The sequence below is a fragment of the Hibiscus syriacus genome, unplaced genomic scaffold (genome assembly GCF_006381635.1).
Source record: "Hibiscus syriacus cultivar Baekdansim isolate YM2019G1 unplaced genomic scaffold, ASM638163v2 tig00110319_pilon, whole genome shotgun sequence".
Classification (NCBI taxonomy): domain Eukaryota; kingdom Viridiplantae; phylum Streptophyta; class Magnoliopsida; order Malvales; family Malvaceae; genus Hibiscus; species Hibiscus syriacus.
In genome coordinates this window covers 297,001-368,610 of record NW_024062678.1, presented here as the reverse complement: position 1 = coordinate 368,610, position 71,610 = coordinate 297,001, and the positions used below count along the sequence as shown (strand labels likewise).

Here is a 71,610-nt window from a genome sequence, read left to right as displayed (position 1 = left end):
TCTTCATGTGCCCTTGCAGCTTCTGACAGAGGGTACTTGTGATTCACCCGAACCCGTACAAGCCCGATGCGACGTAATCAAACCTCCCCAGCCGTTTCGAGCAGCTCATCCTGAGTCGATGTGTAATGCATCATGGAAGGCCTAATCAAGAACAAAGATTTTGCTGCAAGTGCAGACAGCTGAATCAGATCCGGTGTACCAGAAGACTGTCCAAAGCTCACCATATATCCACGAGGCTTTAAACATGCCAAGGAGCCCTACCAAAACTACAACTTTTAGTAGCGGAAGCACACGAAAACCTCAATCAGGAGTACACGATAGTGCTTCATCCCGAAGGAGCAATCGAAAACTCAATATTCAATTACGAGTAGCATAAGGAATGAAAACCGTGATTACCTGAAAGGTATATTTCTTTTCCTACACAATCATAGACAACTTCCACTCCCTTGCCTGATGTTATCTAATCGACACGGGCGACGAAATCCTCCTCTTTGAAAATTATGACATGGTGACATCCATCTTCCTTTGCTTGAGCCACCTTCTCTTCAGTTGAGATGGTTCCGATGACAGTGGCACCAAGTGCGTTCGCCCACTGGCGTAATAAAGATCCAACCCCACGAGCAGCTGCATTAACAAGAACCGTGTGTCCGGACTCAACATGTATTGCATTAAAACAATCAAGCATCAAACCTATGCTATGGTTATAATTATGAACAACTCGTATCCATGCACCCTACCTTGAAGCAACGACGTACTAGAAACTGGGCGGTGATAGCCTTCCGCATGATTGATGTGGGGATAATAGGGTCGACCGAACGAGGCACCAGCACAACTTTGTCCGACGGTAAGTCCATAGGATCACCAGCATAAGCTACAATATCTCCAACTTTCCTGCATGTAAGTCCAGGTCCCACAGCAATCACCTCTCCAACAGCTTCCATACCTGTAATAAAAGAACAAAAGCAAATGATTTCCGTAATAAAGGCATCCTTTTCCGATCCAAGAGGCCGGCGGCTATCTGATCAAATGGAAAAAGAATCCCAATTTAAATTCAGAGGTAAACCAGAGCATCCTGCAGATGCAGAAAACTTTCATGCTAGACATCTTATATCATATCAGCATGGAAAGTTCTGCATTTCTCATAACATAAACCTTCACACAATTCGAACAGACCTGGAGTGAAGGGCATGGTAGCAGCCTTATAAACTCCTTTCCGGTAGTAGATCTTGATGAAATTAATTCCGACTGCTTTGTTTTGAATACGTATCTCACCCTCTTTCGGTTCCTCGAGTTCAACATACTCTCATTTAAGGACCTGTCATCGACGCTGATTGAGTATATGCACAAGAAGACAGTGGTAGGCAAGCCATGCAATCAATTCAAGCAATTCATAGCTGTAAACACTCCAACCTAAACAACTCAGATTCAATTTCTCAGGATATAAATAACATTCACAATAAAATCATTCTCAGTTTTCATCATACACATAATTTCCCAGAAATCCATAGTCAATCAATCAAAATTAAACAAAAAGAAGGGCAAAAGCTGCAACCCTGCAACTGCAAGTGACTAAGCATGAGAACAAGAAAAGCATAGATTTTCAATTTCCCAAAGATCAAACAGTTAACTTTCTAAAAACCAATGATAAATTCAATCAAAATTAAACAAAAAGAAGGGCAAAAACTGCAAGTGACTAAGCATGAGAACAACTAGGACTCAGTACCCGGTACCTTTGCTCCTGGGAGTGTAAGATAAAAAGCATAGTGCTGGGTGTTTTAAAATAATTTAAAATTTGTATTAAATTTAGATCATTTTGATTTCGAATTATTTCAAGATCGAATTATCTGGTGATTTTTTTTATCCAACCGACTGATCACATAACGCCTGACATCAAACTTCCATCAAAATTTTCAATAATTAAACTTGAATTATCTGCCAATAACTAGGAAAAATAATGTACTACAAAAGCGGCTAAAAGTGAATGGTAGCATGAAAGTCCACATTGTGCCGATAATTTAAACCACAAGTTGAACTTTCAAAGCTCCAATTCAAGTCAAACAAAGCTACTACTTGAGTTCAACTATTCAAAGATCAAACAAAGACTTCTCTCATCGTGCATAAAGTCTTTTCCATTATCAGAAGATCTTCAAAACAATCAAAGCTTGGTGGAGTAAAGCTATGGCAGTTGGCTTAGCCATAACAAGTGAAGGTGGCCAATACAATGGCAGGGTAACTTTGCCCCTGCTTCTTTCATGCATGATGGCAGCCATAGGAGGAATCATCTTTGGTTATGATCTTGGGATTTCAGGTTATATATCATCTACTCTATCTTTTCCAATCAGCATGCTTTAGCTTTTTTTGTAGTAAGTTCATGCCTAAATCCATGATGAATTGATACTCGTGCTTAGGGCATAAATAAACAGAGTGTTCGATGAACTGTTCGTATAATATTTGTTTATGTTTGTTTATTAAGCTAAATAAACGAGTATTAACAAAAATTTTATGTTCATTTAATAAACGAACAAATTTATGTTAACGGACAAGCTTGTTTATTGACTCGTTTGTAAACTCGTCTATTAGGTTCTCCGTTTTCTTTAACTTGTTTACATGTTAAATATTGGTGAATGTAAAGATTAAATTGTACATAAGGTGAATTTTGGATTTCAAATTGTGAAGCCTAAGAAACTTAAGGATTAGGTTCTCCTTTTCCTTTAACTTGTTTACATTTTAAATATCGATGTAGATAGAGATTAAATTGAATATAAGGTGAATTTTAAAATTCAAATTGTGAAGTCTAAGAAAATTAAGGATTAGTGGAGTAATTTCACTATTTTTCTTTAACTTTCGAATAAAAGATAAAAAGAGATTTTTGGTTGCGAAATATTAAACTAACTTATTCTTGAACATTAGACGAACGGGTATGGATACAACTTCATTCGTTCATGCTCGATTTATTTATCCCTGTTTGAGAGCTAAAGAAAAGTCAGATTTTATCTACTTATCATGTGCTGACGCTGTGATCAAAGGTGGAGTGACGTCTATGGAGCCATTTCTGAGGAAGTTTTTTCCAAAAGTTTACACAAAGATGAAAGAAGACACCAACATCAGCAAATTACTGCAAATTCGACAGCCAGCTGTTGACTTCGTTTACGTCTTCACTGTACATAGCTGGCCTTATTTCGTCTTTCTTCGCATCGCCGGTGACTCGAACCTTTGGTCGCAAGCCGTCGATCCTTATAGGAGGAGTGGCATTCCTTGCTGGTTCAGCCCTTGGTGCTGCAGCTTTGAACGTCTACATGTTAATATTCGGTCGTGTATTGCTAGGTGTTGGGGTTGGATTAACGAACCAGGTATGCACACAAGTGCGTAGAGCCGGTTGCTTATTTTTGGGACCTAATTTAGTTTTTTGCTCTGTTGCATTTGGTTTAACAGTCAGTCCCATTGTACATCTCTGAAATGGCACTTCCCAGACACAGAGGAGCAATGAACATTGGCTTCCAATGCGGTGTCCCTCTCGGTGTTCTTTCGGCTAACATTATAAACTACGGTACCGAAAAGATCGAAGGCAACTGGGGCTGGCGTATCTCCCTGGCACTGGCAGCATTACCGGCCTCAATCCTAACAATAGGAACACTTCTCCTACCTGAAACGCCCAACAGCTTAATTCAAAACAGCAATGATCCCCAAAAGGCCAAAACTGTGCTGCAATGTATACGCGGCACCGCTGATGTCCAAGCCGAACTGGATGATCTCATTGAAGCAAGCTCGATTTCAAAAATGTGATCACATTTTATGCTCCAATACTATTCAGGACAATTGGCCAAGGTGAAAGTGCTGCGCTCATGTCTGCAGTCTTGACCGGGTCTTGTTGGTACTACTGCAACATTCATATCAATGCTTACAGTCGATAAACTCGGGTGAAAGGCCTTGTTTATGATCGGCGGAATCCAAATGTTGGTGACACAGATAACCGTCAGAGTAATTTTGGCTGCTTTGTTAGGGGATTATGGTGGAGTAAGCAAAGGGTATGCATACTTAGTTTTAGGTTTGATTTGTGTGTATGCAGCTGGTTTTGCATGGTCATGGGGTCCATTGGGATGGTTAGTTCCTAGTGAGATTTTCCTATTGGAGATTAGATCAGCGGGGCAAAGCATTACAGTGGCAGTGAGATTTCTCTTCACATTCATCATTGCACAATCTTTTCTAGCTATGCTCTGCCGATTCGAGTCCGGGATTTTCTTCTTTTTTGGAGCTTGGGTGACGTTGATGACTGCCTTCGTGTACCTTTTCTTGCCGGAGACCAAGAATGTGCCGGTTGAACAAATGGGAAAAGTGTGGAGGGAGCATTGGTTCTGGAAAACAATTGTTGGAGAGGTGGATGATGATGAGAAGAAGGCTTGCACACAAGTGCCATGACACAATGCTAAATTAGATTTTCCAAAGTCTCAAAACATTATAATGTGATAAATATATTCGAATTGATAATACCGATAATAATTGTCAGTAAGGTGATTCTATGATTGTTATTCTTTAAAATATAATAAAAAAGCATAGGATTGACGGATAAATTTATTATTGGTTAAATATGATTAATTCGATTTTTATGCTGAATAGTAGTAAAAAAATTCATGCAGCCCCTTTGATTGAAGTATTTAATTGGTGTTATTGTCAATTTAGACCTATTAATAATATTATAAAAGTAGATTGATGAAATTATGTTAAACTGAAATAGAGGGATTAAATGTTGAATTCCAATATTGTTGAGGGATTAAAACCGAAATTAGTCATTTCTTTTCCAACTAATGTGTAGACAGTCAATGGTCCATAATTTATTAAATTTTCTCAGTATCGAAGCTATAAATGAACAAGAAAAAAGAAGGGCAAAAGATGGACTTTTCCACTTATCCAATTATTCTCATAATTTTATTTTGATCACCCAATTATTTTGTTTTAAAATATACTTAAATTTATAATTTTGTTCCGTTTTGATCATCCACTATTAAAATACGGTGATACTGATGCGTCACTATAAGATAATATAATGTCATTTTCAAAAAGTAAAATAAAATTGCCACATCAACAGTTTTTTTAACGGCGGATGATCAAAACGGAACAAAAACTTAAATTTAAATATGATTTTAAAAAATAATTGGATGACTAAAACATAAACATAAGAATAATTAAATGACAAAAATAAGTAGTTTACCCAAAAATTTATAAGTATGTTTGTTTGGTGAACAAATAAACTAGAATTGGTGGTGGATGGAAATTGAAACCTCAATTTACAATATTATTCGATTATGATTATTGTATCCGTACAATAATATAAATTTATTTGAAATTTTAAGGTTCATTTTTTTATCACCGAACTCGTTTAATTCGTGCATTATTATTTATTTACTAAGATAAAATTTATGGGTTGGACTATATTATTTTATAAAAATTTGAGATTCAAGTCCATATCAATTACCTAAATTATAACTAGGGATGTAAATGAGACGAGACAGATCGCGAGCTACTCGAGATCGACTCGAGCAAGGCTCGATAAATACTCGGATCGAATGGACTCGACTCGAGTTTTTAACAAGCCGAAACGAGCTACTCGATATTCGACTCGAAAAGCTCGTGAACAGCTCGATAAAAATATTATATTATAATTTTAGATTTTTAAAAATTACATTATTAAAAATATATTAAAAATACATTATTGATAATTATAAAATTTTAAAATATATTAAAAATTATATAATACAACTACCCTCAAATTTTAATTTTAACATATTAAAATTATTTATCTAATGACAAATATTTGATATATTTCTAATGATAATATTTTTAATAACTGGTTTTTTAAATTGTTGTTATATTTTGATATTTCAGATTCAAATATCATAAATATCAAGGGTTTGGGCATTTAATATCAATATACTATATTGTACTTACCTCATAACTAATTTTTTATTTGGCAATAAATATAATATAATATAATATAATAAAAATATTATTCAATTTAAATATTAATAATTTAAAAATATATATCAAAAGCGAGTGTAACCGATTTTATAAAGAATTAAGAAAGAAAAAACTCATTTAAACTTACATTAATATCTTAATTAACAAAATTAATGGCATCAAAACATATTTGAGAGAAAATGATCATCCCTACTACTAACTTGTACCATATAAAGTAAAACAATACAAATATATATGCATCACTAGATTCTACTCTGAAAAAAAAGAAAGTAATAATTGCAGAGTTGAAAAATCAAAGCAGTAAATAAAGAGAATACTGAGAAGAGAAGAGGAGCAGAAATAAAAAAGACTCAAGCTTCTTATTAGATTTTTGTTCTTCAGAAAACAAAAGAAAAACAAGCTACTCTATCTCCTTTCACTAAGCCATCTCATTCCTTCTAATTATGTGATAGGATTTAGGGTTTAAGTTATGTACATGAAGGTAACATACAAATTATGCAAAATGATGTTATGTGACTCCTAAATAAATCATTCGCATACTTATACATAAACATATCAACATGCAAAATAAATATACACAACTAATTAAAGAAAACAATCCTAAATAGGGACTGAATTAAGAGAAACCTAAATGTGAGGACTAATTTAAGCTAAATATACTAACTTTAGAATGATGATTAAATTCACGTAAATGTAAAATTAAACTTACAAAATTGGAATTAAACCAATGACTTAAATACAAAATGCGCATAATGTAACATCCCAAATCAGGGTCAGTGACTAAATTGCAAACTTTGAAAGTTTTGTGTTCAATTTAGAAATGAAATTAAAAGTCTCGGGATTTAAGTAAATAATATTGGATTAAATAGAAAAGATGGATGAACTAAAGGGGCAAAATGGTCTTTTCATGGGAAAGATTTTTATCTTCCCTTTTTTAGTATTATATAAACGTGGGAAATATGAGAGAGTTCCAGACTTCTCTTCTTCATTCTCTTCTTTTCCACCGTGAAGCCATAAGCAAAGGTAAGATCTCTTGTTAGTTGATATTTAGCTGAATTTAGGATTTGGTTATGATTATTGGATGATAATTAAGCTTAAGGAAAGCTAAAATCATCTTAAAAACAAAGGAAGGTGGAATTAGGAGAGATTAAAGATTTTGAGTTTTTGAATGAAATCTTGAAATAAAGTTGATAAGTTGAATTTGACTTGTCAATAGTTGAATTAAGAGATTTGGAGTAATAGAAAGGAATTTAGAACATGTTGATATTGAGTATAATTATTGAATTTCATTAAGAGGAGAGGATTTTGAGAATTAAGATGGGTTAAATGAGTACAAATGGGCTTAAGTATGTGTGTTTGAGTTTAGTATATGAAAGAGGTTGAAATATGAAGTGTTTAAGATGAAATGAAGTAAATTTTGTGTTGAAAATATGATTTATAGGCTAGGGGAATCGGTACCCATTCAAGGGGAATCGATACCCCCTCAAACGAACCATAAATTCTAGAATCTCATAGGGGAACCGATTCCCCCACAGGAGGGAACCGATTCCCCCTAAAGGAAAATTGTGAATATGGGTTTAATAAGTTCGTTTAAGTTGTTAGTATCCAATTACAAGGTGTAGGTATCTAATGATTGCCTCAAAATGTACATTTATGTAGATTCTGCGCGTAAAGCAATTCCGGAACATTTGGCAAGTAATATCGATCAAGGGAAAGATAAGAGATTGGAATTGACTAGTGAGGCCAAGGTGAGTGCATACTAGTGACATGTAGTGTTTAATGGAAATAAGACTTACGATGAGTCTATTTCCTAGAGTAATATGCATGAAGTCATAGACATGATTATGTGTTGGTTATAACTATTTGTGATTATATGTATTACATTGATTGTATTTATGCATGACTAAAGATAATGATATGCTTTGTATATGCTATATGATTTATGTAAAACTTTATTATGTAATAATGGAAGAACATGAAATAAGTTATATGATAGAGTCATAAGAAATGAAATGAACGTGAAAGAATAACATAATCAAGTATAAGTCATATGATATGGTATAAGTGATTATACGAGAAATGTTAGGAGACTCTAAGAGAATAGTATGAATTCGATGGCATAAATAAGGATACATAAGTTATATAGAGAAGATTGATAAATTAAAGGAAACTATGGTTTATGTATTAAAGTGAAGAGCTACAAAGTTTTATTAAAGAGTATTGTGGAAGTCATGAGAAATTGAACTAAATAAATAGATGGTTTATGTGAGTGAAAAGGAAAATGATATAAAATACGTGGAAATTATTTATAGGATAGAATGATACTAATTGAACCTGCAATATAAACTTTATAAAGGAGTACTTGAGCAAAATCATTATATGATACAATTATAGAATATTACTATACAAATTATATTAAAATAATATATATGAGAATATGAGTAAGTTTATAGGTTATTGATAGGATATATAAGAGTATATAAATGTATGATAATATGAAAAAGTGAACTAAGTTTAATGATGTTGAACCCTATGAGTAGAAGTTATGTGATTATAAGTAACATGATTATATGATCACAAGATATGATACATGATATGAGATATATGAAAGAGAAAATATATGTTATATGAAATATTATATGACTATGCAATTATATGAAAATGTTCTACGCGTAAGTGAACCATGTGTTTATATGTATATGGGATATGTGATTTATATGACGATGAGCTATGTGAAAGAACTACATGACTATGTGTATATGTGAATGTATGTTAACATAAATATTAATGCCCATGTTATGTGTCATGAGAGCTAGGGGTATAGTTGGCATGCCAAGAGTCGAGGGTCTATGTGGTCCTTCGGGACATATATGTATTCTTTGGAACATGTGTGAAGTCTGGTGAGACACATACTTGATCCTTGGCATATGTATATGATTCTTAAGGAATAATATGTGGTCTTTCGGGACATATATGTATTCTTTGGAACATGTGTGAAGTCTGGTGAGACACATACTTGATCTCTAGTATATGTATATGATTCTTAAGGAATGATATGTGGTCCTTATGGACATTATTATATGGTACTACGGTGCAATTCTACGTGGCACTCCGGTGCAATTCTACGCGGCACTCTAGTGCTATTCTACGTGGCACTTCGGTGCAATTATACGAGCTGTGGTGACAGCATAGTGCACAACCTCTATAGACTCACATATATATAGTTCTCACATGTGTACATGGGCTTTGAAAAGAGAACATAATTTGATATAATGATATGTGTATTTCTCGTGACATGGTAGAAGTGCATATATGTCATGGTGATATGAGATGCTATGCGTTTATGTATTATATGATTATAGAAATTAGTAATGTATTGTGGCATATTAAAATATATATAATATGTTTATATTCATTATATGCTCATATGACAGAATTGAAATAATGACAAGGGAATTAGTAAGGATAAACAGGTTGGTGATATGAGAACAATGTATGTGATATATGTATATGATGTGTGATATGAATTGCATGATATGATATATGTGTGATAGGGGTTTTAGTATATGTTACATAATATACATGAATATATGTTGATGTATATGTAAATGAGTTGTATAATTTGATAGCATAAAATAGTCATGCATGATTAGTGGGTATGAATTCCATTAGATATGTTTTCTTTATGCCTCACTAAGTCTTCGACTTAGCGTGTGAGTGTTTCACCCGCAGGTTACCGAAAGTGAATATAGAAGTTGTGAGGAGCAATACAGGTCAACATCTCCCTTACAAGATTTCAGATCAGAAAATAGATGAGTTAAATGATTTTTGTTATTTTGAATATAGTTGGCATGTAATAATTGATTGAGTTAAATATGCTCTGATCGATTTTGGTTATTGTGGTCAAATTATGTAACTAAACTGCTTTTACTTTAATGAGAGTTTTAAATTTTCTTTGAATTTTGTCAAGAGTCAAAGTTTGAAAAGTAAATGTGACACCTCGGACTCGTATCCGGGTCGGGTACGGGTTGGGGGTGTTACATTTAATGGTATCAGAGCTAAGGTTTAGCCGATTCTCGGCATAAACCGAAGTCCAAAGTGTCATAAAATGTGTACATGCCAACATAGAGTGAAAATTTTCTGATCTGATAGTGTAAGGAGTATGTTGTCTTGCTAATAGAATAAGAATAGTTTAATACAGTAGAAATCCGATCGTGATAATTTCGAAGTAAGTGAAAGGTGATATTCATGACTGTGATAGCTATTCACCTGCCCTGGCCAGGCAGGATGAAGAGCGGACACCTCAGGAAATGCCTAGTAAGATCAAAAGTTGATTTCAGAAAGCTGAAATCATATCTGAATAATGATATAAAGTTTTCATTGTTTTGAATCGGAAACACGATATTGAGTAGTTTTGTTATTATGTGGATAAGATAGAATATGGTGAACAAGTGTCACTATAAGATTGTTAAAAAGATCAAATGATGTGGTGAGTATTTGTATAAGAATTCAAGAATAGATGCATCAGTGACAAGTGTATAAGAGATATGGAGATAGAGTTTATGAATTTAAGACAAAGGGATAATATTGTGTATAAGCAAGAGTGTGGCTATAATAAGGGTTTGCATTCTAGATGAAAAGAGTTAGCGTTGACTAACCAGATTATGTGATGGAAAATGTATGTGAATTATAAGATTTTGAGATATTGTCAGAACAGAAAAACCAAAGATGAGGTGGATCTGGATACAGTTGTATATTTGGATCATAATAAATGTGGATTTGATAAGTTAAGTAAACTATTGCTGAGATAATTCCGACTGGAATGAATGTATATGAATGGTTCGATGAAGGTTTATGCTTTAGATTGGAATAATTGGTGGTGACTAACATAATTATGTGATGGTAAGTGTATCAAAGGTAAAGGATTAGAAGATGATGTCAGGGTAAATTAATTAAGTAGGGTGTGAATTGAGACACGATTATGTATTTTGATCACGGAAATATAAGGTAATAGAGGAAACAAGAGAATAATATTGTATACGGATAAGAGTGTGGGTTGGATAAGTGAGTAAATTGCACTGATTGGATTTCAACTGAGAAGATGAATATGATTAGTCTGATTAGGGCTTATGCCCTAAATTGGAAAAGTTGTGACTGATTAACTGTAATAGTATGGATAATAAAGTTCTAAGATTTGAAGAAAATATAAAGTTAAGTTAATCAAGTATGATGTGGATTTGGATATGGTTTTGATCATATAAATATGATGTGGGCAAGGAAATAAGTATTGGTATGTTTAAAAAGGAGCTTTGAGGAAGAAAATACAAGTACAAGAGATGGTAAAGAACAAGGTTATGTATAAGTAAAGCGGATTATCAAAGTTATGAAGATGCGATGAAGATCAATAATCAGGGATAAGTATAAATGATATGAAAAGAGTATGAGAGCCTGAAGAAAAGATGTGATCTATGTTATAAGGAAATTTTGATTTTTGAAGGAATGAAAGAATAAAGGGATAGGAAAAGACAAAGATGGAGGTTAAACAATCAAGAAAGACAAGAGGTATATTGAGATATAAGTTATAAGTTGATATTGAAATAATACAATTTTCAATTATTAGAAGAACGAGAATGGGTGATTATTCTTTGAACAAATACGTAAGGGTTATATGAAAAGATTGGGTGTATAATAATACTTACAAGGATTAAGAAATGAGCAAAAGCTTGATTTATGTGCAAAGCACATAGAGAATGATGAAAAAGATCAATTGATCTATAATAGTGAGGATTAAGGATTTGAGGTTGCTATCTATATAATGAATAATATTATATGGACTTATAAAGATGTGGACGTATATAAAGAATTGAGTATGGGAAAATGGTAGGTTGTAGCGGTGGCAGGAAATATTAAGGGAATCAATATGAAAATATTAGAAGATGTGATATTATAAAGGCATGCAGTGAAAATTCGAGGACGAATTTTCTTTAAAGGAGGGAAGATTTGTAACATCCCAAATCAGGGTTAGTGACTAAATTGCAAACTTTGAAAGTTTTGTGTTCAATTTAGAAATGAAATTAAAAGTCTCGGGATTTAAGTAAAGAATTTTAATATTGGATTAAATAGCAAAGATAGATGAACTAAAGGGGCAAAATGGTCTTTTCATGAGAAAAATTTTTATCTTCCCTTTTTTAGTATTATATAAACGTGGGAAATATGAGAGAGTTTCAGACTTCTCTTCTTCATTCTCTTCTTTTCCACCGTGAAGCCATAAGCAAAGGTAAGATCTCTTGTTAGTTGATATTTAGCTGAATTTAGGATTTGGTTATGATTATTGGATGATAATTAAGCTTAAGGAAAGCTTAAATCATCTTAAAAACAAAGGATGGTGGAATTAGAAGAGATTAAAGATTTTGAGTTTTTGAATGAAATCTTGAAATAAAGTTGATAAGTTGAATTTTAAGTTGAATTTGGCTTGTCAATAGTTGAATTAAGAGATTTGGAGTGATACAAAGGAATTTAGAACATGTTGAAATTTGAGTATAATTATTGAATTTCATTAAGAGGAGAGGATTTTGAGAATTAAGATGGGTTAAATGAGTACAAATGTGCTTAAGTATGTGTGTTTGAGTTTAGTATATGAAAGAGGTTGAAATATGAAGTGTTTAAGATGAAATGAAGTAAATTTCGTGTTGAAAATATGATTTCTGGGCTAGGGGAATCGGTACCCATTCAAGGGGAATCGATACCCCCTCAAACGAACCAGAAATTCCAGAATCTCATAGGGGAACCGATTCCCCCACAGGAGGGAACCGATTCCCCCTAAAGGAAAATTGTGAATATGAGTTTAATAAGTTCGTTTAAGTTGTTAGTATCCAATTATAAGGTGTAGGTATCTAATGATTGCCTCAAAATGTACATTTATGTAGATTCTGCGCGTAAAGCAATTCCAGAACATTTGGCAAGTAAGATCGATCAAGGAAAAGATAAAGATTGGAATTGACTAGTGAGGCCAAGGTGGGTGCATACTAGTGACATGTAGTGTTTAATGGAGATAAGACTTGCGATGAGTCTATTTCCTAGAGTAATATGCATGAAGTCATAGACATGATTATGTGTTGGTTATAACTATATGTGATTATATGTATTACATTGATTGTATGTATGCATGACTAAAGATAATGATATGCTTTGTATATGCTATATGATTTATGTAAAACTTTATTATGTAATAATGGAAGAACATGTAATAAGTTATATGATAGAGTCATAAGAAATGAAATGAACATGAAAGAATAAGATAATCAAGTATAAGTCATATGATATGGTATAAGTGATTATACGAGAAATGTTAGGAGACTCTAAGAGAATAGTATGAATTCGAGGGCATAAATAAGGATACATAAGTTATATAGAGAAGATTGATAAATTAAAGGAAACTATGATTTATGTATTAAAGTGAAGAGCTACAAAGTTTTATTAAAGAGTATTGTGGAAGTCATGAGAAATTGAACTAAATAAATAGATGGTTTATGTGAGTGAAAAGGGAAAATGATATAAAATAAGTGGAAATTATTTATAGGATAGAATGATACTAATTGATCCTGTAATATAAACTTTATAAAGGAGTACTTGGGTAAAATCATTATATGATACAATTATAGAATATTACTATACAAATTATATTAAAATAATATATATGAGAATATGAGTAAGTTTATAGGTTATTGATAGGATATATAAGAGTATATAAATGTATGATAATATGAAAAAGTGAACTAAGTTTAATGATGTTGAACCCTATGAGTAGAAGTTATGTGATTATAAGTAACATGATTATATGATCACAAGATATGATACATGATATGAGATATATGAAAGAGAAAATATATGTTATATGAAATATTATATGACTATGCAATTATATGAAAATGTTCTACGCGTAAGTTAACCATGCGTTTATATGTATATGGGATATGTGATTTATATGACGATGAGCTATGTGAAAGAACTACATGACTATGTGTATATGTGAATGTATGTTAACATAAATATTAATGCCCATGTTATGTGTCATGAGAGCTAGGGGTATAGTTGGCATGCCAAGAGTCGAGGGTCTATGTGGTCCTTCGGGACATATATGTATTCTTTGAAACATGTGTGAAGTCTGGTGAGACACATACTTGATCCTTGACATATGTATATGATTCTTAAGGAATGATATGTGGTCCTTCGGGACATATATGTATTCTTTGGAACATGTGTGAAGTCTGGTGAGACACATACTTGATCCCTAGTATATGTATATGATTCTTAAGGAATGATATGTGGTCCTTATGGACATTATTATATGGCACTACGGTGCAATTCTACGCGGCACTCCGGTGCAATTCTACGCGGCACTCCGATGCAATTCTACGTGGCACTTCGGTGCAGTTATACGAGCTGTGGGGACAGCATAGTGTACAACCTCTATAGACTCACATATCTAGAGTTCTCGCATGTGTATATGGGCTTTGAAAAGAGAACATAATTTGATATAATGATATGTGTATTTCTCGTGACATGGTAGAAGTGCATATATGTCATGGTGATATGAGATGCTATGCGTTTATATATTATATGATTATAGAAATTAGTAATGTATTATGGCATATTAAAATATATATAATATGTTTATATTAATTATATGCTCATATGACGGAATTGAAGTAATGACAAGGGAATTAGTAAGGATAAATAGGTTGGTGATATGAGAACAATGTATGTGATATATGTATATGATGTGTGATATGAATTGCATGATATGATATATGTGTGATAGGGGTTTTAATATTTGTTACATAATATACATGAATATATGTTGATGTATATGTAAATGAGTTGTATAATTTGATAGCATAAAACAGTCATGCATGATTACTGGGAATGAATTCCATTAGATATGTTTTCTTTATGCCTCACTAAGTCATCGACTTAGCGTGTGAGTGTTTCACCCGCAGGTTACCGAAAGTGAATATAGAAGCTGTGAGGAGCAATACAGGTCAGCATCTCCCATACAAGATTTCAGATCAGAAAATAGATGAGTTAAATGATTTTTGTTATTTTGAATATAGTTGGCATGTACTAATTGATTGAGTTAAATATGCTCTGATCGATTTAGGTTATTGTGGTCAAATTATGTAACTAAACTGCTTGTACTTTAATGAAAGTTTTAAATTTTCTTTGAATTTTGTCAAGAGTCAAAGTTTGAAAAGTAAATGTGACACCTCGGATTCGTATCCGGGTCGGGTACGGGTTGGAGGTGTTACACATAAACTATAAGATCTTATATGCAATTGATCCTATTCGATTTAAGCTAAAAGAATATGAAAAATAACATAAATGACACCTGAACACTTATCTTAACAAAGGCACACTAATGAACAAGCCAAAGCTCAACAAAATATATCTGAAACTGGAAATAACTTTCATTGTGCTAAATAAGCCTGCATGTAAAATTAAACTAAGCAACTCCATCATCGTCTAAACTTGAATAAGATCTTGCAGTCCCTATTATTTAGGTCGTGTGGCTAAGTTACGCATTATTGCCGTCAGTAATCATACTGCCTCTCAGAATTTAAGAGGCGCGCTTCTTGAAAGCCACTATAAGACAGCCAAAAATAAATGATATTCAAGGAATGAATATTGCAACAAAACACAAACAAAATTAAGCATACCACCAATCCGAAGTTTCATGGAGCGAAGGAACTCCAAGCAATCATTTATCTTGCTAGTTTCGAACTTTGCCAAATGAAGCGTTCCTTCAAGAACAGGTCGACTATTACCCCTTTTGGAAAAAAAGGCTATCATTTTGGGACCTTAGCTCATCATCATCATCATCTCTACAACTATCACTATATCTACAGAAATACACCAATTTGATCAAAGAACCTGTCAACCAACATATATTATTGTAGTAAGTTGTTCCTCTGAAATTTAAATTGTTGAATACCCCGAATGGAATGTGCAGTAAAGGCATCAGTGTACATGTTTCACTCCTTTCTTTTCAGTACATATGAAAAAAAAAAATATTCAAACTAGACCCAAAAGCTAAAACTCTCTTGATAACCGTTAAGCTAACTTTCAGACAATTAACTAAAATCCTATCAAAGAATTAGAAAACAAGGAAAGAAAGAAAACTGGAAGCAAAGTAGGTTTGAAGGCATAAAAAGTAATACAATTCAGCAAGCAAACCAACGAAATTCAACTCTGTAAATGGGAAGATTTAAAATCGAGTGACAAATTGGCCCAAAAGAGGGTAAAGAAAGGGAAATTCGAGAAAATTCAAGTATCAAAGGACGGAAAACAAACCTCCAATGTCGAGAGCCAAATGGGATATTTGAGTTTGGGGTTGAGAATTTTGGTTAGACGCATCGGCGAGATGATCCATTTTTATCCTTTACAATTTCGAGCTTAAGAAACCCAGAAAACAGAAAAGAAAAAAAGGGGGGGGGGGGAGCTTTTGGTCTCTGGAACTCTCTGCATCTAACCCAGCTGACTTTAAAGGGCACGATGAAAGGATGGAAAATAGAGAGTATATTTAGCAGAAGATGGGAGTATGCTGGGGAAGAGTCACAGAAACAGAAATGACAGGAATCTCACATAGAAGCATGCACTCCACAAGTGAACCTATAAATTAAAGTACAAACTCAATTGTTTAATATATGGAGCCGCACGGTGAGCATTCGAGTTTGAAATTTATAACTACGAAGTATGAGATCACCATACGTTTGGGTTACGTGTCAAAATGTCAATGTAGCATTATGGTCAAATTGCACTTTTAATTATTGTATTACACGTAAATTAGCAAAAATGCTAGGATAATGGTTTGAAAAAAATAAAATGGTTTATATGGGGGTATTGAAAGATATTTTTTTTAATATTGAGATTAATTTAAGTGGTAAGTAGTTTAATATCATTTAAGTAGATTTTGAATTTGAGATATTGTATGTAGAAAATCTTCGTTAAGAAATTTTACCCACCAAATTTAGATATCCGACTAATCGATTTAGACTAATTAAAGAAAATAAAAATAGTTTTTTTAATGCTTTACATGAACCACTTTCTTTTTCAAACCGTCATCCCCATAATTTTGTCCACGTAAATTATATATTTTATTTTTTTAATTTAATTTAATTACTTTTAATCATGTGTTTTTTTTAAATTTTAAAATCTCGATCTTAATGTGATGATAATAGTTATTTTTATCAAGCCAAACTTTATTATTAATTTTTTTACTATGTATAAATTGTAAATTTAACGTTTGATATTCACTTTGATAATTTTTAAAATTAAAAAAATAAATAGATTATAACTGATCGAATTAAAATATAAAATATATATTTATATTTTTTAAAAATTATTTATTTAATACAGATAATAAAAAAAGTACAGTAGCATGCCATAGTTGTGGCAATTCTCTTGCCACCTAATTCCAAATATATCTTTACAGTCGATGAAAATGAAATTTAATAAAAAAAATTGCATATTTCCCCCTCAAATAAATAATTGCAGTGCACGAAAGTTATTCCACCTTCCAGTAAGTTTAAAATAATATAGATTTAATGGTTTAAAATTTTTAATAATATTATATTTCTTTAAATTTATTAAAATATAGGGTAAATTATATGTTTAGTATCACAATTATCACTTTTATTTCATTTTGATCACTCAACTATTTTTTTATGATCATACCTAAGTCTATAACTTTACGTTTTGGTTTCATTTTAACTAACTACAGTTAAAAAATTAATTAATGTGATAATTTTTTTAATGATGACAGGATATTATCTTATGATGATAAGTAAATATCATTATTAATTTTTTTATTACGAGTGATTAAAATAAAACAAAAACTAAACATTAGATATAATTTAAAAAAATAATTGGATCATGGGACCAAAGCTGTTTGAACCCTTCTTCTAAAAAATTAAAGATTTTAGATATAGATAAATGCAATCAAAACAAACAGAGATTCACGTAAACTTACATCATTGACCCATTTGGGAAATAACTTTGAAATGGAGAGAGCTCCAAGAAAAATCCCATTTTTTTCTCTATCATTTGTTTCCAAATTTTTAGAATAGACCCTAGTTGAATTTACCTACAACTCAAACTCTTTCAAGCCTTACCAGATATGATCATTGATCAATCTTTACTATAATATCCGCTAAAATTGGAGTCTTTTGAGGGTTTTCCAGTAAGGAACACACCAACATTTCCAATTTATTCAAGCCTGAATCAACCCAGCAATTCTCGTCTACTTAACAAGCACAAAAAACCCAGAGCTAGTTGCAGTAAAAAAAATGAGGAAATTGTCGTTATCAACCAATGGTAAACGCTTCACCGCTTAGTTGTCTCTTAAATATCTGAATATATATATTATATTAGTGATAGTATAGCCAAAAAGAAGAAGAAGAAAAGTTGGTTGGTGGGACTGGGAACTCTCTGTTTTGCGTCATCTTCGTTTGTATATGGTTAAACTACACCAAATTCACATTATATTTCAACGTGATTTGGCTTGGTTTCTTTGGTTAAGTAATATGGTAGATTAAGGCCCCCTTTTGGTTTGACATTTATATTCCTTTTATGGGGTTTTATCAGTTGTTGAGTTGTCTGAATTAAGGGGATCGGTTTCCAGGTATGTCTGGGTTTTTTTTTATAGATTTAAAGTTGTCTTCTTTTAAGCCCCCTTGGCTTCGAAGTTAATGCTTCAGGTTTAGCATGAACCAAACAATCTCAATAGTTAAGGGATAGTTGTTATCCCCGGAGGTCCTGGATTCGAGCAATATGTCTGCAAAGGTGTTTGAGTGTTCGTTGTCAAATGTTCAAGTATCTCTCGAATAGATATTACCTTCTAGTAACAAAAAATGAAAAAGAATGTTTCAGGTTTAGAAATTCAATGCCCTAGAATCCTGGAATCTTTGATTGTTGTATGTTTAATCTCTTTACTGCTGGCAAACCATGTATTGTATGTTCTAGGCAAGAATTTGCTGGTTCTTTCCATAAATTCCAGGCTAAACACAATTGTTAATGAACAATGAATGATTCTAACATGGTATTTCTTGCAAAGATGCAGAGATTTTGATCTTATAAAGAAACTGACAGAATAATGGAGAAGAAAGTAATGGGAGAAGCAGAAGTTGAAGTGGTGCTCCCACCTTCTCCAACTTTAACTATTGGAATAGCTATCAATGGGAGCAGAGAAAGCAAGTATGTGATTAAATGGGCCTTGGAGAAATTCATTCCCGAAGGAAACATCATGTTCAAATTGTTACATGTTCGTGCGAGGATTACTGTTGTTCCTACACCGAGTAAGTCATGGTGTTACTAAAGATTGGCATATCTGCTTATGGATGCTATGTTTGATGTTAAATAGACTGAAATCATCTTAATCCTAGTGGGGAACTTGCTTCCGATTTCTCAAGTACGAGACGATGTTGCCGCGGCATATAAGAAGGAACTGGAATGGCAGGCGAATGAAATGCTTCTTCCTTATAAGAAAATATGTACTCAAAGAAAGGTATCCTTGTTTTTCTTACTGAATCTCATTGTGCATGTTTTCTGGATAAGTGAACTATGTTTGCTCAAATTCTGAATTTAGGTGGAAGCTGATGTTATAATCATTGAATCGGATGAAGTGGCGAATGCAATAGCAGAGGAGGTTTCAAAGAACACTATCACCAGACTTGTTATCGGAGCTTCGTCTCGTGGGATGTTTACAAGGTATTTTAATGCCAACATAGTTAAAAAAAAGGAAATTCCAAGACCTTGTGGGACATATATCAAGTTGTCTAGAATCTACTGATGCATTGATTTTTGTATTTTTGGAAATGGTTTGTTTCTGATTTTTCGTTTCTTCATTGTCAAGCAAGCATACCACAAATTTTCAGGTTTATCCTACGAAAAGGAGCTGAACATCAAAGAGCTGGTCTTTGCATATTTGTTTGCTTAGGTGCTCTATATTTGCAGTTTCCAACTAGCTCCACCAATAATCTTGTAAATATGATGATATCTGTAGGAAGCTTAAGAAAAATAGTTTGTCCTCGAGAATCTCAGCCCGCACTCCGAGCTTTTGTACAGTCTATGCTGTTTCAAAAGGAAAGTTGTCGTCCATCCGGCCAGCTGATTCGGAGATGAATGGAAGCATCAAAGATGATAGCAGTGAAACGAGTTTTTCCTCCAATAATTCATCAGGCTACACTTTCAGTTCACAGACAGGTGCTTATTCTCTACTAAACGATTGATACAAATTGCTCATTTGAAAATGAGGAACGATAGACATGGTAATATTTTCTTGTCCAGTTGTTGTAGAAGATGCACATTGATGACCAAGAATGCAAACAACATTCATTTCTCTTTTCTGTAATTGTAGAATTTGGCTCAGTGGCATCGTATGCTACTTTCCGTTCTGCATCCCTGTCAATGCAGAGACATCAAGCACTTTCGACTATAAATCATACAATTTTACATTCAAGAAATAGTTCTCTTGCAAGTAACCAGTTCAAATCGACTGAGTCCATCCAGTCTAGATCTGCTGGTAACAGTAACATCCATTCTAGATGCCATTCTATGGACACTGCGGCAGGGAATGGAGATATGAGCTCTCGTCCTAGCTGTGCAGAATCTAGAGAAGCAATCTGTCGAAATTCTAGTCGCAGAAGCTTGCCAACCAATCAACTATCATCGTTACCGGATCAAATTTGTACCTCAGATGTGCAGACAGATTGTTATCCGTCTGAATGTCAGGTGGGTTTGTCCTTTATTGTTCAAAAATAGGATGAGTGTTATGCATCATGTTAACCTTAAGACAAATGCGATTTTTCCAGAACATGCATAGTGCTTTATGGTTTAATATCGGAACTGAATATGACACTTGCACATATATGCAGGTAAATATCAACTTTGAGCTCGAGAACCTGAGAACCGAACTCAGACACATTCGAGAAATGTATGCCGTAGCTCAAAGTGAGACCTTTGATGCATCTCGGAAGGTTAGTTGCATAATATCAACTTTTCCTTCTTGAAACTATTTATGTAGTAACTTAATCTACTTTTTCTTTTTCCCTTGATCGTTGAAGTTTTTACATATTTGTTGCCATTTAGCGTCAATGGTCATCGTGCTTCATCATCTTCTCAGCTTTACGAACTGATTTAATTCTTTCTGTCAATACCATTTCCTCAGTTGAATTCTCTATGTGAACGTCGGCTAGAGGAAGCAATGAAGCTTAAGGAGGTAAGTTCTAAGGAGGAGAAAGCTAAAGATTTAGCTAGACAAGAGAAGGAGAAGTCTGAAGCTGCAAGAAGAGAGGCTGAGCATGTGAAGGAGTGCACCAACCGAGAGGCTTCACTGAGGCGAGAGGCAGAGATGAAAGCCTATAACGAGGCTAAAGAGAAAGAAAAGCTTGAGAATTTTCTCACAGGTCCCATCCAGCAATACCAGACGTTCGAATGGGAAGAGATTGTGTCAGCTACATCATCGTTCTCGGAAGATCTTCGAGTGGGGATGGGAGCATATGGAACTGTCTATAAATGCATATTCCACCATACAGCTGCTGCAGTGAAAGTTCTCCACTCAAAAGAAAGCAGTAGAACTAAGCAATTCCAGCAGGAGGTACAAAATTTCTTGGATTAAACCAAATCTGATGATGTGTTGCTATTGTTTCAGGAAAATATGTTGATTAAGAAGTGTTCTGACCCCATAAATTTCAACTAATTACTTGTCTTTTTTTCTCTCTTTCAGCTCGAAATCTTGAGCAAAATTCGACATCCGCATTTGCTTCTCCTTCTCGGTGCTTGTCCCGAACATGGTTGCCTAGTTTATGAGTACATGGAGAACGGTAGCTTGGAGGACAGATTGCTCCGGAAGAACAATACCCCACCAATCCCTTGGTTTGAGAGATACCAAATTGCTTGGGAAGTAGGCTCGGCTCTTGTTTTTCTCCACAACTCAAAGCCCGAACCAATTATTCATCGTGACCTGAAGCCTGCAAACATTTTACTCAATCATAACTTTGTGAGCAAGATCGGTGATGTCGGACTTTCCATGATGATAACCGCAGATTCTTGCTCTACATACACCATGTACAAGGACACGGCACCTGTTGGAACATTCTGCTATATTGATCCCGAGTATCAAAGAACCGGGTTGATATCTACGAAATCCGACATTTATGCTTTTGGGATGATAATATTGCAGTTGCTAACTGCAAAACCGGCAATGGCACTAACTCATGTGGTGGAAACAGCAATCGATAATGACAACTTAACTGGAATTCTAGACTCAGAAGCTGGGAAATGGCCTGTTGAAGAAACAAAGGAATTAGCTAGATTGGGACTGAGCTGTGCCGAGCTTCGGCGTAAAGACAGACCCGGTTTGAAAGATCAAGTACTTCCTGTTCTAGAGAGAATGAAGAAGGTTGCAGATGAGGCTCGAAAATCAATCTCCAATGTATTGGCTAAACCTCCTAACCACTTCATTTGCCCCATATTGAAGGTATGCAGATAAAATCTCTAAAATGTGACAAATAAAACACCAAGATTGTCGTCCATTGCACGTCGACATCCACTCGAAGAACATATCAACAGGAGACTTAAAGATAAATGCCATTTCACACAGTCGTAAATCCTGCAATTCCATTGTCTGATTGAAATTTGGTGTTTTTTTTCTTTCTTTGTAAACAGGATGTAATGGATGAACCATGTGTTGCAGCAGATGGATACACTTACGACCGCAAATCAATAGAGAAGTGGATCGAAACAAATGATAAATCACCAATGACAAATTTGGCTTTGCCAAATAAGAATCTGCTTCCAAATTACTCTCTTCTGTCTGCAATTGTGGAGTGGAAGTCCAGAAAACAATGATCTCCTTGCATTCTTTTCCCTACTACCAATATATATATATGCTTTCTTTCTGCAACTTGAGTTCCTCTTAAGATTTTGATGGTATTTTAGACTCTACTTGAGGGGTTTTAGGTTTATTTTAGATGGAAAAGATAGATAGGTGGGCTTGTCTGGAATAAGAAGTGCAATTGTATATCACCCATATCTGCATGTGTGTATATATCGAGAGTGGATGGATTTACTTTAGGTTTTGTTTCACTGATTTTAGAAAATGAATGAAAAACAGTTTTCGAAAATTGTTTTTTCGGTGTTCTGATGATGTTGGTCTGTTTATCTTTAGTCGATTTTATTTCAATCGAGCTTATTGGTGCTTCAATTCTGTTGGTTTTGTCTGTGTATTGTCATCTTGCATTGTATGCCATTCACTGATCATATGATGCTTTCGGAAATTTTTAAACCATCATAAATATACCAACCAAGACTGAAAAAAGAGATTAAAACTCTCAATATCTCTGTAACTTCTTCTCCATGATCAAAAGTTTTTAATATAAGAACACCGGTCATCGCTGTGGTTCATGACTTAAATCAGAAGGATAAACCGCCAGCTATTCATAAGATAAAGTTATTTTTATCAACCATATAATATAACCCAAATTCTTTAATTTTTTTTAAAAAAACACTCAATATTTTGCTCGTGCTCATCACTCATTATGTGAACACTCATATCAGTCAATGATGACCGATAGTGATGATTAACACTGATGAACAATAATCTGTATAATTAGGATTTAGTCGGATTTTGGACTTGGTAAAATAAAAAGAGAGAAAAAGAGGAAGAAAAGACAACAAGGAAGAAAGTGAGTAAAAAATTAAAAATATACATATAATTTTTAAAATTATTCGTTTTATTTATTAATATAATTTTATTAAAATGACATCATTTTAATCGTATCATCATAATAATAAATAATTTTATTTACATAATCACATCTAAATTTAAACAACACAATGTAGACAAAATAAAAACTCAATATTATAACTATATCGAGAAAAACATTTAATAAATAATTACTTAAAAAGTTTTGGGTAAAATATAGAAATGATCCCTCGATTATAGGATCTTATTTTATTGAGTCACTCGATTATTAAAGGTTACAAAATAGTCTTTTGACTATAGGACATTACTTTATTGAGTCCTAAACTATTAAAAGTTACAACATAATCACTTGACTATTTATATGTTCCAAACTCCTCTTTTTCTATTAAAATATTGACGGTAATCTGAGCGGACGTTAACATACTGACTGAGATATGTTAAAATCTGATCTTATAATCTTAAACTACTATCATATCTCAGTCAGCATATTAACGTCCAACTCAGACGACTTTTATTTTTTCTCAAAAAATGATGAGTTTGAAATATATGAATAACCAAATAATAATTTTGTAACTTTTAATAATTGATGAACTTACCAAAACGTCATATAATTAAATGATTATTTTTTAAATTCTAATAATCAAAAGACTAAAAAAAACATATTATAATCGGATACCATTTCTCAACCTTACCCAAAGTTTTCAACCCCACTCCTTATATATTTTTTAAATACACACGTTAAACTATACGGTCCATTTTATAATTAATAAAAAAATTATTCTTTAAGCACTGCACATCACAGGGTCCAATCAAAATACACCACGTCATCATCGGAGTCCACCGACCAAATGGACCCTACGTGCCTTCCCACTAAATGTACCAAAAAGTAAAACCGACGCTTCCCATTTCGTCACTATAAAGTAAACCTAATATCGCATTGGCACATTACCTTTGACATTTCATTCGAACAGCACGTTACTGTCTTCTTCTTCGAAGGTTACTGTTCTCTCTCCCAACTCCAAAGAAACGAACTTTTCCTTCTTCAATTCAACGGGTCACCATATTTTCTTTTCTCTTCGATTCTCTGTATTTCATCATGCTCTTCTTAAAACTTCTCCTCTTCTTTTCATTCTTCTCCTTCATTTTCTCTCACGACGCCATCTTCAACCCCCATCTTTTCCCCAGGCCGTTAATCATACAACACCCAGAAGATATCGAGACCCAGTTCCGAGAATTAGAAGAAGATATCAAGTTACAGTGTACTAGCTGGAGATTTTCTGTGGAAGCCAACAATTTGAGTCCTTGGAAGACCATTCCCCAGGAATGTCTGGGATATGTCAAAGACTACATGACTGGTCGTGGCTATAAAGTGGATCTCGAAAGGGTTTCCAATGAGGCTGGTGTTTACGCCAAGACCCTGCAGCTGAGTGGAGATGGCAAAGATGTTTGGATTTTTGATATTGATGAGACTTTGTTGTCCAACCTTCCTTACTACATTGAGCATGGTTATGGGTAAGCTTTGTTGTCCAATCTTCCCCAGTTTTCTTGTACTTGTTTGGTTGCTAGGAAATTGGTAACCTGTTGCATAAAGTAGGGGGGGAACGAATTTTGGTGCTTGTTTTTCTAAATCCGTGGTTTAATGCTTAATTTCTAATGTCGGGTTTCGTTGAAAAATTGCAGCTTGGAGATTTTTGATCCAATAGAATTTGATAAGTGGGTTCAAAGGGGAATGGCACCGGCAATAGAACCCAGCCTCAAACTTTATGACAAGATTTTAGATTTGGGATTCAAAATTTTCTTACTAACTGGTCGAAGTGAACAGCACAGATCGATTACGATCGAAAATTTGACGAAAGCAGGGTTTCGAACCTGGGACAAGCTTATATTAAGGTGAACATCTTACTTCTTTCAGTTGATTACTTATAGATTCTTTTAGGTGACTTGTTGGACTGCAATGACGTATCTTCATTCTGGTTTTCATGGAGTTCTTCTAATTGTTGGTACTTTGATACTAGTTTCTATCCCATGTTATGATTTGAATTTGTAGACATTTGGCTTTATGTTTATCGATCACAGGCTTCACTGCCAAAGCATGAATTCATGTTTCTTTTTAAGTTTCAGCAATGGAATCTAAGAAAAGGTTTTAATGTTGCTAAACTTGTTGGACTGCAATGGTGTTATTCATATGGAGTTGTAATTGTTGGTACTTCGATACTAGTTTCTATGCTATGTTGTGCTTTAGAATAAGTTCATGCCTTAATGCACAGAGTGAAATCATGAGAGAAATTCGGGTTTAGTTTTAGCTATCATAGGCTTCACTGTCAAGCTATGAATGCATTCTTTTTTGAGTTTCAGCGATGGAATTCAAAGTAGTTTTTATGTTTGAATGATGGTTGAAATTTCATTCTTAGCTTTGTTTTCATTTCATGAAGCAGCGTCTTCTATATTTTTGCTTCTAGGAGTGCTTTATTTATACTGCAGGCGCTGTAGTTACTGATGTTTATTGCGAACTGATATCGATCGTTATATGCAGAGACACCGAACACCATGGCAAGCTAGCAACTGTTTTTAAGTCGGAGAAAAGGAGTGAGATGGTAGAAGCAGGATATAGGATTCTAGGAAACTCTGGGGATCAATGGAGCGATCTATTGGGTGGCGCCCCCTCGATACGTTCATTCAAGTTACCGAATCCTATGTACTACATTCCCTAGCAAACCCTTTGTTAATTGTATTCAGTAACCATGCCTGAATGATTCTGGCCTACACAGAAGGAATCATAGTGTTGTAGCATGTAGGTTGTAAATACATTCAAGCCTGCAACTGTTACCATATCCAACAACTCTGTACCATAAGAGACTAGTTTGAGATTTGATTAACAAATGGAAAATGTGAATGATTGTATGTTATTATACTTTTTATGGTTTGTTTGATCTTGAAAGTCGAAAGATGACACTGTCAATTCTCCCATTGTTGTTTCCAAAACGAGTTTTGACTGAAATCATGAAACAATCGTATATGATAAAACATGACTGCTCACAATTTCCATCCGTTCAAGTTTTATAGTTAAAAAAAGAAAAATCGAATTTCATGGTGCGATGTATCAGTTTTTCTACTGGTATAATTTTTTGGGTTCGGTCAAGTTTAGGTAAAATCTTCTTCATCAGTCTGGGCATATTTGCTGTTTGGTTCCTCCGCCACCCTTCCTGATGGCAGTGTCCCGACCGGCCAATTTCGGGTCATGGCCACCATCGCCAAATCTGTTAAAACTTAAAACTAGTATTTTTTTATCAACCATAGTGTTGAGATTTTCGATGAAGTTCAATCGATCAACCGGATAATTTGCTAAGAGAGAGTGAATTATCTTTTTGAGAATAGGGAGTAAGGAGTAAAAATGCTAGGAAAAATTGCACAAGAATTTATAGTAGTTCGATTTCTCAATCAAGTCTACATCCACTATCTAAGCTCCTCAATTAGGATTTTCTAACAAATTCACTAATTTGTTCTTTCTTTTTACAGGATCAAGAGATAACATTTATAACTCCATAACTTTTCAAAGGCTAGGCTAGAACCAATCCCCTTTTACAATGTTAAAAGAAGTAAACAAGAAAACCTCTTTAAGGTGGGGTGTTTACAAGAATTAAGCTCACAAGAAACAAAACCTAAGGATATACAATTAAGCTCAAAACACAAATATTTATAAGAGAGAAAAATAAAGATTAAAAAACTTCTCTTGTGTATGAATGATTGGATAGGTGTTGATAACCTTCTTTAAGTATCCTCAACTTGATTTTATAAGTTGGAATGATTTTGTGGCTGTTTCTAGCTGTTGGGATGTTTTGGAGCCGTTAAAGATTAATTTTCTGCAAAATAAAATTGCCTAGGACAGGGAGTATTGATACTCTTTTGATGAGTACCGATACTACTTTTGTAATATTTAAATAAACTAGCCGTTGAAGACCGTTGGGCTTGACCAATATCGATATTATGCTTCATGGTATCAATAGTACATTGTAAAGTAGTATTGGTACCCCTTGAAATATCGGTACCTATTTTGCATTCTAAAATTTGAGCTATTTGAAAAATATCTGGTAGTATTGATACTACCTTGAGAGTATCGATACTTCTCTTACCTTTGGTATCGGTACCACGTGAACATTATCGGTATTATTCATGCAATATCGATACTATAAGAACAATATCAGTACTTCGTACTCAGAAAACATTTTTAAGCTTAAATTGTAGTTTAATGAACTTTGAATTATTTTTCAAAACTTTGAACAAATTCAATTAAGTCCAAAAACATTTTGTCTCAATTTGTTATATCAAAATATTATAAAACATGGTTCAGCATTCTTTCCTTTTTTTATATAACAAAACATTTGAAAAATTGTTTTTGACAAAACTTCCCATTAATAAAATATTTTATGAAAAAATAATATTTAGAAAATATTAATGGTCCCCCTTTTCATTCTTGAAATTGAATTTTTCAAACTCATATTTTTCTCCCTTTTTGTTATATAAAAAATAATTCAACTTTAAAGTTAAAAAATAACAATGGAGAGTAAGTGGTAAATTTTAGCATAAAAACCATTTGAAAAATCAAAGCTCTCCATCAATAAAAGCATTCCAAACAAAAATTTGACTTTAAAAGATAACATGTAAAAGACATTGAATTTCAACAAAGACGTACAAACATGTTACTAGTAGATGAAATTCAATATATCTAAGTCTAATAAACTTTATGTAATACCAATTGTTGAATTTAAGTGCATGTGCATAAAACTATCCAAAAGTGTTATGCATTTGAAAAATTAATATAAATTGTTAGAGAGATATCATTTGCAATAAATAACATGCATAAACATTTAAATTAATGTCAAAAATTAAAATTTGTAAAAAAACAAAGCATTTAAAACCAAAGTTGACCAAAATTCATTATGATAAACAAACATTTATGAAAAAATATTAAAATTTTAGAAAATATTCTTCACAACACTTTTTAACATACATGAGATAAAAAACGTAAATTATTTAAAATCAAAACTCATGCATGCTTAAACTAAATAAACAACCAATTATGCAAGATAATCAAAATAAGTTTAGAGGTTACCCATTCCATATCAAATGTGGCTAGAACATTTGAGTATCTTCACTTTCATCATCATTGCTCCCACACACCTACAATAAACATTTAATTGGATTTTGGTATCCAAATTGCTTTTGATCCTTGGACCTTAGTTTCAATACCCCTTGTTCCTTTAGGAATCCATACTTGTTTAATTTTAAAACATTTTCATTTATTTAAAGGACAAGTATGTTCATTGTGACCATAATAATGACAATGTGAGCATTTTGTCATTATGAAATTAGATGAATTATTTAAAATGGTTTCCTTTTCTTTTGTTAAGCATTCAAGCTTAACTTTTAAATCAAACATTATTTTTCAAAACTTTTAATTTTTTACTTTTGAAAGCTCTAAATCATTTTCCAAAATTTCATTTTGATTTTCAAAACTCATTTTTGCTTTCAAAAGAAAATCATTTTCAACTTAAAATTTTGAAATTATTTTCTTATATTTGGAGTTCATGGTCTCAAACTCCAAAAATAATTCATTGTATGCATCTTGTTGGTTATTCAAGAGCTATTAAGCACACCACCTTTGTTGGTTCTTCTTTTTTATTTCCATGTATCTCTTTGAGCTTATTCCAAAGCTCCTTGGAATTTAAACAATAAGAAACTCCTTAATAAACATCGGAACCAAATGCACAAAACAACATGTTCATGGCCTTGGCTTTTTGTTGAGATTTATTCCGTTCTTGGACATCCACTCCTTTGTCTTCTTTTTTGGAGAAGATTAGTCGTTTTCGATCATCTCTCATGCATCAAGATCATTGGATTGCATGAATAGCTTCATTAATTTCTTCCAATGACGGTAGTTGACTCAATTGAAGTATGGAGGCTTGTCGATCTGTTGGGATTCTTCCATGTGGAACGAATCGAAGGTGGAAGTCATCTTCTCAGTTGTGTCGAAAATGGTTATAGTTTCTTCAAGGATCATCCCAAGGTTGTTGTACATTCTAATTATTCAAGTTCTGATACAAATTGTTGGTATTTTCGATGAAGTTCAATCGATCAACTAGATAATTTGTCAAGAGGGGTGAATTGGTTTTTTGAGAATAGGGAGTAAGGAGTAAAAAGGATAAGAAAAATTGCACAAGGATTTATAGTGGTTCGACTTCTCAACCAAGTATACATCCACTATCTAAGCCCCTCACTTAGGATTTTCTAACAAATTCACTAATTTGTTCTTTCTTTTTACAGGATCAAGAGATAACATTTACAACTTCCTAGTTTGTCAAAGGCTAAGCTAGAAACAATCCCCTTTTACAATGTTAAAAGAAGTAAACAAGAAAACCTCTCTAAGGAATGATGTTTACAAGATTTAAGCTCACGAGAAACTAAATATAAGGATATACAATTAAGCTCAAAACACAAATATTTAAAAGAGAAAGAAAAATAAAGATTAAAAAAACTTTTCTCTTGTGTATGGATGCTTGGATAGGTGTTGGTAACCTTCTTCAAGTGTCATCAACTTGTTTTATAAGTTGCAATGAATTTGTAGCCATTTTTAGTCGTTGGAGATTAATTTTCTGCAAAATAAAACTACCAAGGACAGGGAGTATCAGTACTCCTTTGACGAGTATCAGTACTATCTTTGTAATATTTAAATAAACTAGCCGTTGAATATCATTGGGTTGACCAATATCGATACTATGCTTCATGGCATCGATACTACAGTGTAAAGTAGTATTAATACCCCTTGAAGTATCGGTACCTATTTTGCATTCTGAAATTTGAGCTATTTGAAAAATACATGGTACTATCAATACTACCTTGAGAGTATCTATACTTCTCTTACCTTTGATATCGGTATCACATTAATAGTATCAGTATTGTTCATGCAGTATCGATACTGTAAGAATACTTCGTACCCAAAAATAATTTTAAGCTCAAATTGTAGTTTAATGTACTTTGAATTATTTTTTAGAACTTTTGAAAACTTTGTACAAATTCGATCAAGTCCAAAATCATTTTGCCTCAATTTATTATATCAAAATATTATAAAACATGGTTCAACACATAGGATGTAAATTAATACTAACCATAACTCTAATGATATTTACTAGGTATAAATATTTACATGTTCGTGCATTTTATATTATGAAATCATTGGTTCAATATATATATATATTCTTAGGAAAATGGGACAGTTGAGCCAAATTTACATGAAAAAAGCCAAGGAAATGGGTAGAACAAGATAGTTGAAGCTTCACATGGCAAAATTTCCAGAAAACACAAAGTTCAAATCTTCCCTGCCCCTGGAAACGCAGCAAGCTGCGAACTTTGTTTGTGGAAACAATAGAAGAATCCAAGTTTTGTGGAAATGAAAAATATCCACATGTTAAAGCTGCTTCTAGCATTATCTTCAACAGCTCTCTTCCTCATTCTCGCGCTTGTCATCTTCCTTTGGCGCCAGAGGACATTAAGAAATGCCCAGCTTGGCGGTGACACAGAAAGAGAAGAGCAGAAGCTAGAAGATGAATCGGCAATGGAGGAGTTGGTCACATTTAGCGGTGGAGAAGATCTCACCGTCTTCGGTGTACTTTTGGATCAAGTTTACCATCCATATCTCGCAGAATCATAGCTTGACCAAGACATGCTTGAAGTTTCAGCAGCTGAGGGCTACAAAAAGCTCCTGAGCTCATCAAAATGAGGCATGCTTTTCCTTCCCCTTCTCAAGGTGTATTGGGATGAAAGCTAAGTGATCATCGGCTACAATAGGTGATGTATCGTCGGCCTCCATGATCTTCAGGTCAGTTTCCGACCATCCGAAGAACTACATAATGGGCCATATGAAGCATATATAATGCATTAAGTTCAGATTGCTGTTCTAATCTGATATAATCATGCACTGATGGCGTTGTTATTTAGTTGCAAAAAATAAACATAGGGCTTTACTTCCATAAATGATCCTTCATTTATGACCTATTGGTGACCAAATAGGTAGTTTACCCTTTATTTTATGAACTATTGGTTTTTCAGTATAGCGAATATTTGTTTTAAAAAAAACAATGTTCCAAATTATTTTGATAAATCTAATTTCTGCAAAACAAACAGAACATTAGATATTAAAGGTATTACAATCAAACTTTGTTGCATAATTTGCAATTAATGCTACAAGAATACATCAATTTCCGGTTCCATAACTCCTAGTCTCCTATTGCTGTATGAAATAAATAAATCCCGGCCAACAGTTACTTTGACTGTGATATGAAGCCCTTTACAAGCATATCAGTTTAGCATTAGCCACCATTCTTTCTTCCTTTCTTTCAAGTATTTCCCAGGAAAATTGAATTCTCACATCAGCTTCATCCATCTTTCTACCTTTTTGTTGGATCCGGTGACCTACCTTCCAATGGGGTGAACATGAAGTTCCCAGAAAACATGGCTGATTTATCTGTGCATATTAGATGCCAAACTTCAGGTTAAGCTTAAAGACATCAAATTTGACAGCCTCTAAAGGATTCAACATCCGAAACTCCATCTGTTGGACTGACAAAACATAACCTACCCGTTAATGAGAGGCAACTGACTTCACGACGAACATACCTTTCCATTGCCTGCAGAGAAAACCGTAAAGAATCAGTCATACTGTGACCATTCAACTCAACACAAACTTATGGTGTTCATAGTTTACTTCAGGTTATGAGCACAGTCAATCTTCTCCAACAGGATGAAAGATGGATACATCGGCATTTCAAAATGGAACTAAAGAAAATACCTCAGAAACAAAATGAACCAATACCACATCCTACATGATGGTTAATTATAATGGCATAACAAAAGATAAGAACATGCCTGGACTGTACGTAATGCAGCACCAATTGGCTTGGATGTACCATCATCAGAAAAGATATTCCTGAAAATTTTCAAACCAATGCTAAACATGAGCAAGTTCAGTAGTGCCCAAGATGTCTATCAAATGATGATGCACATAACATCGGGTTTAATTAGCCTCAGATGACGGCTACAACTTTATAGAACCAGCCAAACTTACCCACGAGGCCAAGTTTATTTCTTGCATCACAATTCCATGGCCATCATACAGAGTTTAGGCAACAGACAAATCTCCGAGTTTCAGTATAACAAATTACATCCAATTAAAATAGATCCAAATGGAGGCGTACCAATTATTAAACAAAACTGATCTTCCTTGCAAGGGCATAGAATAGATAGAGAAGTTGCAATGACGACAACCACGAATGCCTGGAACAAGTTCTGAAGAAGTACTTACCTCCATATAACCTCTGTTAGCTCCTCCTTTGTAGCCTCTGGCAGCAATGCAGCGTCATAAGCAACAATATTTCCATAGAAAATCTTCTCCAATTCTTTCATCCATTTCGTCAATAGTAAGTTCACCTTCCATTTCAGTGATAATAGACTAGCTTCAAAGAACTATTCGAGCTTTCGCATTCTCATTTGCAAAATAGTAACAGTTACTATGGTATCATCCTAATTTATCCATAGGAGCATATCTACTTACCCCAGCTTTAGATACTCTGAGCTCAACATCATGATTGTAAATCTCGTAGACGTATTGTCCTAGTTCAACACCCTCTTTTCCTTCAGTTTTCAACCGGCGTAAACAGAGCCACATGTGAAGTACAAGCAGAGAAAACGTCGTCTGGAAGGTCTTCTCCAAGTTAAATACTGCAACAAAGACACCAATCATGAAGACAACGGTATTGCCAACAAAGGAAAATCTGAAATATAACGAATAGAGAGACCTTCAAATATGGCAGGTTTATCAACTTGGGAAAGGACACGCCTATATATCACATTTGCCCCTCGAATCGACTTGCTTTGTTTACTATAGAAAAGCATCATCTTGAGAACAATACGCTTAAGGCCTTCATACTTTGGGTCTTCCACTCTAAGGGGAGAGTCTGGGGGTAAAGCCAATGAACAAGGCTTAGACCTAAACATTTTATCCAAATTTACCTACTCAAAATAAAAAGAACCCAGATCATCAGCAACCCCAAAACAAGATCTTGCAAAGATATATTCGTATAAATTCTTTTTTTTTTTTGAAGGAAAAGAAATTACCGACGGTTTGGTAGGAAAAGATTTGTCGATGGAATCAACAGCTGAATAGCTTCGGCGACGAATCGTACTAAAATCATTGCCTGACTCAAAGGAGCTGAATGATCGTAGCTTTGAGAGATGGGTTAAAGCTCTGCTCCATCGAGACAGCATCGTTTTTGACAAACGAAATCAGATTCTTTTTACAATCAAATGGAGAAGTGATGGAATTGCTTCAGCTTTCAAAGCCCTAAACCCTGCTTCAACCAACTCTCCAGGTCCAAAAACGATACAAGGGAAAGTCAGTAAATCGTGCGGTGCATATTAACTGATCAAACAATCTCGATACCAACTAGGGATGGCAAAAAAAATTTGAATCCGACGGGGAAAATCGAAAATCGAATTAAATAGAGATGGGAAAAATCGTTTATGCTAAACGGGGACGAGATGGGGAAAAACCGTTTATGTTAAACAGGGACGCAACGGGGACGGGTTTAGTAATTCCCGCCCCAATTACTCGATTACCCGGCCCGATAAATATTACAAATAATTATTATATATATATATATATAATATTAATAAATTTAATTTAAATTGAAATATATATATAATATTTATATATTTAATTTAAATATATATACCCGGCACGATACCCGACCCGATACCTGTTTAAATAACCGTTTATGCTAAACGGAGATACCCATTTCCCCACGGTTTTTCCTGATTACCCGATGGAGATCCCCGTTTAAACCCCGTGATTTTTTAAGCGGAAATGGGTACGGATTTTTTAAACGGAGACGGGAGACCAATACCCGGCCTGAACCCGGCCCGTTCCCTAATACCAACATCAGATTTATCTACGTCACCTTCAAAAATTATACAACTATTTTAGAAAAATTAACTTTATTTTCTTATACTTTTAAATTTTATTATTAATAAAATTATATTTAAAAATAATTATACAAATAATTTCTTAATATATATTTTATAAAAAAATAATTATAACCAAAATTTAAAAATTAACTATAAAAAGGAATTAAAATCATAAACACTTTACTATGTCGGAGGGAATTGTAATAAATCGGGTTCATAAATAAAATGTTAAAAATGAAAATCGATAATTTAAACTAAAAAAATATTCAAATGATAAATGAAATTGTATTTAAATTTATTAATCAGATGTTTAAAATAAGGTTTTCTAAAGTATTGGAATAAAATTTATTAACTTCGATTGATTTTGGGGTAAAATATACAAATAGTCCCTCAACTATAAAGTATTATTTTTTTAGTTTCTAAACTATTGAAAGTTATAAAATGGTTAACCGATTATTCATATGTTCCAAATTCATATTTTTCGCTAAAAAATTGAAGGTAATCTGAACTGAACACTAATATGTTGATTAGGATATGATAAAATCTAATCCCAAAATCGTTTGAGTTGTATTTTATCGATTGACTCTTCGTTTACATTATATTGTAGAGTCAGTGTTCAAAATATTATATCGTCGATCCATTGTTTGAAAGCAACAGTGGTACCAGTAGGCATCATTAAAATATAATATTATCATATCTTAATCAACAAGTTATTGTCCAACTCAGACGACTATCAAGTTTATTATTAGTGTAAGAATTAAAACGAATATAGGACATAATTGCCAAAAAGGAAATACATTAGAATAAGACTGTTGTCAATTTTTTTTTATCTAAACAAAACTCAAAACAATATTATTAGTTGAAATTACAATAAACCGCATTGACCAAACAAATTTAGTTTCGCATTAAATTCTTTCACCTTGAAATGATTTAATAAAAATATGAGACTTCTGTAATGAATTCAGGAAAAAATTATAGACCCGTTTAAAGTGCTGTGTGCATTGGAATATATCCAGATTTATGGTCGCAAGCAGATATGGATCCAGATGCATTAAAAATTTTAAATTCCTTTTTATATTTTAAATATTTTTCTTATATTTTATATAAACTACGCTGAAATTTTACACCCTTAAATTTTTAATATAATTCCTTTAAGTTTAGCTTGATATAAATTCCTAGTCGGTCCCTGTAAGCAAACATTTCCTTTCCACGAACAAAATTATACTTGTTACAAAAATAAAAAACCATAATTATTCATACCCGGTACGAGCAAAAGGGCAGCTAAATCATTAAAACAAGTTAGTTAAGAGTGGGTATTTATCCTACAAAAATTTAGCCTTAAGCCTCTGGATGTCTTCAGAGGTATTCACCAAGGCTTTCGCCACTCATGCTCTCCATCTCCTTCACAATGTCTTGAGCCAACGATTTCACAGGCAGCTCCATATCCTCCAGCAATTCACCCAGGAACGGGATGGTCTCCGGCAGCAGCACCAAGTATTCTTCTTTTAAATTATCCAGAAATTGTTTCACTATTCTCAACCCCAACACTCGAGCACGTATCTTCTCGCTCCGCGTTTGCATCAACACCTGCAGTATTTTTATACCATACACAAGAAGAAACAAATGCATTATGAAAACTTGGCAGCTAATCTAAAGATGGTATATGCAAGTTTGGCAAATTAGGGTCAGAGCTTGATGCAATCATCAAAAAGACGACAATTTCATGCTCAAAAAGGGAAAAAGAAACCCACCTCGTGGTTCAGAGGCTTCCATAGTAGGTCAGTTCCAGCAGTGACGGCCATCTGACCTATACAAATAACTAACAAGTCATCTACTTCCTTCACAGACGGTGCATCTGGATGCTCTTCGATAGAAGTCGGTGGCTCTATGATAAGCTGAGAAACAACGGGTTTCAATAAAACCTGCATATGAATCCAGGAACGTTTCATCAGTTTAAAGCAATCAGAAACAGGATAAGTTATACATGATCCAAATGAATTATGGTAGTATTCATTCAACAGCCATTTCTTGCTCATAGTTTCTAAATAAGATGCGACACAACAGAACCTTTAATAACAAGTAGAGAGCCCCTTCATGGTTTCTGGTTAACATGATGGACTGATCCACAAATAGACAAAGGGCAACATATACAAGACAAAGGAATTGTAGGCATCTGAACAGTAAAATTATTGGGATTATCACAAAACCACTTCACTCACTGAGCTATACTCCGAATGAAGCCATGGTATGCAATAAAGGCAACATCGTTATTTGGTGTACTCAAAGACACACCTAGATGTGAGATCAAAAAACATATACATACACATGTATCTTCCAATTTAATAAATATAATGTAAATTTAATTAGAAAAGACTCCATGCACTATTAAAACTGCAATTAGAAAATAAGATTCACTGACCTGAAAATTTGATGAGTCCAGAAATTTCTGCCTTCCAGTGTCATGGAGAAAACATTTATGTAGTGATGATAAGATCAGCGCCCTAAGATGCCAGCTTTTATGTGACAAGATGCTGTTTCCGAGATTCCCATCCCCCTGGACCTTGGCTTTCTTTTTCTTCCGAACTAAACTAGAAGATGTAAAATCTGCAGAATCACTAAGCAACTGTACACAACCCTTGACCAAGTACTTGAAGTAGGGGACAAACAGAGACCTGCATTTGGAAGGACAGCATAAGATTCTACACCAGTTGATAAATGAATAATAACCAAATTCTTAAAACAAACGAATTGTTCTAAACAACAGAGAACTACTATTGCAGCATTTTTATGATAAAAGTTCTATGTATGATACCATAGAACAGCACCTCAATCAAATTTGTATAACTGATAAATTTGTGCATCACTTGTCACAGTGAAAATGTTGGATTAATCTAGGACCAGAAACCTTCAGTATACAAAGTATAGATAAACAAGCTATATGACAAAAAGGAATTCAAAGGGAAATTTTAGTATCTGAATGACGGAGATGAAGCCGAACCACACACCACTAAGAAGAGAAAATACCAGGCTGACCATCACTCTGAAACAATACATATATGTATATATAATAAACTTTTGAAAGAATTACTGACCTATGATTCTCCAAAAGTTTATTAACCAGGCTATAGAATGATATAGCCCTATCAATATTACCGGTTCCACTACCAGCAACATCTTGAAACTCTGCCTCAGCCCACTCAACACTCTTGGCAAAAAGAGGTTTAAACATATTCTCGGTAAGTTTCATTGTAAGTGATACTATTGCATCGATGACACTTTTTTCAACAACATTGATAGTTTGAATTGTAACAGGCTGCCGCCTACGAAGATCAAGACCAATCATGCACTGGTCAAAAATCTTTGCATAGGAACCACTAACAGTTGGCCTGTCCATTTTACTAACTAGGTCTGCTAACATTTGGAAAGCAATCACCAAGCTTGAGTCTCCAGATTTAACAGCACCCGAGTATATCTTTAGCAAAGGCTGAAGAGTAAGTCGAACCTGGCAACAAAATCAGAAGATATATAACAAGGATTAGCTGACAGTATAATTGAAAATTTACAGATGGGGAGAGGGAAAACAAAAGAGTATAAAATAATAACAATGGAAGACTTACAGGGATTTTATCAGTCAGGAGCTTTCGCACTAAATCAGCTCTTGTTTTCAGCTTTAGATCTGATGCCGACACATACGCAGGATGAAGTACCATGAGTTCTATGAGATCTCCAAGATATGGGTTTAAAAATCCACCAAGCTTCTCAACAACCGCCTCCAAAGTGACAAGAATAGAGAGCAAAATGGAAGTACATTCAGCAATTCCGCTTTTTAAATTAGAACCCTCAGAAATTTCACGGGACTTCTTTATAACATTTTCCATCATACAAGGAAGCTCAGCCAGTGCCTTTAGCCCAAGAACATTAACCAATGTACCAGTTGTTTTAAGGCAGCTGGAAGAGACAGCCATATTTTCTGAACTAATTCCTTTTGTAACTGATGCAAGGCACATGCCAAAGACTGAATGATTAGAAGAAAACCTCTGTGCCAGAATATCCAGTGTTGAAAGTGCAGCCAGTTTCAATGAATCATTTGATTCATCTATAGAACCATCAACTATCAGAACAATTTCTGCACACATCTTCTGAAAAGATTTGAGTGAAATATCATCCAAATGGAGCTCATTGCTCTTTGAATTTGGATCCAGTTCTCTTTTCTCCTTGCGTTTTGACTTAACAGAGACATGCTCCTTCGCTGTTTCACATAATATCTCAAGGGCCTGTTTGCAAGTACAATTTTATTGGTTATACAATAAGGTCGTCATTAAGGATCTAGAACAGTATAAAGATGACCAGCAACAACCAGCATTTTGCTATAGACCAACACAGTGACATTCAAATTTTGCATTTTTTCCCTTATAAAATAAAAAACTTCAACCTCATGATGGAAGAAATCTCAGTCCCAAAAATCTCAATCCCCAAATATAATGGAAACGGAAAAATACCAAGACTAAGTAGCCATATCTACCTTTTTTCGGACAGTGATATCTGCATTGCCAAGTAATTTGGTGATGTATTCAAAGCAAGTGTTAGGCATCATACTCATTGTAATTGTCTTCAAAATGGCTTGCACACATGCCTTAAATTCTTTCCAACTTGTAACTGAAATGCCTATTTTCTTTCTTCTATTGTCAACAACTTGTAAGAGAAAGACAACCTGCTCTACAAGTTCTCCAAGTTTTCTCTGCAATAAGCAAAACAACATTCATATCCCTATAATGCTTCTGACAACATTAAGAATAAAATGAGAATCAGAAAAACAGATAGAACCTTAGTCAGGCAAACAAGTTGCAGAAAAGCTTAAAATGATGATAGTTTTTAGATTGAGAATAACAATAATAATCATAGATCAGAAATGGTTACACTCAAATTGAAAGTTGAAAGAAGCAAAGATAGGGAGACTAAAGGAAGCCTAAATGCTAGTTAGGAAAAAACTGAGAGAAGCTCCTCCTCTCTAAAAATCAGGTGTTTTAGATAAGTTTTTCTGTTTTATTCCTTTTCATTTCTCTTGATGGCGAGTAAGGCGAGAGTTCCTGTTAGGAAAAATTGTGACAGTAATCATTTTCAACATTTCTGAGAGTTTTCATTACCAAGGTCTTTGGTTATTTTTTGATAAATATGGCGAGGTGGTTGATTCTTTCATCCCTAATAAAAGAAGCAAGGGAGGAAGTAGGTTTGGTTTTGTTCGTTTCACCAGACTGGAGGACGCGAGGAAGGCTATCAACTGTGTTGATAGTTCTTGGATTCAAGGTAACAAAGTTAGAGTTTTCATGGCGAGATATCATCCTCGTGATGTTTTCTGGAGGAAGAAGTTTTCTGGTCCATATCCAGTCGAGGGCAAGAGTGTGGTGAAGGATGTTAGTCATACGGAGGCTCCCTTTGTTGGTTCTGTTGACGAGAGTAAGCTTTCAACTCTCAAAAACAGCTTGGTAGAATGGTGCAGAATTTTTATTAAGTGGGTAGAGTCGTCTTCGTTGGAAGAGGCAGTCGCATCCCCGTTATCCAAGGTGGGGGAGCTCGTTGGTGTCTCTCCAGTTAAGTTTCCCGAGCTGGAGGTGGGTGCTGAAGAAGCAGGAAGATCCGTGCACTCTTCGGAGGTGCAATCGGCCGAGAGGTGTTCTGAGAAAGAAGAAAAAAAATTCTGCTGTTTGGGGACTACTGCTAGAGGCAGCTTCTTGTCGGGTGAGGGAATGGAGGACAGGAACATAGGCGAGGAATTGATGATGGGTCCAAGGAGTGCCGTTGTGGGTCAAGGGATGGTTCTTTCGCAACTTGAGGAAGTGAGGGAACACGAGACATTGCTGGTGCACGCAGAGAGAGAAGCAATGGATGTCTTTAAGGACAGTTGCTTGCTTGCACATGGTTTTGAGGGGTGTAAGGATTATTTAATTAATTTTCCAATCCTAGATGGTCACTTAGTGTCAAGGGAATTGGAAGATGTGAGCCTAAAGGATAAAGAGGATTTGTTGGTTCACGTGGAAAGGGAGAAAGAAGATGCCTATAGGAAAAGTAGTGAGCCTGCATGTGCTTTTGTGGGCTCGAAAGATTATTATAATGATTTCCCCATGTTGGATGGTCGGGTTGAGTCAAGGGTGGTGGAGGATGGGATTCAAGATGGCCTTTCTTACAACTGCGCATACATAAATCCAAAGGGTAACGCAAGGCAGTTCATGAGACCTAAGGAGGGTTTTGGCAACAAATATATATCTGATCAATTTTTTCAAGAGAATTTTACAGCTCCCAAAAGAAAGTATAGGGGTTACCGAAGCAAGAGACATCAGAGTAAGGTGCAGTGGGAGGAAGAGGTGTCTGTTTTTTATGGCAGATTCAAATATAATTCTGACTTTCCAGCATTGGGGCAGTCTCAACAGAAGGATGCGATCGATTCCTTGCATTTTGGGAAAGAATTGGGTTGTGAGTCTAATGGCTCAGTAGTGTATCTGATTTCGGAAGACTATGGCGGGGGGAAGGAGTAGAAGTTTCAGGTGATCTGCATCGTGCTTATTGTTTGGAGCTGGAAGTTCGGATGGTTTTAGCTGACAAGACGAGTTAATGTGGTGGAAAGGCGGCCATGTGCGTGTTTTTTTGTATTCTTATCATGAGAAAGCTAAGTGGCTTTTGAGTTAGAAGTTGGCTTCTATGGTTTTAGTCAACTGTTACCCTTGGCTTTTATTATGGTTGTTTTGTTTTGTTTGGGCGTCTATCGGGCCACGTTTAGGCTTTGAGATTGACCAGTCTGTTTTTTAGGCTGTTGTTGTTGCTTTGTTGGATTAGGCTGGTTTTGGTAGGATTGTTTGAGGTTGTTTTTGGTGTTTTGTTTATATTGGGGGTGGCTCCGTGGTTGTATCGTGTATTTTCTATGGTTAATGAAATCTTAAGGCACTCTTTTCCTCCTCCCGCTGATTAAGGAGCTTTTCTATAAACTCCTTTAATCATGAAGGGGTTTTTTAATGAGGCCTTCAATTCCTATAAAAAAAAAAAAAGAAATGGTTACACTCACATTAATAAAACAAAGCATCCTAGGTCAAGTCATCTACAAACATAAGCAAAACCTAACCAACTAATTGTGTAAAAGGATTATTGCTGACGAGACTTTTTCTGTCACTGAATAATTGAAAAGTGGGTTTTTAAAAAAATGATCCTCACTCATGATACAAGTACAAACCAACCAACCTACTTGAGTTAATTGACCTCAACTGGGTTAATACTTGGCTTAACTCGATCGCAATTGAGCCAAGCTTGAGGTCAAGTGGCTCAATTAACAAGTATTTAATACTCGACTGGAAGTTGAATGTTAGTGAGATTATGTATCTTCTTCGTTGTGTTGAGCCTGAGCCTAGCATTGTACCAGTTCAAATCAATATTCCCCTATTGCAGTCTATCCACAACTTTTACGCAATTAGATACATAGAATTTTTGAATTAGGTAATATATCGTTACAAATGCACGTGTACAAAATACCTGGTTGAAACTCTGGGCTTGATAACTGCAATATATTGGCCAACTATAAAGCATGAGAAGTTCTAAAATGAATTCCTACCTGGATGCTATCTGAATTCTCCCTTGATTCAAGCTTCAACGCAAATTCTGGGTCTTGCAATTTGTGTAAAACAAAATCCATGGTGAACACCAATTGCATAAACAGTTCTTGAGAGAGATCATCCGATCTCATTAATTGTAGAACCTTTAATAGAGACGGAAGCCAAATCAGGCATGAGTACTGCCCACATATTTGTATGGAAAAGGAATACTCCCAGTCTCGGTGTGCAGAATACAACAAACTCTCTGAAGTGTATGTTTGTGTGAGGCAAGATAGTCCTTTTCTTGAAACTAATGAACGGAAAAGGAGGACAAGCAATGAAGCCAAATTATCACTCTCCCCAAGAATCCTGCACAAGACAAAGTTAATCCAAGCAAACACTGAAAAGCCCAACTAGAATAATCAAGTTCCAATTCTAGAAGATACCTCAATAGGAACAAAACAATTGACAGCCTCCTATGCTCAGTAATTTCAGGCAATATATTTATGAAAATCTGAACAAGCCAAGTGGGAGTATTTAGTAACAGCCACATCCAGATATAAATTAGGAATGAAAATATTCAAGATAAACTTATAAAGTTACCTGAAGCAATTCTTCTGTATTGTTGGTCTTAGACAGCCAACATGGAACAACAGTAGATATAAGATCTTCAAATACATGTTGAGAATGGCTATCAATCTGTAGGTAGATGTTAAGAACAGAGTCATTAATAAATAAACTATCACTGCAGAATGCAAATAAGATTTTGAAAATTTTGCAATATTTCATATTCAAAAGAAGATGAGGTTTAAATTGATATAGGGAGAAAAAACAATGTTTTGCGTTTAAGGATTGTCCAGGATTTGTTCTAAAAGTTGATAAAAATATACCACATTTTCAATGAGATTTTTTTTTTATATAGAAGTTGGAGGTCTCATTAAAAACTCCATTCGTATTCGTTCAATGAGAAATTTGAATAACTGGATAAAGTCTAGTAAATAAAAAGCCAGCAGATAGTTTGACAAACCTGTGAGACTGCTGATTCTCCAATAGCCGTAAGTATATCCAATATGTGCTCCAATATTCTATTAGGAACTAACTTAGCCACTGTGGATAACAGTGTAAAAACATGATTACGGGTTGCTCCATCCTTTGTCAAGCTAGCACAATCAACCAGCAGTTTGATATCAATTTCATCTACTATGCCATCCTGCAATGACATAATTGTTATCTTTTTTTTTTTTGATAGGAATTGAAGGCCTCGTTAAAAACCCCCTTCTTGATTAAAGGAGCTTGTAGAGAAGCTCCTTAATCAGCGGAAGAAGGAAAAGAGTGCCTAAAGATTTCATTAACCAAAAGAAATTACATAAGATACAACCAGATAAACACCCCCAACATAACCAAAAAACCAAAAAAGAACAGATGACATAATTGTTATCTAAAAATCAATAAAGGGAAAAGGAACAAATAAAGGGGAACCAGAAGTAGTGGCATGTTGTACACCATTTTCAACTGCAAAACAGGAGGCATACCTTAAGGGGACTATTTTCATTCATGGATGAATTGAAAATATCATCCAGAACTAACAATAATGTTTGCTGTATGTAGAAAATTGCAGTAGACTTCAACTGAGGAACACCAGAAGTTTGTAACCATCTTTCATCTTGAGTGGGAACATCACGTATCCATTCATCAGAGAAAGCTTTCCCAAGAAGCTTAAATAAGGGGCCAACAATAAACTGCCTAAAACATCAAATAAATACAATTATTTTGAGGGAGAATATCTAGACTTGATTGGAAATGGCAAAGCTTCAATGGTTAAACAAATATCAAAGAAATCCAGAACCAGAAACACATTGATCAGATATAAAGGTATCAGTTATACATCCATACCTGTTTGATATATCTTTCTTCAGAAGCAACACATCAAGAAGGGAGCACAGAAAATAGACAGTTTGTTCTCCAGTAGAAACTAAATCATAACCAGACTTTGGATTCGCAGCTGATTTCTTTTTCTTCTTTCCATGAGCAGAGACAATTACGAGTGTATCCTCCTTCAACACAAGATCAAGCATCTCACCTACTGTAGATGAAGCAATCTATGACATCCAGAAGAAAGCAGTTGATTATTACAGTTGCCTTCGTACGACAAAAAGGATCTCCAAGAGGGACTTATTGTTTAACATAGAAGCTATACATGAAGGAAATATAATAAATTTATCACAATTCACAAATTGACCTGGTGTCATGAAAAGTTCCAAGTTACATGATATTTTAACCAGACCAACTTCAAACAACTAAAAAACACATTCAGGTGCATTTGGTCCTTTATCATTGTACTAATGATGCAAAGTGCAAACCATTGGATGCCATTCAAAACCATTGGATTGCTCGTCTGCAATGGAATGGATTCAGTCCCCGACTCTGGCACCTATTTTTTTCTCGCCTATTGTTTATCAGATTTCGAGTCTTATCTGTGGAAAGGTTCATTCAGTAAGGTTGATTCCAAGGGAGTGTAACGGAGAGGCAGATAGCTTAGCAAAGAAAGGGATAGGTTGATTGTAAGGGTCTATTTGTGGTTTTCTTGACCAAGTGTGTAGGTTTTTATGTTTGGGAGGAGGAGTGTTCAAGTCTTATGTCAAGAAATTTAGTGCTATTTTTAACTTTTATGTAATGTTCAATATTAATAAAAGTTCCAAGGCACTCTTTTCCTCCTTCCTATGATTAACGACCTTTCTTCAAGGTCTTTAATTTAAGAAGGGGGGTTTTAACGAGGCCTTTCATTCCTATAAAAAATAAATAAATTCATCAGATGCAAAATTTAATACTATTTAGTCCTACTTTTCTTCAACAACTTCAAGATCAACCAAATGTGAACTTATTATCTTGGCAGAGTAAATATACTGGTTGTAACTATATGAAGATTCAAGAAGTATTTTTATGATTCATCAAGAGAGAAAGGAAAGTGAAACGCAAAGAGAAGAGAGAAGAACAAACAGTTAAACGCAGCAATGCATCTCTGGCTGCACTCTGAATATCACCATTATTGTTGCGAAACAAAAGTACTAGTTGTCGGAACATATGACCCTGACAGAACAAATGAAAGAAAATTAATTAAAAACCATTCACTCAAGATGAACTTTACATTTTAGGTTTATTTTGAGATGATCAACAACAACCAGCAATCATCACACAAACAGATTGATAATAAACATCCATCCTATGTACAGATGACACCCATCAACTCTATAAATAAATAAATCATCAACCACAACCATCCACCCTAGGTAGACACAATGAACTCAGAACATAAGATAGGTGCCTACTATTTTCACCTCAGAGAAAAAACAGTCTTGCCATACAGGATCAGTTATTAATTAATTGCACAAAGAGATTGTCAATGGTTTTTATATGAGAAACTTTTTCAAGAAGGATCCGGCGAGCCCCAGGTTCAGTTTATCAATCTAACATCTGCCAAAACAATTCCACTTACATAATACAATCTGATGCTCGTCAGCTTATGGCACAAGAACATATATATTTGTCTTCTTCCATTTAAAGTATCATTTTTCAATATATCAAGTAGGTAAAACATTGAAATTTAAAGTAACCCGTCCCATAAAATGTGCTAGAAGTTGATAATAATAACCTTTGCCTCATTTGTCAAGCCACTGTAGAATTGACTGTTGAGCTTCCGTAAAATAGTAACACAGGGTTCTACAATGGCAGGGTCTTCTGGAGACTTAGAATCCAACTGAAACAAGAAAAATAAAAGCTTAGAATTATGTCCCAATATCCAAGTACATAGACACAAGTTCGAGGAGGTTCATACTTGCAATGCCTTGAATACATGTTCAGAAAACTGTCCACTGGGAGATGCTGAGGGCATAAAACACATCTAGGACAAGCAGAGGACAAAATCATCATCAAACATCCATGATAATAATACTTAAATTCAATGATGAAAGAACGGAGAAGAATGCTTATCTAAGAGTCATATAAAAAGAACAACTAAAACCCTTACCTCCAAAAGCAAGCACAGGATTCTAATTTCAGTTTCTGAAAATTTGTGTGATGAGTTTTCTTGGTTAAAATAGCATTGGCTTCGCTTTCTAAGAAGCAGAGACAATAATGACTCAACCTCTTTAACATGAAGAATCACATTGCCTAATCCTTGGAGCAATGATAAAACCTTCAGCTGCCAACAAGATCAAGCCAGTCAAAAAATTTCAAGTCATTATCACTCTTTACATATGAAAATAACAATAATTCATGGGAGAATAGATCTTCCTCTTAAACAGGAAGGGAACAAAGGAAACAGCTGAAAAGGCAAACCTTTCCAGATTCGGGATGATTTAGAGCAGTGCTCAATATGAAAGCAAGAATCTTCTCCTTGGTAGATTGATTAAATCTGAAATTGAATGTGGAAACATGTTAATATCAACGTTAAAAACAACACATCATGGATGGCACAGAACAATTTAGCTAAAGAAGACAGAAACTCAATTTCATATATCATAATATTATTCTACCAGATTTATTAAATATACAAGATGCAACTTCATATGGAAATTGAATATTGCACTTATAATGTAAACCGTTAACTCCATTGCCAAGAAAAGGCTAAAGGTATATCATTTTTAGCAATAAGTGAAGCTGTCTAAGCGGTTAAAAAGAATCAGAACTAATTATGGTTCATGCCCGGTAATAAATTATTACAGAAGAAATAAAGCACGCCAATACCTCTGCTCAATGCTCTCAGAAGACGAGGTAAGCAAACATGTTAAAAAAGAAGGGAGAAAATTTTTGTCTGACAGTATGAGCCTCTTTTGTTGGACCATCAAGCCCAAAAGTTCATCAAGAAAATGGCTCCAAATTGCAGTGTTCCCTGTTAATAATCCAATTATGTTATAGTAAGGGAAAAGAAACGAATAAACTTGACCATATGAAAGAAAAATACCGTCCATCATACCATTTTTCTTACTGGAGAAGTCCACTCGACACCACAATTTATAAAGCTTTTCAACACAGTCCATGGCAGCAATCCTAGTAGCCTGAAAACAGAATCTCACAAATTTATACACAACAAAGAGCTAAAAACATATTTGCATAGTGGTAGAGTAAAAATCAGTCCCGTTTGAGTTATAGGTTGAGAATGCAGAAAGTTAGAGAGAGAGAGAATGAGTTTTCGAAAAGCAAGTTTTCTGTTAACAAGTTTAGAGAGGTCCATGGAGGAGTTTTATGGTCAGCTTTTGTTGACAATCTTAGTAAGCAAGTGCGTCGTAGTGAGTTATGGAACCGTTTTAGTGTTTATGGGAAAGTTATTAAGGTGTTCATTCCTCTTTTTAATAACAAACCGAAGTATAAGGTTAGTACGTTTGCTTTTGTCCACTTCGCTTGTAAGGAGGATCTGTGTAATGCAGTGGAAAATATGAACAATGTCATGTTTGATGGAAGGAGAATCTCAGTGTCTGTAGCTAAGTATCAGAAAGCCTCTCCGTTGAGGAGGCAGGTAGATGAGAGGGTAGATGGTTCATCTAGTGGGGCATCAATGAGGGAAAATGTGGGAAGTGTTTTGTCTAATACTGAAAGGGCTAGGAAGATGGAGTTGATGGGTAGGTTTTATGATGGTAGGACTTTTAAGGATACGGTTGTTGGGGTGAACAAGGTTCCAGAGGTTGTCAAGGACATTTTTTTACCTATGGAGGAGAGGAGAAAACCTATGGATGTTTTTATTCCGATGGACGATAGGGTCTGGTTGAGATCGTCTCTTACCGGGATTTGCAAAGCAATATTTGAAGTAGATTTTGTGCAGAAAGCGTTAAGAAATGAGGGTTTCGATGTTAAGGTCGTTAGATGGGGCTTTGCAAAAAATGCTTGCATGGTTGTTTTCCAGTCGGCAGAGGAAAAAAGGAGGGTGACAGAAGGAAACTGGGAAGCTCTATCTTTCTGGTTTTAGTATTTGGAACCTGTTTTGGATGAGGGTGGCATCCCCCAACCTTTTTGTATGGTTTCCATTATTGGAGTTCCATTAAATTGCTGGTCCGTTCCTTTCTTTACTAGTTTGGCATCTAGGTGGGGGGAGTTAGTGAAGATCAAAGACGAAACTGCCCAAAGAGTGGACTGCAGGGTGGCGCATCTGCTGCTTAGGGTCGTCAGTCCTTTTGACATCCCTGAGCATATGAGCGTGAATACTTATGGGAGGAAATTCCTGATCAAAATTAAGGTGGAATGTGGTGATGATTTTTTTCCTGAGTTGTCAGGATTGGTGGAAGAGGATGTTCCAGAGGTTCCTGGGGCGGGGAGTTCCGCTAAGTGCAGTCAAGAGGATGTTCAGGTGCAGAATGATTGGCACGTGGGTTGTCAGGACAAGTCAGGAGCTCATTCTAGGCTGTTGGAATGGGCCCAAGGCTCCCACCATGACAATGTCTTGGGAAATGGGAAAGGTTTCAATGGGTGTTCAAATTCAATATTTAATTATTCGGTGGACAAGTGTAGAGTGGAAGATGCAGAGGCTGTCTCCACCCAGCATGGAAAATCGGAAGGCTTTATTGGAGGAATAGAAGGTGGAATGTGTATGGGGGGTGAGTCTCTTGAGCATGATAAAGTTGACTGGGAGAATGGGCTTCGGATAGGTACATCAAGTCCAGTGTTGAGTGGTCTGGACCTAGTTATTGGCCAAAAATTCTGTTCTGCTACAGATAAGATTAACGATCCAGCTGGGATTGAAGATGGTATGGGGTATGTTAAAGTGGTTAAGGTGGTAAGCTCATCAGGTGGTTCACAGCCTCGGTCTGCAAGTTCTGTGAAGTCCGGCCCGGTTCGCAGGAAGTTAGTTAGGAGTTTCAAGAGGTTTTACTGCAGGTCTAAGAGAAGAAAGTTGTGGATTAAAGACGTGCAGGCTGGTAAGAAGGGTTCTCGAAGGGAGTCCAGTAAGGAGTTAAGTAGGGCTGCAAGTTCTGAGGGTGGGAATTCTGAAATTCCAGTAGCTGCTGGGTCTTCAGAAAGAGACAATGGTGGTCCAAGGATGAGGAGTCTTAATAGGAGATTTAGAAGATCACTCTTTAGGGAAGCTGTGGAACATGCCAGTGTGTCCACATTATCCTCATCAGCTTTTCCTGTGTTGTTGGAAGAAGCTGTTGCTACATGGGAAATCAGTAAGATTCTGGGTGTTTCTTTCAAGGAAGGGAAGGATGCTTTTTTACAAAAGATTATGGACTTGGAAAAAGGCTCGAGTGCGGTCAGCTGAGGTCGGGGAATTCATAGGTTTTTTTCTAGTTTTGTCATATAAGTTTAGAATGCAAAGGCTTATTATTTTGTCTTGGAACGTTAGGGGGTTGGGTAAAAAAGAAAAGCAGAGAGCTGTTCAGAAATTAATCTCAGAGAAAAAACCATCTTTTCTTTTTCTTCAAGAAACAAAACTTGAGAATTTACCTTTCGCTTTTTTAAGAAGGAGTGGATTGAATAAGTTGCAAGGTTTTGTTGTGTCTCCAGCAGAAGGCTCTTCAGGAGGTATTTTTAGTTGTTGGGATGAGTCTGTTTTTACGTTAGAAGAGCATCATATTCATAAGAGGTTTTTAGCAGTGTTCGAGGAATTTAAGTCCAGCCAACTTAAATGTGGGTTTATAAACGTCTATGGTCCTTCTGTGGAAGAAGAGAAGGCAGGGTTTTTTGAAGAACTGGGACTGTTCATTAATGGTTCCAATGTCCCTTTGTGCGTGGGAGGAGATTTCAATGCCTACTTAACAGAGGATGAGAAGGATGGTATGGCTCAAAATAGGAACTCGATGGAAATCTTTAGGCTTTTTATTCAGCAAACGGGTCTTATTGATTTGCCTTTAATAGGGGGGAAATTTACATGGAGAAGCAATCGGGATGTCCCAACTGTTGTTAAACTAGATAGGTTCCTGGTTAATGTCAGTTTCTCAGAAAAATTTCACTGTATCAACCTATTTTTACTGCCAAAGTCTATCTCGGATCATAATGCTATTGTTCTTGAGAGTGGGGAAGATAATTGGGGGAAGAGGCCTTTTAGATTGTTCAATTATTTAATGTCTGAGGATGGTTTTGAAGAGAAGGTGGTTGAGTCCATTAAGGAGTTCAAGGAGGAGAAGAAAAAAGCTGGAATTTTGAGCATTCTAAGGAACACAAAGTCAGCCATTAAGAGCTGGTCTGGGGTAAGGAAACAGTTTCCACGGCTGGATATTGCTGCTCTGGAAGATAAAATTCATCAGTTGGAATTAAGTTTGCAGCAAAATCAGAGTGCCAATGCAGATGTCAATGCGGCAGAGTTGAGGAAATGGAGAAATGAATTGTGGAGACTTTACAGAGTTGAGGAGCAAATTTTGTTTCAAAATTCAAGAGAAAAGTGGGTGAAAGATGGAGACCGGAATTCTAAGTTTTTTCACACAAGTGCTTCCATTAGGAGGAGGATGAATTCTATGAATGCAATTCATGTTGATGGTAAAATTATCAAAGATCCGGTTATTATAAAGTCTACTGTCAGAAAACATTTTTTTAAAGCTTTTAATCATCGTTCTACCTTGGAAGTGGAGGATATTAATTTGAACTTCTCAAGAATTTCTCTCGAGCAGAGTCTGTTGTTAGAGAAGGAGTTTACAGAAGAAGAGATTTGGGATACCATAAACTCGTGTGATAGTAACAAAGCTCCTGGGCCAGATGGGTTGAATATGGGTTTCTTCAAAAAATTCTGGCCTCACTTGAAGAGGGATATTCTGAAGTTTTTCCATAATTTCTTTTTGGGAAAGGAGTGGGAGAATGGCATTAATCATTCTTTCATTACCTTAATCCCGAAGGGTTCTAATATTGGGGGTTTGGATGATTTAAGACCTATTTCTCTCGTAGGAGGGATGTACAAGATTCTGTCCAAGTGTCTGTCGAGAAGGTTGAGAGGTTGCATCAAGGATATTATCAGTGACTCACAATTTGCTTTTATTCCGGGTCGACAAATTTTGGATTGTTCTTTTATTGCTAATGAAGGTATCGACTTATGGAGGAAGAAAGGTCTGAAGGCTTGTGTCTTTAAGGTGGACTTTAAGAAGGCTTATGATACGGTAGATTGGGACATTCTCTTTAAAGTTTTGGATAAAATGGGTTTCGGATCAAAATGGTGTAGCTGGATTCGGACTTGTGTCACTACAGCTTCGATGTCAGTGCTGGTTAATGGTGTTCCTACGGATGAATTTTCGTTGTCTAGAGGTCTTAGACAGGGTTGTTCCCTCTCCCCTTTGCTGTTTAATCTTGTTGGTGAATTGCTTAATCTTCTGATTATCCAAGCAGTCCAGTCAGGCCTGTTTTGTGGCCTGACAGTTGGCAAAGACGAGAATGTTGTTAATTTGTCTCATCTGCAATTTGCAGATGATCTCATCATCTTCTGCAATGCATCGAAGACTCAGATTCTTAATGTTAAGAGGGTTCTTCGAGTTTTTGAAGTTATGTCAGGCCTTAAATTGAATCTCACTAAGAGTAAATTATTTGGGATTAATATTTCTGAGGAAGAGGTTACTCAGTGGGCTAATGCTATAGGTTGTTTGGTAGGTCATTTCCCGTCCGAATATTTGGGGCTTCCTCTTGGTGCTAAGCGAAATTCCCAGCAGATGTGGGATCCGGTAGTGCAGAAGTTTTACAACAGATTAACAGGCTGGAAGGCTAAGACAATATCTATGGCAGGCAGATTGGTTTTATTAAAGGCAGTTTTGTGTGCTTTACCAACCTACTATATGTCCTTGTTCAAGATTCCTGTTTCGGTATATGATAAACTCAATGCTATCATGGCTAGATTCTTATGGGGAGGAGGGGTTGAGGCCAAAAAAATTCATTGGGTTAATTGGTCGACAGTTTGCTCTGATAAACGGGTGGGTGGTCTTGGTGTTGTGGATCTTAATTTTATGAATAGAGCTCTACTTGGGAAATGGAGTTGGAGGTTTGCTAATGACTGCGATTCAGTGTGGAAAAAGGTAATCTGCGGTAAATATAATTTGGACTCTAGTTTTTTGTCGTTCAATGAAAAACTACCTACTAATGCTTCTTGGATCAGGAAATCGATGGTTAAGAACCATTTCAATGAGGATCAATTTGGAACTAAGTTTCAAAGTTTGTTTAATGTTAGGATGGGGAATGGTGGGAGTATCAGATTTTGGTTTGATAGTTGGGCGCTTGATGTCCCTCTTAAAGTGGTTTTCCAAAGATTGTTTGCTCTGTCGATAAACAAAAATGGGAAGCTTAATGAGTTTGGGGAGTTTCGGTCATCAGTTTGGGTTTGGCATATTCAATTGAGAAGGAATTTAAGTGATTGGGAATTGGATCAGTTTGTTGAGTTAATGGATGTTATCCATAATTTCACACTAAATAATGAGATGTCAGATGGTATGGTTTGGAGAGGGAATGGGGAAGGAATTTTTTCTGTTAAGTCGTGTTTGAAGTCTTGCTGTCCTGTTTTGACAGCAGATTCTTTTTGGACGAAGCATATTTGGAGGGGTTTGGTGCCTCCTAGAGTGGAGATCTTCATGTGGCAGGTCGTGTATCAAAGGTTGCCAGTTAAACTTGAATTACAGAAGAGAGGAGTTTCAGCAATTGTTGATGTTGTTTGTCCATTATGTAAGGTGGATGAATCTTCTTCTCATTTATTTTTTACTTGCTCGGTCGCGTGGTCTGTTTGGAATAATTTTTTGAGATTTTGGGGAGTTTGTTCAGTCTTACAAGCTGATGCTAAAAGTTTTTTGTTAGCTTGGGGAGATTTGGTGCCTAGTTCTATAATTTGGTCTTTCATTCCGAGAGTGGTGTTTTGGACAATCTGGAAATGTAGGAATGCGATTGTGTTTGATAAGGGGAGTTTAGATCAGACTGATCTTTTCTTTATGGCAAGATATCGACTGGCTGCATGGTTCTTAGCTGTCTATAAGGAGACGTCTATTCTAATGGACTGTCTTATTTGTGATCCTTCGCTTGGGGATTGTTGCGCTAATTCTAGATCTTCAGTCATTAAAATTAAGGCCTGGACTCGGCCTCCAAAGGGCTATATAAAGTTGAATGTGGATGCAGCTGTTACTGCAGATTGGAGGAAAAGTGGAGTTGGGGGAATTCTAAGAGTGGAGAATGGCTCGGTGGTGGGTTCTTTTCAAGAGGCTTCTGGTACGGGTCCTCCCATTTTGATAGAACTAATGGCAATTAAGAAGGGTTTGTTTTTCTTTGCTTCAATCCAGCAACAGTTTGAGGATCGCTTGATTGTTGAAACTGATAGTAAAATTGCGGTGGACTGGATCAAGAACTATGATAGATGTCCCAATGTATATGTAGACCTTGTGAACGAAATTGTTACTAAGTTAAGAGGTTTGGGAGGCATTATTAGATGGGTTGCTAGGTCAGCTAATGTTGAGGCTGATGCCTTAGCAAAGGCTGGTATTGGCTAGCTTTAAAGTCTTTTGGTTATGTTTGGGTCTGTTTTTTTTTTAAGCTAGGGGTTGGTGTGTATAGGGAGTCTATATGATTGTTCCCTAAGTATTTTGTAATTTATGCGTTTTAATGAATTATAAGGCACTCTTTCCCTCCTTCCGCTGATTAAGGAGCACTTAATGTTCCATTAACCATGAAGGGGGTTTTAACGAGGCCTGCCATTCCTATCAAAAAAAATACACAACAAAGAGCTCAAAAATGGGGGGCCCATCATGAGCTTATAAAACAATGCTAGCTGGCATTTAAGAATTTGAAAAATGGTAAACCTGAGTGTTGCTGGTGAGTGGAAGAAGAAGTGAGGGAAATTCAGCCAAAAGTTCAAATGGTAGTCTATCATTTAGCTGAGAACAAAGAAATGAGAAACAATGGAGGCTCTCTACTTGAACTGCTGCAGGAACTTCTGCAAAATCAATGATATAAGCATAAGCAACCAGTAATCGAAATCAATGACATAAGCATAAGCAATCTGTAATCAACCTCCAGCCAGTAATCATTGAATCAGGTATAGTCTTCTCAAATTCATTTTACATTGTAACTTTGCAAGGGTATATTCTACAAAAAATGTTTAAGGCCTTAATTATCATTACAGTTTTACAATTGTAGCTCTTGTAGAGAAACTTAAATAGAGGCAGATTCATTTAGCAGACAATCCAGATTACTTGGTCTCTGGTATGAAACCTAGACTTGATAGAATTGGGCAGGCATAAAGCATATGTCAGCCTTCAAAATTGAAAAGAAAAAGGGGAAACCAGAAAATCACCTTCGGCTGTATAAAAACTAGACAGAAATCGAACTGGTGAAACTTTGCATTTTCTAAGAAAGTCATGTAGATGCTTCTCAACAAGTTGTTGGAGGTGTTTCTTGAATGCATTCTTCAAACTAGAACCTGACACAAAGATGAAGAAATCCTGAACTCGGGCTATGCATTCCTCACTATCATCCTAAAAGAATGAAAAAGAAAAGGTCAGGGTGATGCAACTCAACCATCAAATCAGCTACAAAAAGCAAGAGAAAGGGTCACTGACCAAAAAGACTTCAGCATCTACTGCTGAATCAAGTAACCTCCAAAATACGCATGTAAGAATATTTTTATTTAGAGTATCAATATCAACATCAAATAGCTGATCTAGGAACTTTCTGCAATCCCAATCAAGCATCTCTTCATTGAACTGACAAAACAAAAGAACACAGCATTGAATAATTTGAACAAAAAAAAAGAAGCAATTGAACACCAAATAATATCGAAATTGACTCTAACCTCTTGTAGAGAAATCCCAACAATAGAGCCAATAGCTTCCCACTCGGACTTCAGAACTGGAAAGCAAGCATCGAAGAGTACCAAAAAATTTCCACCTAATAGGCAAAACATACAGAACAAGCACCTAGTTTAACCGAAAAAGTGCAAACTCAAGGGAATTATGATGAGATATGATGCAAATAGTTCAACAAAATTGCATATAAAATTTCTTCACTAAAAAGTTGATTTGACATTAAATCACCCACCAAAAGCCAACATATTCATTAGAAAATAGAAGCATCAAAAAGTGCCACATCCAATCATCCATAATAAATATATTAAAACCGAAATGTTAGCATAACACTGGAAGTCCAAAGACCTATGCATTCCATGAAAGAGTAAAAAAACATACTCTTTATCGACATAGAAAATGACTGCATCAGAACCAAAAAGAGAAGAGTCTTTGAAGATTTAAAGCTATTGCAACTTCTGATAAGCCAGGGCATATACTCATTAGGTTGCACCAAGAACTCCTCCGATAAACTTCTAATAATTTCCATATTAACTGTACACACACTTCCACGCTTCTGCATTTTTCTTTCAAATCTGCCGACAGCCTCCGCATCAACTGATGATCCAGAGAGCAACTTCTGCAACTTTTAAATTTCAAAGTTATTCAGCTCCAATATAAACTGAAAAGTGAACTATAATTAAATAATTGAGATTTAAAGGCAAGAACAAGTAGAGTACAATTAAAAGTAGTCAAACAGCTAGACTTTCACCTAAATCAAATGTTACTATTCCCTCTAAAATTTTGATGGCAGTTATCAATCCCTCAAGGCTAAAATATATAAAAATTTTATATACTATGAGAAGATCTTCACAGACTACCACAGGGAGGTTGCTCCAGTTTTGAAATTCAAACTTAAGTCCAGATTTGACCAAATATAACACAAATCCGACACTCAAATACGATCTTCGTCAACCCAAATTTATATTTGCTTTCCCTCCTTCATAAACATAAAAGGTATCTGGCATACCATATTCAACAGGTGTGTTCTGTTGTTCTTGACTAATCTCATGTGAGGTTGATGATCACCAGTGAGATTATTCATGTGAATGCCCTTGTTGTGCTACAGGTGAGAGGTGCGTTAAGTGGGGTTATCCAACATTTATTAAGTTTGGGGTTTATTGTGATCTTATATTCAAGTTGAGCCATCTATCTATTACCAATTGGTTTTAGGAGGGATGCCTAACTTAAAGTTTAAAATTACAAAGAAACAAAAAAAGGCAGTAAATAAAAGGAAGAAAAGAAAGTTAAGACTCACCACTTCCTTCCCAGATGCAGCTGCAAGAGTCTGGAAAAATGGCCAATTTATTTTCTTGGCTAAATCCAAAACCCTTAAGCTCAACCTATGAGTCTGCATACATGTGAAATACTACCCATCAATTAAGAACAGAAATACTGCTTAATTGGTCCAATTATGGCACCTTAAGAAATCAAGTAATATAAGCACCTCAGGCAGAATAAGTAGTAATGAGAATATCATGGAAGCAACTTCTTTCAAATAATCTATTTGATCATGGAAGCTGAACACGGCAATCTCTAGGAATGAAACAGCAACATCACAAGACAAAGTAGAGTTGACTGATGATCCTGAAAATGAGGAGCATAAGTAAAAAAGAAATGATTCCCTCTGCAATCCTGGTGGGTTAATCCCCAGCTATTCTATAAATTCAATTGAACAAAATCCATCCAGCTGATAAAAACTTTTATCACTGCTTTTTATATAACATAACCAGATTTAATTTAAGAGCAAGATATAAACCTCAGGGACTTATATTTCAGGACTTCACTCAAGAACTTCCGTTACAAGAGTATCCTCCGATTTTGAATACCTGATAATCTGCTTAAGTCAACCATTGCGCATTCACCATAACTTTTTTTTATAGAAGTAGGAGGTCTCATTAAAACAAATGAACTCCCAAATCTAATACAATTAAATCATTGTGCAATGCTGATAAAGTACACTACAGAAGCAGAAGGGATAGATATACTGCCTCAGAACAAAATATTTACTTATTTATTTTCTCTTTTTTTGGCAAGAGATGTAAATTGGCAAATTAGAAATAAATCAATATGGTACTGATGCTTCTCTGTTTCTCTAGGAGGTTTAAAGGCAGCAGGGGAAACAGTTAAGATTTCAAAATTCTAATTACTGACCTGATATCAGAAAACTTAGACATCTCTTAAGCACATCACGTAATGCTTCGAGAAGATCTGAAGGACTTATTATTTCAGTCAATCCATCCACAGACAGAGCAGCTTGAACCACAGTTAAATCATCATCACGAAGCTGGCACAGTATGGCATCACTAATAACCATGAACTTCTGACAACAGAATCATTGAACAAACATCAGTCAAGAAATGAAATAAGCTAATGTACACATAATTAACATAGTATATAAAAATAAAAGAAAGCATGATATCTTCTTGCAAAATAAAAGAAACAAACTTGTCAGCCAATCTAAAAAACTGCAACTACAATTAGCACTGAAGTCATATTAAAAAAGTTAAATGGATACAAAAATAAGTGAGACTGCCATTTACTTAAGAAAAAAACACCAATAGGAGCAGAAAATTTCATGAAGAAGTCAAAAGAAGAACAAAACACAAATAATGGGAAGAATCAAATTCATTTGCAGCAAGAAGGTATAAAAAACACCAGATCAGATAAATTCAGGAAGAGTAAAGCAACACTGAAGAAACTCAAAAGATAAATATAGTCCTAAAAAGGCATGAAATTATTCAAGCACCCATGAAAACATTATCATGTCAAACTAGAGGCATGAAGCATCAAATAAGTACAATGCAGAAACAAAAAATATATGTACAGTGCATATGAATTACCTGTGCATCAAGAGACTTTATTTTAAGAATAGCAGATCGGTCAAGCCCTGAAAATATAGCACGTCGAACCTCGGGCTACATCACAGCACCAAAGCATAAGAAGTCTTGAACATATATTCAGCGGGTCCTAACAATCTGATACTAAATAATACCTTAGGATGGTGTGATGCAAACCATATTTTGGACTCTGAAAAGGCTGAAGATAAATCCAAATTCCCGTCCAAAATTTTACTCAATAACTCACAAACAGTGTCTTCTTTCTTGGATTGTACTTTGGCATCCTAGTAGAACAAACAGGATCAATACAAAAACATAAGACCAGAAGCATGAAAAAGTTGCAAACAAGCAAATATATGATGGAGTAACAGTTAAACTGACCTTTAGGAACTTGCGAACAGAAACTTGAAAATGTGATGGATAATTCTTATTGATAGCGGCTAAAACATTCTTGGCCCAGGTTACTGCAAAATAATTCACAGATGATTAAGAAATACAGCATAATTAGAACCAGTAATCATGTTTAATGTAAACGTACAGTTCTCCTTCAAGTGATATTCAGAATTTAAAAAGGAAAAAGCATGCCTACAATAGAAGTTCGCCAACAAAGTTCAAAAGTAATAAAAATAAAGATATCAAAGTAAATAAATAATACAATGTGCACCGGTGGAACAAAATTTAAATTGAAATAAGAATGTTGATAAATTTATAAGAGATACCTGATTCAAAAGTTGCCAATTTGCCACCACCCTCAGATAATTTCATGCATGTTAGTAGAATCTTTGGGACAATATGATCCACTAAATTCCTCAAAGGAACTGTTTCTATTACTGATATTAAAGCAGGATGATATGAGTCATCATAAGAACTGCAATAAACAAAAATCAGCTTAGAAGCAGCAAGTGTGCCAAAAAATAGGACAAGCAGGAAAATCTAATCAGCTTCAGACCTTTGATCAATCAGAGCTTCCAACAGTATGGCAAGGAATCTATCAATATTAAACTCTTGAGATAGTTCCAGAAGAACCGTGCCAATATCCCTTTCAAAGCATGCAAAAAAGTTAAATTACACATAAACCTGGTGACAATAGAATTGCGGTACTATTTTAAATTTCCAAACAATGTTTAAAGAGACAAGGAGTTACCTGATATCCCTCAAAATTTCCAAGGCCTTCTTTGGGAATATGTCAACAGACTGTGACTGCAAAATTTACACAAACTACAGTAAGAAAAATAGAAACAAGACAAAGCTGATAACATAGAACCTAAAATTTATTGCAAGAACGACTAGATTCTCAAATCAAGTGACTTCAACTAGACCCATTTTGTAAGAAAGGTGCATCAAGCACCTGTTCAAAAGCATCCCTTTATAGTATAAACTGATCCTTAAAAGAAAAGAAATAAGTATTAAGTAAGATCTCAATTTAGTAATTTAGCAGAGATGAAATGGCTATAACACCGACCAGATGAGAATTTGGATCAAACTAATATATCTTTAACATGTTCATCATGAGAAAAGCAACACAAACTGTTCACAGCTTGGTTTTAAAATGCGGGATGCGCTCTGATGCGTTTAGTTCTCCGAAGTCGATGCGTGATGCGTGATGCGCTCGCATCACGAACCCGATGCGCCAATTTTCACAAAAAAAAATACTTTTGAACTAATTTTATACATTGTAAATACTTATATATCAAAAATATTTCAATTAATACCAAAAGTAGTTTAATAGTACTTCATAAATGTTGAATAACAAAATAGACAAGTACGCGTAAGAAAATCAAAATAACCAAAAGACAAATCAACAATAGCCCCCACTTTCCTTTCCCCCACTAAGTTCTCCAAACTTTCTCTAGTCACAAACTAAATATCTCCAAGATCTCATCATCAAACCCGAGCACGTCTCCATCTCCCTCATCATCATCAGTCACTCCAATGTCTTCCTCCATCTCATCTTCATCAACAAGAACGAGTATTTTTCCTTTATCATTTCTTGATGGGCCGACCCCATCATCACCTCCTCTTCTTGATCCTCTAGTGAAATGACTTTACTCATTAGTCCCGGAAACTCTACCCACCGCATCCCGTGTAAGATCATCATCAAGAAACACCAAATCTTCTTCATCTTAAAATAACTAAATTAAGAGATCAAAATTTAATTTGAACTATAGTGTGAATCCATATGGTTGAATTAATGCGAAGAACTATTTCAACCGAGTAGTGCATCGAAACGCATGCCCATTATCAAACAGAAAAAGATCCGTTACTAAGCCCGCCCAAGAGTCTGAGGCACGCGTCACATCCTCATCAACTAACATCAATGCAAAGTTGCTCAACCAAACACGTGCACAATACTCCAGACTCAATTACAACATTACACCTTTCTAGATAATACGGTACACGCGTATGATAAAGGTGTATTAAATATACACTTCACCTCCCTCCGTATAACGCCACCCTCACAGCTCTCTTTTTCACCTCAACATCCCTCTTTCATCATCTTACACTCCGTTTTGCCCTTCTTTTGTTGATCTCTTTCATTGTACGATCAGGGCTTTTCATCATGACGAATGATCAAAAGAAACCCATGACTCAGAAGCTGTACGAGTCAGCTCCATCATCTCGGTAGGCGGCCAAGTTTTTAACGGCGACCACACTCAGTGCAACGTTGCTTTTCTTGTCAGGGTTAACCTTGACCGAGACTGTGGCGGCCAAGATTTTACTAAACGCCCAAAAAAACTTTTACTAAACGCATCGGCCCGCATCGGATCGCATCAGACCGCATTATGTACCCCTACCGCATCAGGCTGCCAGATGCGCTTTGACCATCGCAACGGCCGCATCATGCATCAAGCGCGCCTGATGCGCGCTTTTTTAAACCAAGGTTCACAGTATACAGAAACAGTTGAAATTGAAAAAAACAAATCCATGAGAGTGACACCAAGCCTCTCTTTAGAGTAAAAATAGTTGAAATCAAATTCACAAGTGATATGTATGAAAACCTCAAATGAGAAGTGCCAAAACCACATCAATAGAGAATGATTGAAATTATAAATTCATAAACAATAGGAATTTAGGATGAAAATGCTTTTCGCAAAATACAGAATTGGCATGAGTAGGATGCTGTTACCTGAACAAGATTTATCAAAGCCATAAGGGACAACCGAAACCATTGCAAATCAGTAGACTCCTTTACATCTTCCCTAGCAACCTCAGTGACTGTTCGAATCAAACTATTCACAAGCTTGGGAGACAATTCCACTTTATTTGCTAGTAACCCAGCAATCATCAAAGCACCAGCCTACATAAAAAATGTATATAATTCATACTATTGCATCTTGCAATCAGCAACATCAATGTTGTGTAAAGAATCCATAAAACAAAATAGAAGCAATAGTAAAAGCAATTTTCAAATAGTTACACTCATGCCTTTAAAGTACCTTGTGATCAGAAACTCCTTTTGTACCAGTTTGAAGACCAGAAGCTACAAATGGATGGATTCTCTTCACAATGTCACTGTCAATAGTTGCAACACAACCCAAAACTTCAACAATAACTGCAGTGCAAAAGCTAGCCACCGGTCTTGATGCCTGAAATTTCTTTGTTGGAGATGCCTACAACAGATAGCAATTCATGTGATAATCAATGGAAGATATCCACTGAATTACACATTTTATACAGCAGTAACTCACATAGTTGCACAAGGCCTCCAAAACTCCCATATCCCGAATGCATTGTTGCACAATCACAGACCTAGGAGGTGGTGCACCAGATGCTTTAACACCATCCAAAAACTTCCATCTACTATTCCTGTACCACTCAAGAAATATAAACAATCATTTACAAACAACTATTCATCATAATCAAGGGTTAAAAAAGGAAACCTCGTGTTCTTCTTACCCTGTGTTGATTAACTGAACTATACGAACAAAAGCATGTGTGTCATGGTATGGAAGCACGCATAAAACCAAATCCTCAATGTTGTAAACATGAATCCTGAAAATGCAAACGCCAATCACATCAACATTATCACATCAATAAATAAATATAATAAATTCACCATTCAAGTAAAAAACAATATCAAAAGGTATAAAAAACTGAATATTTACTTGTATTGACGTATCAAGTACTCAAGTGTTTTAAGAGACGCCGGAAGCTGGAGATGTCCGGATAGTAACCTCAAATACAAACTTATCGAGGAATTAAGTCGGTTATTATCATCCACCCCCATCAATTCTCTATCCAATTCTTTACTCTTGAGACTGAACAAATCATTCTTGTATTTTCTAAACCTTTCGTCGACGCCTACTATAATCTCTAGCCCTATACACGGCATGAAGCAAAATATTTTCAATAAAACATACGAACAAAAACAACCCAAACAGAGATTCTTCTCTGAAACATAAGGATTACACAACGAGAACTAACCTGACAATCCAATGTTTAGAATGGTGTCGATATCGATGTCGGCAGCCTCTTTAGGGTTGAACAAAACGGAAGGGCGTGTGAAAGGTCGCTTCTGAGGTTCATTGTCGGTTTGAATAAACGATTTAATCGCCTGTAACTGCGAAGCTATCGAGCTCGCCATTCTGTTCTTCAAAAATCAAGAGAGAAGAAAGAGATATGTGATTTTTGGAAATCAAAAGAGAGGAACGGCTACCCAGCAGAAGTCAGCTTAAAGCCTCAATCAAAACCCTAAAGCGCCGCACTGGGGTTTAAGCTTAACCGCTTTTTTCAGAAACCTCCTAAAAATATTTGGGATATTAAAATAGCCTTTTTATATCGAAAGGAGAAACCTTTCAAAGTTTAAAATAGTGTTTATTGTCTGTAGGTTTGGTAAAAAAAAAGTTAGGCTAAAGTACCCAAATGATCCCCGATTATAAGATTCATTTTGTTGAGTCCCTTAACTATTAAAAGTTATAAAATAATCTCTTATCTATAGGATACTATTTTTTTGAGTCTTCTTACAATTAAAACTTGCGAAACAGTTACCTAACTATTCATATGTTATAAATTCATCTTTTTCTATTAAAAAATTACGATCGTCTGGCCTAAACATTAATTTGTTAGTAGGATATGACAAAATGTAATTGGTGTACTTTACCCTAACATTAATTCAAATGAGGAGCTAAAATAAGTGTACAATAAGCGTCTAAATTATACATTTTACGAATAGTATCTGTTTAAAGATTTTTTTGCTCAATAAGTGTTTAATGTTTTCTCCATTATACTTTTAAGTGTCTATATCGTAACGGTCATTAAATTTGATCGTTAATTGACATGTGTCACATTTATATTTTTTTAAAAATTTTATTTAAAAATTCCCCTTACTTGCATAATCTCCTCACCTGCAGATTCTCATTTCACGTTCAATCTATCGTATTTCAATGATAATTTTAAAATTATTGTCGAAATGATTTTTTTTCTAAAAGGTGAAAAAGCGAGATTTTAAAAATAACATTATTTCTTCATTATCTCTTTTTAATTTAAAAACAAATGCGATTTAAAAGACCCCTCGTTTCGAAAATTTTTAGATTTCCGTTACGATCGAAAAAACGGTTCGAAGAGTCGCCACCAATCTTTGATTAGGGTGTGATTGGGCACCCAAAAAAGCTTTGTCATTTTAAATAAAACTTAATTTTAATTAAAACAACAAATTGAGTTTTGCGTTATCAAAAATGAGTTCGGGAGTCGGTTACGTATGGGGAAGGATTAGCACCCCCACAACGCCCTAAATCGGTACCTGGTCGATTAATTAAAGTCTTTGCAATGAACTTTACAAATTCGAACTTAATTTGATTTTTGATCCCATAAAACAAAGATGTGAATTTAATAATATTCAAAAGCACTCAAGTAAATTAAATTAAAATTACCAAGTCTTTTTAGAAAGATAAAGAATGTTCGATTATTTACAAATATCGAGACCAGATCTTAAAGATATAACATTTTCTCGATATATTTAAATAAACAAACATTTCTTTTTCTCTCGTTCCCAAATTTTAGGTGACGAATCAATTTTTTTGTTTCACTTTCGGGATACACTTTTAATTTAAAATCGTCAAAACGACCCTCTAATCAGTTAAGACATGCCACTCATGACGATTTTAAATTAAAAGGGTATTACCCTTTAGTCCGATTATGTAATATGTCGAGTTATGCACATGAGGGTATTATACAAATTTACTAAAAAAACATACTCGAACAAATGTTTGGACCTAAAAAATAATATATTTAGAAGAATACATGCACAAGTGAATATATATATATATATATATATATATATCTATTTTTAAACATGCTAAGGGATTCTCAACATTTTAAAATGACTAAACTTATGTACATTACAGGCATTATAATACGTAATAAATATCTACAATGCTTTTTCAAATAATAATTTAAAGAAAAAATGTTTATCGCATTATGCATAGTATATGCATGAAATATTGGTACAAAAGATTAAGTCCTATTTAATATTTAAATACATGCAGACATACGACTACACATATATCATATAATATTCTAGATAAAATAAACATTTCGAATAAATGAATTACTATCCATGAATGAAACAAAAAATATCATCAGTGGTTCATATCATACCCATACTTGCCTATAAATATTTTATATTATAAATGACGAAAACATGAAATAACTAAGGCATGCATACCAAAATGCAAGATACTAAATAAATGAAATGAGTTTACTGTAGGACTAAAATTAAATTTTACCCTAAAGCGTTATTGACTAAAAACTAATTTACCCAAAACTATTAATATAAAACCTAGCTAAATAACTAAACCTAGACTAATCTAACTTCACACAAAACATACCCAGCTGTTTCACGCTTCCCTCTTCACTCTTCCACGCACGGTGTTGCCTCGCCCAAACATCCATCGCCGCTATTCAAGCCTCTCCTCCCTCCTATGTCTTCGACTATAACCCAAGAAACAGAACCTAGAACCTCTTATTTGTTTTCACTACACTCCCTCTCAAACTCATCTCTTCTCCTTTTTCAACCCCATGAACGGTGGTTCCACTCTTGATGACCACCAAAACCCACTCTCAACCGAGACCTCTCACCACTACCTTTAAGTCACCTAAACTACCTCAGTTTATAACACCCCTAAACACTATGCGATCGAGAAAACCTCTCTGGTGATCACCCTCTACGACGATTTTCTACTTCTCCGGTGACCATTCCCTTAAATAGGTAAACCAATTCCTCTCTTCTAATTTTTGCTTTAGTTTTGTTTCGAAAAGTTTGTTAAAATTGAGACATAATCCACACAAAGAAAAAGTGGAGTCAACGAGACCCACTTTCGTTCTAACAGCCTAGGTAAATCCCCAAATTCTCTTTTTATTATATGCTTCGAAAGAAAGATTACACAACCCATACATGAATAAACATTTCAAAGGTAAAAAGGAAATAAGGAAATAGATGATGATAATAAAATAAAGGAAAACATGTTTATGGACTGCTAGTATTGCTTTTGAAATTCACTGTTTGTGTTAGTATTGCTTTGGAACTAAATTTCACTTTGTATTGCTTTGATTCGTTAAAACGGTCGAACTCTTCCGTTCCTTTGATTTTCAAATTGAAAGAAAATATAGTACCATGTCTTCCGTTTTGCTATCTACCTTCTGTAAAGAGATACAATGGAAGTTTTTTTTGGCTTTTACTCCCGATTCCTTGTTGATATCTCTCTATCTCTCAAATCTCTTTTTCCTTTGGCCCCGTTTCTGATGGTTAATTGCCAATAAAACCGACCCTCCCTTTACAGTTTCTTTATCTTTGCTCATGATCATGGAGCATGATTCTTTGGGTAACTCCTGATAACTTGTTAGTTATCATACGTGGTTGAGAAGGACCTTTTCTTTCCGTTTGTTGCAGGTACATCCATGCGTGCAAATTTGGATCATTAGATCACCATTTGTTGGGCCTACAATCATATAATATGTAAAAAAACATTAAATTTAATAATAATATAATATATATTTAAAAATTTCAAAACTGACACCATACTATATTTTATTATCTTTCTAAACTACTCTATATACCATATTTTATTATCTATTTGTCATGCTACATTATTATATAATTATCAACAAATAAAATAAAATAACCTAACATAAGCAAAGCAAAATAAAATTATAAAATAATAGCAAAAATCTTTGGACGAAAACACGTGTCTACAGCTGCCCCTCTTTGTCCACGGTTGTACCACAACAGTAGGGCAAAGAATAAAGACATAAGTTTTCGTCTAAAGGCGATCCATCTCTTCATAATAAATCTACGCCACTGCGACTTCGTAATAAGTAAGACTTGAAAAATCTTCGAAAGACAAGCATGCTCCCTATTCCTTCAAGGAGTATAAGACTCGAAAAACATTCGACAAACAGGTTCACTCCATATACCTTTAGGAAGTACAGAACTTGAATAATCTTCTAAAAAAGGGGTTCGCTCCCTATTTCTTCAGGGAGTACAAAACTCGAACTATCTTCAGCAAACGTGTCTGCTCCCTATTCGTTCAGGGAGTATAAGACTCGAACAATTTTCAATAAACAGGTCCGCTCCCTATTCGTTCAGGGAGTATAAAACTCAAACAATCTTCAAGAAACGTGTATGCTCTCTATTCCTTCAGAGAGTATAGAACTCAAACAATCTTCAATAAACGTGTCCGCTCCCTATTCCTTCAGAGAGTATAGGACTTGAACAATCTTCAACAAATGTGTTTATTTCACTACTCTTCCGTGAAGGCTTATAGATGATTTGCTTCACTACTCTTCCGTGAAGGCTTAAGATTGAGTCATTTCAAAGGTCAAACCTGACAATCAAACATTATCAATCATTAATGTATGCTTGAAAAATATCATACTCAAAAATTTAGAATTTGAGAAAATTTCTGAAAATCCATCTCCATCGCGAAAACTTGTCGGGAAGCAATTGGATACGTGAATCTACTTTGGCTTAGTTTTCGTCTAAACATCATTCTTTTCAAGATCTCAAAACCAGTTATCTTTATCTCAGTGCTTCAATATCTTCAATCTTCAATCTTCAACTATCCCTGTGAAACCTGTAGATATTTAAGTCATCATGCAATTATGAATGTCATGATCCTATTCATGCCTAAAATGTATGCAATTATGCACTTTGATGCATTTTCTTCTTCGAAGGAACTCCATCTCCTTTTGATCTTGATGGAACTCGGTTTCGTCTTGGGCACAGAACATTTGACCAGTTCACCCCAATTAACAATCTCAATTCTATATCTCTTAGCTTAACAAGACCTTGACTTCTTCCTTTATTGAAACCCACTGGTACCCATGGCCAATTTTTTGATCAATGACAATCCCCTTAGGTCATCTTTTGATGGCTGAGATTTTCTATGAACTCCAAGGTTTTAGTTTCCCGTAGCCACACAAACTTACATGTTAAAACCATCATCAACTTCAGAATACCTGCATTTTCCAAAACCTTTTGCACAATAATACAAAATGATCTCATGTACTTCAAGTTAAGCTATATGTTTTAACTTTTCAAAATAAGATGCTTGCAAAAGGGGAATTAACAAGAAAATACATCTCTTTATTTATACAAATACAGATAATTTTTAGGTAACTACACGGCAAACTTTTAACTGGGAAAAATAAAAGAACAAAAGAGTAGGCATCTTCAAATATCAATAATGAAAATGCTTTTGAACTGGCACGCCGTTAAAATGACTTGAGTGTAGATTTTGTCGAAAGGATCTCCAAAATTGTGATGATGCTTAAGAGTGTGAAGCACTTCTAAACTCCCAAATCTCCTTCATTGGATGCCTTAAACCAATATTGAATCTCATGTGCATTCAATTTCTCTCCTGGTTGTTTCAATCGAGACTCATTAATCTTTAGTCTCAGCCCTGATCACCAACTGTCATTGTTACTATCTATATCAGGAGCTCTTTCCACTTTCAAAATCAATTCAGAACCTCCACCATGCACGAATTCTGAATTTAAACAAAACTCAAGTCGCCCTTTCCGAGTTTTCAACTTGAGACCTCCTTTGGTTTCAAGACGCCTTTTCCGGGTTTTCATCTTGAACCCCTTTTATTTTTCTCTTTTTTTTCATTTTTCATTTTTCATTTTTTTTCATTTTTCTTTTTATTTCATTGTTTCATTTTTTCATTTTTCTTCTTTTTCATTTTTTTTATTTTTATTTTTTTATTTCTTTTTCAGGCGAAATACCTCTTAATAGCGTCAGAATTCACTGGATAGGGTAATTTCGATCCATCCATTTCTGTTAAGACTAGAGCTCCCCCAGAAAAGGCTTTCTTGACAACATAAGGTCATTCCCTGTTGGGCATCCATTTTTCTCGGAAATCCTTCTGAACAAGAAAAATCCTTTTATGCACCAAATCTCCTTCATGGAATTCTCAAAGATGAACTTTCTTACCATGTGCTCGTATCATACGTTTTTGGTACATCTGCCCATGACAAATAACTTTCAATCTCTTTTCCTCAATCAGATTCAATTGGTCATACCTAGCCTGTACCCATTCTGCCTCATTGAGCTTCACCTCTGACAAAATCTGAAGTGAGGGAATTTCCACCTCAATAGGTAAGACAGCTTCCATCCCATATACCAGAGAAAATGGAGTTGCCCCAGTTGACGTCTGTACAGAAGTTTGATAGGCAAACAGAGCAAATGTCAACTTCTCATGCCAATCTTTGTAGGTCTCAGTCATCTTCTCTATGAGCCTTTTGATGTTCTTAGTAGCCGCCTCTACTGCCTCATTCATCTTCGGGCGATAAGTGGTGGAATTATGATGTTTTATTTTGAACTGTTTATAGACCGAGTCCATCATCTTATTGTTTAAATTCAACGCATTATCGGAGATAATCCTCTCTGATAAACCATATCTACAAATGATCTCATTCTTTAAGAATTTGTATATCGTCAATTGGGTAACATTTGCGTAAGAAGCTGCTTCTACCCACTTGGTGAAGTAATCTATGGCTACCAGAATGAAGCGATGACCATTTGAAGCTTTGGGCGAAATTTGTCCAATAACATCCATACCCCACATTGAGAATGGCCACGGCGCTGTCATTACATGCAACGGATGAGGAGGAGTATGTATCTTATCTCCATAAATCAGATATTTGTGATATTTTCGGGCATAATTGATACAGTCTGTTTCCATAGTTGACCAATAATACCCAAATCTCATAATCTGCCTAGCCATAACATGCCCATTAGCATGGGTACCACATATTCCTTCATGCACTTCTTCAAGAATCAACTTTGTAACATCCTCAATACCGGGTTAGTGATCAAATTGTAAAGTTTTAGAATTTGGTGACTAGAGTAGAACCATGGATTAGTTCAATGATTTATTTAGAAATAAATCATAAAGTTATTGGTAATTATTAAATGAAGTAAAGGGTAAAATAGTCAATTGACAATGAAATATATTTTCTCCCCTTTATTAGGAGATTAACACGTGGGGGAGAGGAAGATGAAAACTCTCTTCTTCTTCACTTGCTTTCTTCTTCTCCAACGTGCTCAAGCTAGGCAAAGGTGAGTTTCTTTATTTGTTGATTATTAGCTGAAATTTAAGGTTGAGTTTTGATTATTAGGTGATAATTAAGCATAAGAAGAGCTTAAATTATCTTGAAACAATAAGATGAGGAGAATAGAGGGGATTAAAGAAAAGAGAGGAATAAGTGAAATCTTGAAAGAGGGTTCTTTAATGAGGTTTTAGAGTGAATTTGACTTGTCATCAATCTAATTAACATGTATAAAGTATTAGAATTGAATTTGTAACACATTAAAATTTGGGTATGATTCTTGAATTTCTTAAGAAGAATAGGATATGGAGGTTAAAGAAATGATTATTGAGTAGAAATGAGGGCAAATATGTATATGTAAGTAAGGAATATGAAAGGGGATGAAATGTGAAGTATTTGAGTTGAATTAAATGGATTTTCGGGCTTAAAATGCAAATTCTGGGCAAGGTGGATCGATGCACATTGAATGTGCATCGATGCACTCTTTAAAGAAGAAACATCGAATGCAAATGGTGCATCGATGCATAAAGAATGCATCGATGCATCCTTTTAAAATGAAAACATCGAAGGTAATTTGTGTATCGATGCATGGGTAGTGCATCGATGCACATGTTAAAGAATGCATCGATGCACTGTAGCATGCAACGATGCACTTCAAGGGGAAATTAAAATAGACATTTCTTATGGTCTAAGAAATGATAGATTAGATTATAACAATGGGATACTGATATGTATCAATGTATAATTATGTAGATATCGAACATAAACAAGTTCCAGGTTGTGTATCAAGTTAAGATTCGATCGAAAGAGAGGAAATCATAAAGTGGATTAAAACTTAGTAAGGCCAAGGTGAGTGCACATTATTTAGTATATGATGTTAAATGGAAAATAAGACTTATGATAAGTCTATTTCTAATAGTAAAATGCATGAATTCATAGAGGTATGTGTTTGTTATGATTTATATGTGTGCATGAGTATATGTGTTATTGATATGATTCTATGATCATAGGATGTAAACTATGTGATAAGTGATAAGTGACTATATGGAATTATATGAGAACAAGAGATGACAACGATTTACATGTCATATGAAAACCAGAGAAGTGTTATAAGCAAAGTGACATATATATATGTGATAAATGAATGATATGAAAAGTGAGATAAACAAAGTATGGTTGATATAGGGTAATATAAGAATAGCTCATAGGTTATATGATAAAGATGGAACCATTTAGGAACATTAATTGAGTACTTGATAATAAGTCATAGGTTATATGAGAATATATATGTTATGAGAAATGACCCATGTGACTAAGTGTGAATTGATATAAGTATGTGATATGAAGTTATGGGTATATCTGTTATATGTTACATGATATGACATGCGAGTTACATGAACAAATGAGAAATTATATAAGTCATATGAAACGATCTACGTGAATACATGCACTTGTGATACATGTGATATGATATGAGATATATGGTTACACATACATGTGGTATGTGACAGAAGAGAAATAACAAGTGATATGAAATGTTATAAATGATAATGCCCATGTTATGTGATATGAGAGCTAGGGGTATAGTTGGCATGCCAAGAGTCGAGGGTTTACCTATGTCTTTAGAGACATATGGACAGTTTACCTAGGTTCTTCGGGACCTATAGACAGTTTACCTAGGTTTTTCGGGACCTATGGAAAGTTGCCGAGGTTCTTTATGACCTCTGGATAGTTGCCGAGGTTCTTTATGACCTCTGGATAGTTACCGGGGTCTTTGTGACCTATGGATAGGTCCTTCGGGACATTTATACAAGCTGTGGTGACAGCATAGTAGTGCACAACCTCAATAGACTCACGTATCTACAGTTCTCACATGTGTACCATTGGCTAATAAAGAGATAATATTAATAAACTGGATATGATGATATGTTTGTTTCCTTATGAAAGGTTATGTGTGATATATGATGGTACAAATGGTAATTATACGATTATACGATAAAAGGAATCAATGATAGTGATAAGAATAAAGATGATGATATAGTTGCTTGTGTGTTTGATTTACGATAGGATATATGTTTTACATGACATGATATATATATGTGTTATATGGTATACGT

At 35.0% G+C, this 71,610-nt stretch overlaps 4 protein-coding genes, 1 long non-coding RNA gene and 2 pseudogenes across 7 annotated transcripts; 3 read left to right on the top strand and 4 right to left on the bottom strand.

The window, feature by feature from the left end:
* LOC120117130 overlaps window positions 1–1,506 on the bottom strand; it is a 1,609-nt pseudogene extending 103 nt beyond the window's left edge.
* A 629-nt stretch (window positions 1,507–2,135) lies between these two features.
* LOC120117268 lies at window positions 2,136–4,432 on the top strand (annotated as a pseudogene).
* A 10,935-nt stretch (window positions 4,433–15,367) lies between these two features.
* Window positions 15,368–16,611, bottom strand: LOC120117121. The gene is made up of 3 exons (XR_005515604.1): window positions 16,324–16,611; window positions 15,690–15,903; window positions 15,368–15,615 (listed from the first exon to the last, which is right to left on the bottom strand). It is a non-coding gene; the product is annotated as an uncharacterized LOC120117121 (long non-coding RNA).
* A 2,462-nt stretch (window positions 16,612–19,073) lies between these two features.
* LOC120117266 (U-box domain-containing protein 35-like) lies at window positions 19,074–22,983 on the top strand. Its single transcript, XM_039137565.1, has 9 exons — window positions 19,074–19,325; window positions 19,413–19,534; window positions 19,616–19,737; window positions 20,033–20,232; window positions 20,387–20,760; window positions 20,904–21,005; window positions 21,197–21,625; window positions 21,755–22,507; window positions 22,696–22,983. The coding sequence occupies exons 1-9, from the start codon at window positions 19,124–19,126 to the stop codon at window positions 22,876–22,878; spliced, it is 2,487 nt and encodes an 828-aa protein (XP_038993496.1). The 5' UTR covers window positions 19,074–19,123; the 3' UTR covers window positions 22,879–22,983.
* A 1,832-nt stretch (window positions 22,984–24,815) lies between these two features.
* On the top strand, window positions 24,816–26,465 carry LOC120117265 (acid phosphatase 1-like). Its single transcript, XM_039137564.1, has 3 exons — window positions 24,816–25,246; window positions 25,415–25,624; window positions 26,268–26,465. The coding sequence occupies exons 1-3, from the start codon at window positions 24,831–24,833 to the stop codon at window positions 26,443–26,445; spliced, it is 804 nt and encodes a 267-aa protein (XP_038993495.1). The 5' UTR covers window positions 24,816–24,830; the 3' UTR covers window positions 26,446–26,465.
* A 5,472-nt stretch (window positions 26,466–31,937) lies between these two features.
* LOC120117264 (ubiquinol-cytochrome-c reductase complex assembly factor 1) lies at window positions 31,938–34,079 on the bottom strand. Its single transcript, XM_039137563.1, has 7 exons — window positions 33,902–34,079; window positions 33,583–33,796; window positions 33,339–33,505; window positions 33,090–33,214; window positions 32,654–32,714; window positions 32,367–32,415; window positions 31,938–32,252 (listed from the first exon to the last, which is right to left on the bottom strand). Exons 1-7 carry the CDS (start codon window positions 34,049–34,051, stop codon window positions 32,176–32,178), a joined length of 843 nt encoding a protein of 280 aa, XP_038993494.1. The 5' UTR covers window positions 34,052–34,079; the 3' UTR covers window positions 31,938–32,175.
* Window positions 34,080–35,999: 1,920 nt separating this feature from the next.
* Window positions 36,000–62,672, bottom strand: LOC120117263 (uncharacterized protein At3g06530-like). 3 transcript variants are annotated; one of them, XM_039137559.1, is made up of 39 exons: window positions 62,369–62,672; window positions 62,050–62,263; window positions 61,841–61,936; window positions 61,633–61,750; window positions 61,381–61,554; window positions 61,071–61,241; window positions 59,088–59,143; window positions 58,893–58,982; window positions 58,663–58,811; window positions 58,325–58,407; window positions 58,099–58,227; window positions 57,947–58,021; window positions 57,258–57,426; window positions 56,551–56,690; window positions 56,362–56,454; window positions 55,446–55,689; window positions 55,055–55,152; window positions 54,822–54,965; window positions 54,557–54,737; window positions 54,063–54,196; window positions 47,297–47,378; window positions 47,068–47,212; window positions 46,660–46,735; window positions 46,349–46,522; window positions 46,157–46,222; window positions 45,974–46,078; window positions 45,322–45,411; window positions 44,218–44,423; window positions 43,857–44,067; window positions 43,352–43,534; window positions 42,928–43,023; window positions 42,771–42,838; window positions 42,345–42,693; window positions 39,273–39,488; window positions 38,368–39,024; window positions 37,843–38,252; window positions 37,170–37,422; window positions 36,502–36,672; window positions 36,000–36,337 (listed from the first exon to the last, which is right to left on the bottom strand). In XM_039137559.1, exons 1-39 carry the CDS (start codon window positions 62,526–62,528, stop codon window positions 36,107–36,109), a joined length of 6,507 nt encoding a protein of 2,168 aa, XP_038993490.1. In that variant the 5' UTR covers window positions 62,529–62,672; the 3' UTR covers window positions 36,000–36,106. The 3 variants fall into 3 exon arrangements, with proteins under 3 accessions (XP_038993490.1, XP_038993491.1, XP_038993492.1); XM_039137560.1 differs by having other exon boundaries at window positions 55,055–55,149; XM_039137561.1 differs by having other exon boundaries at window positions 55,446–55,683.
* Between the last annotated feature and the right edge of the window lie 8,938 nt (window positions 62,673–71,610).

What these genes read in the sequence shown, in the direction of transcription:
- LOC120117263 (XM_039137559.1), bottom strand. Translation starts at nt 62,528, where the DNA reads ATGGCGAGCTCGATAGCTTCGCAGTTACAGGCGATTAAATCGTTTATT. An exon ending in CTGTTCGCAAGTTCCTAAAG is followed by an intron (nt 58,228 to 58,324) that starts GTCAGTTTAACT and finishes TTGTTCTACTAG; the next exon opens with GATGCCAAAGTACAATCCAA. An exon ending in GCTTGACAAATGAGGCAAAG is followed by an intron (nt 45,412 to 45,973) that starts GTTATTATTATC and finishes TTGTTCTGTCAG; the next exon opens with GGTCATATGTTCCGACAACT.
- LOC120117264 (XM_039137563.1), bottom strand. Translation starts at nt 34,051, where the DNA reads ATGCTGTCTCGATGGAGCAGAGCTTTAACCCATCTCTCAAAGCTACGA. An exon ending in CTTTTCCTACCAAACCGTCG is followed by an intron (nt 33,797 to 33,901) that starts GTAATTTCTTTT and finishes TATTTTGAGTAG; the next exon opens with GTAAATTTGGATAAAATGTT. An exon ending in CTAACAGAGGTTATATGGAG is followed by an intron (nt 32,715 to 33,089) that starts GTAAGTACTTCT and finishes GAAAATTTTCAG; the next exon opens with GAATATCTTTTCTGATGATG.
- LOC120117266 (XM_039137565.1), top strand. Translation starts at nt 19,124, where the DNA reads ATGGAGAAGAAAGTAATGGGAGAAGCAGAAGTTGAAGTGGTGCTCCCA. An exon ending in AAATATGTACTCAAAGAAAG is followed by an intron (nt 19,535 to 19,615) that starts GTATCCTTGTTT and finishes TTCTGAATTTAG; the next exon opens with GTGGAAGCTGATGTTATAAT. An exon ending in TCATTTGCCCCATATTGAAG is followed by an intron (nt 22,508 to 22,695) that starts GTATGCAGATAA and finishes CTTTGTAAACAG; the next exon opens with GATGTAATGGATGAACCATG.
- LOC120117265 (XM_039137564.1), top strand. Translation starts at nt 24,831, where the DNA reads ATGCTCTTCTTAAAACTTCTCCTCTTCTTTTCATTCTTCTCCTTCATT. An exon ending in TACATTGAGCATGGTTATGG is followed by an intron (nt 25,247 to 25,414) that starts GTAAGCTTTGTT and finishes GAAAAATTGCAG; the next exon opens with CTTGGAGATTTTTGATCCAA. An exon ending in TGGGACAAGCTTATATTAAG is followed by an intron (nt 25,625 to 26,267) that starts GTGAACATCTTA and finishes CGTTATATGCAG; the next exon opens with AGACACCGAACACCATGGCA.